This window comes from Larimichthys crocea, chromosome XVII, assembly GCF_000972845.2.
Source record: "Larimichthys crocea isolate SSNF chromosome XVII, L_crocea_2.0, whole genome shotgun sequence".
NCBI classification, from domain to species: domain Eukaryota; kingdom Metazoa; phylum Chordata; class Actinopteri; family Sciaenidae; genus Larimichthys; species Larimichthys crocea.
Window position 1 is genome coordinate 9,017,739 of NC_040027.1, and position 72,089 is coordinate 9,089,827.

General features: G+C 41.2%; 1 protein-coding gene across 2 annotated transcripts; it reads right to left on the reverse strand.

The window, feature by feature from the left end:
* Positions 1–4,145: 4,145 nt before the first annotated feature.
* On the reverse strand, positions 4,146–57,955 carry LOC104926358 (BMP/retinoic acid-inducible neural-specific protein 3). Of its 2 annotated transcripts, none has more exons than XM_027290479.1 (9): positions 57,916–57,955; positions 35,946–36,320; positions 23,245–23,435; positions 20,598–20,788; positions 15,833–15,938; positions 15,431–15,667; positions 12,756–12,978; positions 6,471–6,813; positions 4,146–5,427 (listed from the first exon to the last, which is right to left on the reverse strand). In XM_027290479.1, the coding sequence occupies exons 2-9, from the start codon at positions 36,167–36,169 to the stop codon at positions 4,657–4,659; spliced, it is 2,286 nt and encodes a 761-aa protein (XP_027146280.1). In that variant the 5' UTR covers positions 36,170–36,320; positions 57,916–57,955; the 3' UTR covers positions 4,146–4,656. The 2 variants fall into 2 exon arrangements, with proteins under 2 accessions (XP_027146280.1, XP_019122467.2); XM_019266922.2 differs by lacking the exon at positions 57,916–57,955 and adding an exon at positions 49,788–50,836.
* Positions 57,956–72,089: the final 14,134 nt, after the last annotated feature.

Below are 72,089 nucleotides of genomic sequence, written 5' to 3' on the forward strand. Positions count from 1 at the left end.
GCTGTCAATCAATCAATCAATCAATCTAACTCTTCATCTGAACCCTGATGTAGATATGACTCCTAAAGTAAGACCTACACTCTGAAACTTTAAGCAAGCGTAGAGGTTAATGCTGGATTTGGAATCAATTGAATATTGTAAACAGCTTACATTTTGCTGATACAATCACTATCAATACTTGGTTTAAAGTTTGGGTTTCTAATGCATTTGCTGTTGTAAATTACGTATGCATATGTAATTTCTATGAGACAGGGTTGCCTGAGGACGAATGCTGAACAAAGTTCTTGCACTCCAGCGATTATTGCAGCTGTTGCGAGCATAGATCGCTTTTCCATTTTCCTCGGAACGTAAGTCAGTGAAGGAATGATCACCACAGCACGTGCACAGAAGAGGTAAATTGAAATTGTGACAATTTCATATTGAATCTGGTACAAGCAAAAGCTATTTTTTTTTTGTATAATGTGCATTGCAGGGTAATAACCTAGTTTGAGTAACGTTGTTTGTAAGTAACTACAGGAGGGATTGTCATGGGGGAGTAACATTAACATTAGGAGGAAAAGTGTTTGTTTGTTAATTTGATTTATTTATAAGTCTCGTAAATCAAGCCTTCATTTTTCCTGGGCCAATATTCGCAGGGAAAAATCAAGGCTTATGGGGAACCGAATCTAAACACAGATGGTGTCATTATTCTGTAGCCATTACCCTGTGCAATCAGCATTTACTTCATCATGATAAGTTGGAGCCAAAGAGTCATCCATTTTGACTTTAACTGAGAAGGAACCAGGCATCATGGACACACTTTCACTTTAGTTAATAAAGATATTTCTTATGTGATGGCTCCTTTCAAATCATTTCATGTTGAAAATGAGCATTCATTGCAGCTGTAGACGGATTCAGATCTACATTTTAACCTAAAATGACACCAAGGCAATTACGAAGTCAGCCTTCTTCAAAATATATTTCAAAACATATTTTCTCTCTTTCTCTTTTTTATCTCTGCTAAATGAACTACAGCTATGAGCTGCTCTCAGGGTGTCTTTATGCTGAACCAATCAAGGTGATCTGTGTGAGTTCCAGCATCCGTTTGCAAATCTATTTTATCGATTCAAACATATCTTTTTTTTGAAGTATTCCTCATTTTTCATTTCTTTTAGTCAGCTGTACAGTACACACAGCCTGTCTGTGGTTTTCAGCCATGAATCAGAAGGTCCTGGACACTTTGGGGATGATTCTGGCTTTGGGTAAAAATTCTCTCTCTGTTTCAGTCAAAGCAGAAAAAGAAGAAACACAATATAAAAGAAATCCTGTTTGGTAAATCACACAGGATTTAATCGAGCAGATCTACAGAGAATCAGAAAGGGTTTTTTCTTCCCTCTGATACCTTTGATTGACAGACCACTAAAGGTCAAAGAGTTTCTAATCAAAAGTAGCGTCTCGCCACACACTTACACAGTCATGAGGGAGGCTGCAGGGAGACACTGGTGGAATAAAAGATTGAGCTATTTACAGGCTCGCTGTAACGTTTTATGGCGAGCTACCTCTGCAGGATGGGTTTTTAGAACTGAGCCTGGTAATTGCACAATGAGTAGAGTGCTGTTAAACATCATAATTATGGGTATGCTACCTTGGGATCTTTTTTATTTTGCCGGAGGAGGAACACGTACTGTAGGGAGGGACGAATTATTTTTTAGTCCTCCATTTCCATTTTTCTTTGAAAAGCACCATCCATATTCCTAATTACTCTGACTGTGAATGTTTTATTTATTTATTTATTTGGGTGAAGATGAATAAAATATATTAGTGTTATACTTCTGCAGTTCCCTGTTTTGTTATTGCTTTCCCTCCTGTGCACAGAGTTTTAAAAGGGTTGGACAGGTTTTGCTAAAAGTCCAAAGTCACCACAGACTCACAAACACAACCGCAGATGCTCTCATTCTTTAAGACTCTTGCTCTTTTCACGCTGCAGTACTCGTTTCCCTCCACGTAATTGACACGGCCGTATCCGGGAAAAGATGTGCTGACATTTGGTTATATATTCCACCACTCACACATCTCATCAAACACTACTCATCCATGTACAACCCCTCTCCCAACGCAGCTTTTGACACATGTTGGAGTGGATAGGAGGAGCAGACAAATTGAGGTGATGACTGTTAACGTGTACGTGCCTTAGTGACACGGCAGACCAAAGGGAAGTCAAGCACCTGTGAAGGTTAACAGAATCGAGGTGGCACCTTATACCTGACATCAATAATGCAGGCTGAATCGTTGACATACAGCACAGAGGGAAGTCTCTACTTTTGTGCATCTCTTTAACATCAATAAATCATAATTGCTCTGCAGACATTGGTATAATTAACCTACAGAAAAAAATCTTGAGCCTTCCCGTGACTGAGACAGAAGCACCCAGCTTCCGTTGCCATAAAGACGTTTGGTAACTCAAACTGCAACCTGCCTTGAGGCCACCCTGTGCAGACATCACAACTGGTTTGCTTGCTAATGAACTTGCTCTCAAAACATCTGACAGTTTCCTTTTTAGTCATGAACTTGAAACACATCTGCCTTTTTTATTTTTTGGATGCAATGCAGATTTTCAGCTAAAGATTCTGTCACTTCTTTGGTTATTCCTAAAACACTGGTGCACTGCAGTTACAGAATAGTAAAGGTGTGGTTAAGTTTAAGCCTCCTTCCTTCCTGCTCTTCTGGTAGAGGTTGTAGTGATGTCAGCCTATAGTGAGCGTGTCATTAAGGTCAGGAAGCTAAAACATTTGGCAAAGGCTTGTGGACAGACTGTGGACATGCGTAAATAGAAGCGATGCAGGATGCCCTCTGATGTTCAAAGTAAAGCCCTTCCTCCTCTTCACAGTGTGCCTTGGCACGCTGATTCAACCACGCACAAACTGTCTCGTAGGCACAGTTTAACAATAGTTTGTTGAGCTGCAATGCACTTGGGTTGGACAGAAAGTGCTGTGTGCTGCTTTAATTGGTATTTGGTCACATCACCTTGTCTAAAGCGGCCATGCAGCGGAAGCAACGCGTCAGCAGCACAATAGCAGCAGCTGCTGTCCTCTGTCAGTGTCTACACTCGATCTGTTCAGCCTCAGTACGGCTGTGCACTCAAGACGTGTTTGACAGAGCACACAGTCCAATACACAAACATATCTATTCTAAAAGTATTGCAAGTAAAGTGCCTCCAGTCGCAGTTACAAAGCGTGAGTGAGGCACACACCACTACATAGCCGGTGTAATCAGCTGCACACATTAGAAACATGACTTAACATCCAGTGTAGGTAGGATGTTACTCGCAAAATACATCACTGAGCAATGTTGCAAGATGGAGGCTAAAAGTCGATATTCCCTCCCATACAAAATCCACTTTAATGTCACATTCTCGAGCCCTATAAGTTTAAATATAGCCTAAAATGCACATTCACCGAATCCAAAACCTGGACTCAAGTCATGTACTTTAGCTGACCCCTGCCCTAGACTCATTACCATGCTGCATTTCATATTCTGAACCACTGTGACGGCTTTCCAGCATTATTAAATAAAACAGCTTCTACAGCTTTTACTAGTCAAATCGCATCCTTTCAATTTCACACTAGTTTGCCTCATTGGACCACTTACAGTTTTCAACTTTAAGTGAGGGGCTGCGGTTTGTTTGTTAAAGAAATGGGGAACAAATAGTTTCCATTGCAAAATAAAATAGTTTGTGCACAGGAATCTTAATTTCCTGTAAAATATTAATAGGATAAAATGGCTAATGGTTGTAATCACCATGGTAACTCTACCAAGATGAGTGCACTTTAAAAAAACTACACGTGGCACCATTTACCATGTTTATTTGACCCGAGAGCTTGTGTAATCATACATGTTGTGCAGTTATGGGATGTTTTGGATTGGAATGAAATTACCTCAGCAAGTTTTTGTTAAATGAAGTGTGCAGAAAATGTTAAGATGCACCGAAGTAATTGCAGAAAAGAATTAAACTGAACATGCACTACGGGGGTGTTAACAATCACGTAGACCCGATTCATTTACCACTGACTAATTTGTCAAAACTCAACTCAAACTGTCAAGTGTATTTTAAAAATGAAAAAGAAATCTAGTTAGGAGTATCGTAAAAAATATCCCCACAGCTGGAATCTGTTATAACATGATCTTTTAATATCAATTTATCTACAAAATCTGGACTGACACCACTGTATTCTGGTCTTCATGGAAAGTGCACTGTCACTGAAGCAAAAGGAACATATAAAAATTACAAACAAACAGACTGTACCATTTTTTTTTAACCATAAAATGTCCATTCGTCTGGCATTGGTACTTACAGTACAGTATAAATGAGCAGTCATATTGAAACAGGATGGTTCAATTTTTATATAGTGGTATCTGAATTTCTACTTTTTCGTTTGTTCTTGTGCATTTTCTCGCTGATCCACCTCATTCTTTATGATATAGCACTGAAGGTAGTTGCCACAAAACAGAAACCAAAACAACCAGATGAGTACATTCTTTCTGATTTCTCTCCTTATTTACCGTACAGTTTGGTAATCCATAGAGACTGTAAGCAGCTGCCCCGCAATGGACACAATTCATATGTCCAGAAGATCTCCTGGAGGCCATTTGCAGTCCAGATTTCCCATCAAGCAGCTGTTAACTGCACAGCTTGGTGGTCTCGTAATCCATCGCATTGGGCAGACGTGAGCTGAAGGCCTGTAAGGAGGCATGAATGCGAACCACCTCACTGGCAGTCAGTTTCAGCCGGTGCCGCAGAAGACAGGCAAACAGGTCCAACCTCTGTTGACCCGGTGGGGACAACCGGTTTACCCGGTCTCGTATTTCCAAGAGTTGAAGCATGGCCGTGTCTTGGGAACCTTGGGTGTACGGGTAGTCCAGCTGCAGAATCAAGTCACGGATCGCCTCTGGGTCAAAGTGCATGCTGTAACCAAAGACCTGGATGCTGTTGATCTTCATGTAGCCCAGGTTCCGAGCAGGATCAGTGATTTCTAAAGGCTCATAATAAACACTGTCATTCACTCCATCTTGAGTCTTTATCCTGCTCCGAAGATAGATGTGAATGGTTTCAAAGAACGTCTTCCACTTGTTGCCCAGCGTCAGAGTCCAGTTATAGCACTCGAAGGGTAGATCCAGCTTGGTGGCCTGCCAGTCTGGAAAACTGTTCTCATTGACAGGGATGTACCAACTCTCTGAGTGACTTCCTCCAAATGGGTTGATGTAGAGAGTAAGGACAGGCTCCAGGGTGCTGTTCTTTGTAAGGCAGATCTGGAGGGATATTCCCAGCAGCATGTGGACCATGTTAGACTTGTACTTGTTGCTCTTCAGCGTCAGCAGCATCCTTTTTCTCCATGACGGGTCAAACCAACTGTTGAGTCGCATGTCATTGCTGATGAAGATTGCGTGGACCTATGAAACAAACAGATATGGACAAAAAGTGTAAATGTATAGATGCACCGCACTCATGAACACATTAGCTACATACAAGGAGGTGTAGTTTTGGAAACTTTTGTAGACGTGACGTGCAGCAGAAGTTGAGGCAATTCACTTGGGAAAAAAAGTAAGGCATAGAAGAGGAGGAAAAAGGCACAACAATAGGTATTAGGTTGCTTCTTGCTTTCGAACACGCCACTCCATTTTATCTTTATTTTCGTGCGACACACTTCTTTGCTATTTTCAAAGGTTTCAGACACATCCCATTGTCTTTTGGATGGAGTTGTTTAGAGCAACTCTAGCCATTAAGGACGTCCCTTTCCAAAGTAAAGAGTGACTATTTGTCGTCCTAGCTGAATGGGTACAGTGTGTGCTGCGATGTGGCATGGTTGCAATCATAGCTGGTTCAGTTTTGGACCTTTCTTCCACATACTCCTCCTCTCTCTCTCTTTCTCTCTCTCTCTCTCTGTCCCTTGTCACTCTCCAAGAAAAGCAAAAAATACCCCTCGCCCCACCACCAAAAACAAAAGGAACGACCCTTCAAACTGACCTATTTTCAACCTGTATTTTACTGAGGCAAGAAATAGGTTACTTCTGCTTTTATTGTATGCAACCCTGCTAGTGCAGGTTTTGTCAAACAATGCCTGCTTGCTTTTGACTTATAGCCAATACCTATTTTTCTGACCATGTCTGGCTAACCATAAATCATCATCTACACATCAAATCACTAAGTTCTGAACTATTTGTTATTTATTATATTTCATTTATTTATTCCTCTCTATTCTAATCGATGAACCACAGTGCCTCAGGTGTACAGAACGTCTAAGACATGGTGCAACAAATACAAGAAAAAAAACATGAGGAAACTATGAAGTTCCTCAGTAGCCAGAAGGGCAAGACTTTGTAATGCTGAGTGGCTCCCATGAGTGAGTATATTCTCCCCAGGCTACTCCTGTGAAAGACAGCTCAGCTCTCGGTCAGCCTGACATGATTCAGCAACGGCTAAAAGAAAAAAATACCTCTAGCCTGCGGTCAGCTCTCTGCAGTAGGTAGCCCAGCTCCAAATCCTGGAGGTCCGTCTCAAATCCCAGGTAGTTTTCTGTAGAGTCTGCCACCATGGGCCTGCAGGCCCCCTGCGTCAGGCTAAACCCCGGGTTGCAGCTCCCACAGCGGGTGTGGTTGTCTGGCGCACATGCAGCGCAAGCCAAGCCTTCCCCGACGGAGCAGGGCGGAGGCAGCTGACAGGGGCTGTGTTCGTATCGACAGCTGCAGCTGTGGAGCTCCTCGGAGAATGCACCAAGTTGGTTGTTCTCTGAGCAATACAGGAGAGACTGGAAATGACTGAGCCAGTAGGACTGAGGCCTGCAGCAGGAGGAGAAGAAAAACAGAACAGGAGAGAGTGAGAGGCAGTGAGAGAGTGGTTATTGAACGGGGCTTAGAGGATGAGCTGGTTTATTAGGTAGCATGCTTTATTGGGTCCTGGACACCTGTCTGGGTGTGCAGACAGCTTGCTCGTTAAAAATATAGAGCACAATCAGCATAATGTAAAGCATGCAGACAGGCCGAGCAGACAGGATTCAAGTTAGGGCTGCAAATAACAGTTGTTTTCATTAATATGTTGATGATTTTTCTTGATGAATGGATTAGTTCTTTTGGTCTATAAAATGAAAGAAAACCATTCAAAGTATTCATCACAGTTGATTCAAAGCCCAAGGTAACATCCTCAAGTGTTGTTTTGTTACCATAGCAAAGATATCGAGTTTACTGTCAAGACGAAAAAGGTCAGAAAACATTCACATCTGAAATCCTCTTCTCTAAAGAATTACTCAGAAACGATAAACTGATTATCAAAACAGTTGCAATGAATTTGATATTGGACAACAAATCAATGTATCGTTGCAGTTATAGTTAAAGTTAGTTTGCAGGTCAAAAGACATTAGTGGTAGTCTAGATTGGCATAACCATGAATCCAACAACGTTTCAATGCATACTTTGGACTTGCACATATGAATGAAAGTTCCAGACACTTTCCAATATCAAATTTAGGTCCGTTTTAACCTAGAAATGTTCATTGTTTGGGGACCAAATCAGTGTTCGGTGTGACTTTTATTTTCAGCATCTGAACAAGATTTAAAGGCATTATGAAGTTTAGAGTTTTATTCTAATGTGGCACCTACAAAACTCTTTTTTTATTTTTCAGTTTGATATTCCCAGCAGGATAATGATGTCAACATTGTATGTAGGTATCTCTGCAGGAATATGTTATTGATTCGGGCTGGCCTGAGATTCCTGTTGTGTACCAGTTTTCATGTTTTTGTTGTCCTGAAGTGCCGGATGAATGCAGGTTACACATGCAAAGAATATGAGCATAAACACTGTTGTTTGGAAGAGTAAGCGAGAGACAGACAGAGAGAGAAAGTTGTCTTTGATCAGTTTGTGACATAAATATTAGAAGCGCGCTGCAGCCGTGGGGTAACTGAGTCTCAGACATACATATAATTCCCCCATGTGGACCCGAGTTTGATTCCCGTCTGTAGCACTTTCTCGACTGTGATCCCTTTATGCCTCTTATCCTCTTTGCTCGCAGAAAAGAAGAAATGCTCAGTACATACCTCCGGCTTTCCATTAAAAAATACCCAGAAAACAACATTATTCTTTGATGGGGGTGTATTGTGGTAAACTTTATGCTAATCTAAAAATGTTGGCTGGATTACATTTGGAGCATCCTCCCTCTGTATCCCACTCTCATTGTGTTTCTGGCAACAGGGAGCAAGTTTGAATTCAGAAAGTCACTGATTTGAATATCAAAACCCCCTTACGAAAAAAAAAAGTGATGGGAAATGAACCAAAAGGGCTCTTCCTTTCCATCACTCGCCACCTGTGGGCAAGTTATTTCACCTCTGACAGCTGCAGCAGAGCAAAGCAGTCTCCAACACAAGACTGCAGTTGTGCTGTTAGTTCCCCGGTGTGATTATGCACAGCCTTCCTGCTCCCTGCTACTCTGCCTCCACACCACTGCTGTAAATCACAGTGTCTTCCAACTTCAGTGCCACTTTTAAAGGAGCAGACAACATTGTGTTTTGAATGAGTTCAGTAAAAGTAGTTGTTTTTGGAAAGCTCTAGAAAAAGCATCTCTGAGGCAATGACTAAAATGACATTCAAGCTTTGTTTCTATAGATAATATTTTAGGTAAAAGAAGCCTTTGGTAATTTTTGATAAGACACAAGACCAGTGAGAATTTTCATCATAGTTTCATCAACATTTGTTTTAACAATAACTAAAGAAACACACACACAAAAACTACTAAAATCTACTGACATTCTCATCAATGAATAAAAATGAGACAAACATGTTAGAGAAGGATGAGTTGAGAAGAGAAAACAGGAGATGTCTACAAGATTTTGGAACCTGCACAGATTTTCTCCTGTTAGATTAAATTAGATTATACTTTATTCATCCCACAACAGGGAAATTGACTTATTACAGCAGCAGAGTGTAATGTACACTACAGAATGAAAGTAGAAACACACCGAGCAGACAGAAGCATCTTATAACCTGCACAATAAATAAAAACTGTTCAGCCCTGAGTGCATTAGTGAGGTCCTACACTGATGTTGGGCGATCAGATCTGGCTCACAGTCCGTGTCCCCGTTCATCCCAAAGGTTTTGGACGGGTTTGAGGTCAGGGCCTGTGCAAACCAGACAAGTTCTTTGAGTCCAAACTGAGAAAAACGCTTTTTGTGGGCTTGCAGTGTGCAAACAGAACACAGACCTGGGAGCACACTATTGTCTCTAAGACTAAACCAAAAGTACATACCAATATGTGTACATATTTGACCATGTAGTGTATGAATAGGTTGTGCACCATCTTAACTTAACTCCATATTGTCATATTCCATTCTATATTCTTATATATTCTTTATGAAATGTGCATTTATTCTTTTGTTTTACTGTCAGGTTGGCAGTTGAGGCAGAGTTGTGCTTATTTATAGAACTCTTTAACTCATCTATCTTCTGTCAGAGGTTCTGTACCACACCAGTCAAATAGTCAATCAAGCCTAAATCCATCAGTATGAACCTAGCAGGTGAGCTAAACAATTTCTGTGACGCAAAGGTTACTGGAGGTACAGGAAGCACCTTTCACATCTATCACTCTTCCAGATGCGTGAACATCAGGAAGGCAGCAGGACCAGATGCTAACACAGCGTAGGCCCTCAAACTTTGTGCTGACCAACTAGTGGCGAGTGTTCGACAGTCTTCAACCTGTCCCTGGCTCAGGCTGCCGTTATTCCTGAGTCCCAGACAAAAACTTCAGCCTGCCCTAATGACTGTTGCCCAGTGCATTTATCTCTGTAGTGATGAAATGCTTTGAAATGCTCACTACAATTTGCTAATCATCCCAACTGATCAACAGAGGACGCAGATCCTCCACACCACCCTATGCAAACTGGACAATGGAGCTATGTGAGACTGCTGATGACCACAGTTCAAAGTTTCCCTCCAGTCTGGACACAAAACTCAAAACCTGGGACTAAATACTGTACCTCACTGTGCATGTGGATCGTTGACTCCCTGACGGGCCAACCCAGGTGGTAAAGGTGTCTGGACACACCTCATTCACCCTCACCCTTAACATCCCCAGGGCTGTGTTTTGAGTCCCCTGCTGTACTCCCTGTACATGCACACTGACAGTGTTGACTTCAACACCATCATCATTAGACAGCCTGATCCACTTGTGTCAAGGCAACAGCCTCCTCCTGAACATCAGCAAGACAGAGGAGTTGGAGAGTGGAGTGTCCTTGGTGTCTCCGGGGGAGTCAGACATCGACTCTGTGGTAAGAAAGGCTAGAGAAGATGCTTGAGGAAATTGAAGCTATCCCCTGAAATACTGAGACATTTCTACTCCTTCATGATTGAGGTCATCCTGGTGGGGAACATTGGAAAGGAAACTGCACCGAATTCGATCAAAAGGTTCTGGATAGACTCAGTTCTGGCCTGGTCTATCCAGAACCAGAGAGGCTCAGGAACATCTACGCAGACCACTAGGATATTATACTGTTATTATTACTTATTTAGTTTAATTAAGAGGCTCACAAAATACATTTTAATTTGAACTGAATGAAAAGACCAATGTTATGACACGCAATTTCACCTTCTGAACATTTTTCATATAAAAAGGTAACATAACTGAAACAGTGTGCAGCTGTAAAGTTGAAACTGGTGCGGTATATTCAAAGCCTTGACAAGTTCATTAAAAAGCCATTCAACATTTCAGAGTCAAATCTTAATTGCACTTTCTGACGAGACCTTGATGTTCTTGAAAAAAAAAGCCTGCACCTTTCTTTGGCAGAAAGCTGTACATAAGAAGCATTTTCTAAGCTGATTAAAGCAGAAGTACTGCACACATCACTTGAATGACAATGTGCATCATTATGCCTAATGGCAAAAGTTTGAGCACAAAGTATGCTGTGTCGTCTTATCATTATCCGCCTAATAAAAGCCAAGCTGACTACTGCTTCGACTGGCTTATTCTCTCATAATTGTCAGCGCAGAGGAAAAGTAGCCCGCAGGAAGCAAAATCAATCACATATCTCTCATCTATCTCAAGTGCCTCAAACACGTTAAAGGGAGAGCGTTTTTTTTTTCTCTCTCTCTCAAGAGCTTCCGTTTCTCTCCAAGGCAAACATCGGCATTCTCAATCTCTCTCTGCACTGTGCATGGTGATTTCTGTGAAGACAGAAGAGAAAAGGAAAGCTTCACAGTTGACGCGGCGGTAATAACATAGATAAACACTGCCTGGATGGGGGCGATGACGCTCCCACTCCTTTTCTTGGCAAGTGGGTGGGAATATCAGCTGCATAGATCAGTGATTAATGTGTGTTTTGGCAGGAAACGAAACAGGGGTGTACACCGAGAGAGAGAGAGAGAAAAGAAAGCGAGAGGCTGGACATTGAACAGACTCCACTGTATAGATTAATCTGCCGGTTGATTCATGTGTCTCAGCTCAGTTCATCTGCACCCTGTGTGACTGACAGTGATGGTTGGACTCATCATCGGCACTGACCTCTGTTTGATGGAGGAAGGCAGCATTTTCAAAACTCAGAAACAGTCTTCAGCAGTAACAAAAACAACATTGGTCAAACACCTAAAATGACCTACGTCTATTTGTTTTAGTGACAAGTGACCTCTCGCTCCCATCTGAATAATGTCTCCTTTGTCAGCAGCAGAAGCAGGACGCTGTTAGAACACAACAAAAAGTCATGGAGGAGGTCAGAGTGTCAAAGTGTGGGTACAAAATGTCCAACTGTGACACCGGAGGCCATGGCTGTCTTTCTGTGTTTGAATAACAGTGGTTTCCCTTAACCTTCATGGATGTCTTTCTTTAAGTTTAAGTCGCCGCTGCTGAACCTTGTAATAGTTGGAAATCAGAGACATTTTTGGAACAGCTATAACTGGTTATGAAACAGATCATCTACTGTTAGTGTTTTGATGAATCTTGGGAGGATTGGTGTGAAAAGGTAAACTGGTAAATCTGCAACCGACTTTGAAAATTTCATCTGATTTCGTAATCAGCTGAAAGACTTGAAGAATGTAATGAACCTCTGAACCAAAGAAAGATATCAAATTGTAAAAGTGGAATTTTTCTTCTTTGCAGCGGCGAAACCGACGCAGAGGATCTGGTTTCAGAGGGATCTCGAGTACATTGAAATGAAATGAAGATTTCATCATTTCATGAGGCTCGATAAAGATTTAATAGAGTGGAGAATTGTGGATTTCTGAAGTTAAGGTTTACTGTTGGAGCAGGGCAGGTGAGCTCATTGGTGGTGATGTGTGAAAAGCAAGAATGTGTGAAAGCTGAGCTGAATCCGGCTGAAAAGTTGTGCCGCACCGTAGAGGTCTAGCTTAATGTTAATTCAGTGCATTCCAACCTTGGTACGACGTACATATTTCTTGGCGCTTGCTGTACAAAAGAGATAAACATAAAATCCTTTACGTTCACCAAAGGTGTATTGCAAGGTTATACAAGTAAAATTCCACCACCGCATGCCAGCTTCTTTATTTCCTACATCCCTGATTTGGTCCAAAGAGAGGGCTGCAGTCTACAGAGGCTGTGATTCGATGTACAGCTTTGGGCAAAAAGCTACTGTGGGTGTATAGATCAAACAGAAAGTGAAGAATGCCCAAAAAGAAAAGTACATTTTAAAAAAAATGTTGGCTGCAGTAGATTTACTCAGGGCCAAAGTCACCTGTGACAAAAACACACGGAGAGAAAGAAAATGCGAAATTTCATCGGCTGTGCTCACCGTTCTCTTGGTAGGCGGACTTGTGGCTGTCGGTGACATCTCTTACTGAGACTGAAGAGCTTGAAAATGACTCTCTCGGCTCGCTTGGAGAGGACCCGCATGCTGTTCTCCAGCTGCTCGTATCTCCACTGGAACAAGTTGTCCATCGACCACAAGTGCTGGATGGTTGACACATTCAGGAAATAGTTCTGGGGCAGCCTCGCATAGAACGCCTTGAATTCATCTATAACAGAAAAGACACATAAACATAATCATAACATCAATAAAGCACTGCGATCTTATCTACAAAATTATGCTTAGCATTCGATAGATAGACTGTATGCAACATTAGGTACTGTTACAGCCGCCACTCTTTTTTCCTGTGTTTTCTCTCATCTGTCTTGTCTGTGTCACCGGTTGTGGCCTTCTGTCACCGGCCTGATCACCTCACCACCTGTTCCTCATCTTCTAATCAACCTCTGCAGTACAAAAGACCAGCTTCACCTCCCAGACTCTGCCAGATCATTCACTAATCGCTGCTGTAACAAACACATACAAACTGTGAGCGTTAAATGTTGTGTGCGTGTTGCCATCTTCCATCTTCTGGGGTAGTAAGCTCTTTCTTGTCTCAGTTTCTGTTCTGGACCACCCCACCCTGTACCCTGCACCAGGTTGCCTTGCTCATTGCACCTCTTTTAAATTATAATTGGTCTGAGGCTTGTGTTTGCATTCTGGGTCCACTAAACTTTCATCTTAACAATAATGATGACTAATGCGATTAACCGTCCAGCCTCCTCAGGGTTATGAATATTTTAAAGTTCACTTGTGTGGTCACGATCGACTTGAAGAATATCTTGACCTGTTACACATCCAGCTGGGTTTGAATATCATCTATTTAAATACACATTACGCATCAATGCACATCTGTGATTTGGAGTCATTTTGCAGGTGTTTCTTTTGATCCTACATGTGCTGTGGGTGTAATTACTCTACTTTACAAGTATAAATAGACACAAATTGACATTTTCCTTCCTCACATGATTGGCAACTAGCAAAATACTGTATTTATTTTATTTTTTCTTTCCTGTGTTTACAACATGTCATGGCTGCTAACGAGCACATTTTGCTCATGCTCATTAACATCCTGCAGTGGCTCTTTCATGAGTCCAGTTGATATGATATATTTACTGTGGTCATTGATGACCACCTGAAACCAAGTGCCTCGTAAATATAATGTTGTCGAGTGATATTTCTTGACTTTATGACTTGACAATCATCACCTCAACACTCCATTAAACAATCGACGAGTGCACGTTGGATACGATAAAACACAGAGCGTCCTACGGTTCTGTCCTCCAGTTTCAGGCACAACAACAATGGAGGAGTTGCAGCTGAAGGAGCCTTTGAAAAACCGCACACACCTTGGCAGCCTCTTCTGTTCGGGGTTAGAAACATGGACTTTGGGATACCTGAACTGGGACACAGCATCTGTCAGGTGGAGCTTTGAAAAGTCACCTCTAACATGTTGATTCTATTCAGTGAAGTAAAAGTCAGAGTGGGTCCACTTTGAAGCTGAAACATTTTAAAAGGGGAACTTTGCCCATGCCAAGGTGTCAACGTGATTTTGAACATTACATGTTGTTGTTGTCATCATGACCATTACCTCCTTAAAGCTGAAACTCCCTCACACACTTATTTGAATTAGTTTTACAATCATTTAGCATTGCACTTTAAAGTTAAAACCAATTTTGAAAGAGAATTTTTGACATTATTGCAGCAACAGTCACACATTAATCATAGTTCATGGACGAGCTACAGCTCTAAACAATGAACAACGGTTTGGATGGGAAATGTGTTTCATTCTGTTGCGTCCTTTTTTCCTTGTCATCATTTGATTCAAGGTTAACAATAGCATTGCTTCTATCGAGAAGTCAGTATTTGATCTCTGTGAATCCATATGCATCAATGGCCAGTTTCTGGCATCTTCCTCTGCTGATACAGCACTGAGCCCGAAATCTGTGATATCCCTTCACTGAAGGACACTTATGACACTTCCCGGGCGTCTGCATTCAGAGCACGCTCCTGCCCTCACTTCGCACCCAGCTATTAAAACATAAACTTTGAAAGTAATTGCACTTAGGGATATTTCAGCCAAATCTGAGAGAGAGAGGGGGGGGGGGCATCCATTTGATTTTACCTGAGTAATAATAATGACCAAGGCAGGGTGACTGAGCACTGCAATAATAACCAAACATTATGCTAGGAGCTTCTACTCAAACTCTGTTTCCCTGGTGATATGAAAAGCTGGACCTGCAATAAATGGGTTTTATAGCTGATTAATCTGCTCCAGACATATTGTAAACTACCTGAGCCGAAAGCTGTTGGTGGTGTGTTTTTTTTTTTTTTTAATGTTTTTAATCCGGTCCTGTCGCCTCGTTAATTTGCTTTATGCAGATAGTGTGCCAGGGCCCAAAATTCACAACCAGCTATTATAGTTCACCTATAAATCACAGAATAGGGAGGAATATACATATAGATTCCTCAGTCAGATTTAACAGTGCAGATAAAACACTTGAATTCATTCTCACTCCGTCTCATATGAATGATTTATATTCTCAAAGTTTGATTTTCCTGCATTTAAATGAGGCATGAGACGTGAAAGGAAGAAAGAATTATCATCTTGAGGGCTTTGTCACCTGATTCCTCAAACTCCTTATAGAGGATGCCCCACGTCTCCGTGATCCTCTCCAGGCTCTCCTCCATGGCTTGGATGTCCATGTAAGGACAGTTGCACTCTGGGAACTTGAGGTCACAGTTGCACCAGCAGTCATTGTCCTTGCAGCCAAATTCACCCTCTCCATTACAGGCGATGTAGCTGAGCGCAGCCTGTACAAAACTTTCTCTCAAGTAGTCTGGGAGGATCACCTGCAAGCCTGTATTAAAAAAAAAAGAACCTGGGTTTAGTCCTGAACTTGCGTAGCTGAGCTTATAACTCACTTGTATAAATCTGTATTTTTATGCCATGTTTATCCCTTGTGCATATAATTTTAAGAAAAGATTTAGAACAGCATGACAATCATAGTAAAAATCAGACAAACCTTGCAGCTGGACTTTATTTTCAGGGCTCTGAACCAGCACCGAGCTAACAGAGTCAAGGTTGTCATAGTTACTGCATCCGAGAGGACCTGTGCGGGTCTCTGTCACCTGGGCAACAACAAATAAAACGGCTCATTTATAAATTCTGTACAGCATCCATTTGAGTACAAGTGCTTGGTTAAGTTGTATGTGTTTGCACAAAAATCTATTCAAAGGGTACTTGTGATTTTCAGATGCAAAATTAGTTTGAAGGGAACCGAAGAAAATGTGGCTTGTGCAACATAAATGCCTTTCTCTGCTCTGTATAAATAAAGTACTTTCTACATAATCGATTGTTGAACAGAACTGGGGTAAGCTCATTTAGAGCCTTCTAAATTGCTGTAAGAGTACTTTGCTGCACTCATTTTTTTTTTTTTTTCTGCAAGAATGCTAAAACGTTTCTTTTCTCGTCCAGTCACTGATTGAAGACGTTTCGACTGACCTTTGCCACAAAGCAGCTCCAGCAAAGCATCCTTTTTCACTTCATTTGCAAGAAGAGATCTTATTTCAGCACCCTGCTTTTTCTCGCTGTGACACGGCGGGGAGGCGTCTAACTGATTCTCATTTTTCTCTCTTTGTGGTTCTCGGGACAACATATTTTGTTCAGCAATTTGTCCTGGTCAGGCTTGTCAGAGGACAGTTGGTATAAAGTGACAGATGGATGAGGCGAGACAATGAGGGTCAGTCGATCAGTAACACAATCATAGAGGGCTGAAGGGCTCAGGAAGCTCATATGAGGCCAGTGCTGCAGGGAAGTGAGAACTCAGCGTGTGGTTCTTTAATCAAAAGCCTAATCCAGGAGAAAGGCGTTTGTGAACGGAGGAATAAATATCTTCTGTGAATGTCAAAAGGGAAATCAAGATACTCTGACTGTAATTCTTTGACTATAATATTTATATCACATTAGAGATCCCTTGTTTGCCTCATGAGGGATTTTAATCCTGATATGAATGTGAGGAAATGAGATACAAGCCTGCGTTTCAGACCGCATGAATATTGAATCCATATAAGGAATTATTTGATATACCATATGATATGCCATATGGCAAAACATTGACTGATGAGCAGAGCATTCAATTTCCGCTTTGCATAGCAGCTGCTATTCACTGAAGATGCTTTCTGGTATATTAAAAATACTTAATAGGACATTATTGGCCACCTGTATCTTGCCACATGGCTCCATGAGGGAATAAAGCAAAGGCTAGAGTTCTGAGGAGGATATAAGTCTTTCTTTTGCTGTATTCTCTCTTTATTTCATGGTGTGAACCTTTAGCCCAGGTGCCACCATGCTGCTTAAAGTATTTCACTGAGCGAGTGGGAGAAAGAGAAGCATGGGAAGAGGAAAGCTTTGATCGTTGCCTCGTACAGCAGATCAGTAAGCGAATGAAATCTTCTTATTCAAACAAACCTTTAACACATGCGGGCAAACAAATGTTTACAATGTGTGATCCGACAGTCTGACAGAGAGGTTGACGTGCTCCGACTTTCACCTCTTCTTCTAAAGGAAGACTTTAGAAAGAATCTTTCCTCCAAGTTGCATTGAATGGGTCACTAGAGGGCACACGCATTGTTTGACATACTGTCAAGTTACATAATCGTTAAAAGGTACAACTATGCTGTTTTAATACACATATATACATACACAAAGTTCACTGTGGTATGACGCATCCAGTCAATGAGTTTACAGTTGTTATGTTGGCCACAATAATTTTTTATTACGGATTTTGGATAATTTTTGGATGAATTGGCCACAATGTTCTGCTTCAATGATTAAGAGGTAATTACATTTTAGAATCAAACCTAGTCCATATTTCTGTCTTACAAAACACTGAGATTAATAAATAATGAAAGAAAAGTATAAAAATAGTCTCAAAGACCGCAGATAATCCTTTGTTACTACAATTTGTGTCCACACAAAATCCTTTTAGCTCCTCTTTGTTCTCTACCACAAGAGAAATACTGTTTTGTGTAAGATCGTACACTTTCTTTATCTGACCAACACCAAGCTGCAGTCAGACTTTGTGAATAGATGGTACAATGTACAAAATACTTATCAAAGCTTATTTGGTGGAAATGGAAGTTGCAAAACAGCTTCAGAGCTGATGAATGCAGTCCGCCACCATCGCATTCATGAGTGTCAGCATGTGGAAACTTGATTTATTTAGTTTGTTGTTTTAAATGTGTCGCTGAGGCAGTTTTAGACGAGAAACTTTTAAAGCAGGCGGTGATAGTCCAGACAGCAATTGATCGAATCAGGGCACTCGAAAAAATGTATTTCTCTATAATAATGACAACACAACACAATCAAGACACTGTCCACGAGATGAACATATGGAACCAGAGACTCCTGCCGCCTCCTCATTCAGGTCTGTCGCCTTGTTCATCACTGTGTGCAGAGTCAGTTCAGGATATCACCATCAATTCAGTAAAGGAAATCCTCAAACTGTAACAAAAATTATCCCAGGCGCTCTCGAACAACGGAAGTCATTACTCATTGTAGAAACAAGCCGATCCGATCACGGACTCTGCTGTGCGACGTGACTTCTTTAGGAGAGCCCAGATTTCCACAGCCCACCCCCAGCACAACACAACAGTAACAGGCTTTTCCTCCAAAATGAGCTTCCATTTCCCCTTTGCACAGAGACAGCAGGGGGGCCCTTTTGCCTCTCATTCATCCCTCAACTTGTTCGATTTCAAATTCATGCAGAGGAGTGCTTAGTTGCGCTGCTGTGTGGGTCAATGCCCTGTGGAAATGACGCACAAGTGTGGAGGAATCTGTCGTTCCTTTTGACTCACTTTCCAGCAGTGATTGAGGTGAGTTTCTCCTTTCTCTGCTTCCTACCTGTCAGTTACGCCGGATGACTGCCTTTGGAGCATGAAAGCACACTCTCTCTTCCTCTCTGTAGCTACAGGGAAAACCCTAATTCCCAAGAAATGAAACACACAAAAGCATCTGCCTCTGCACCTCTGATGTGCCCACCTCAGCTGCAAAAGAAATACCCAGCCCTCCCCGAACACAATGTAGTGAGAGGACGGAGCTTTGATATAAGTACAGGGAGTCTGATTCATGTTCTGCTACAGCAGAGAAAAACCACACAAGCCGACTACCACAGTGTTCAGACGAATGAAAGAGGTAGAAAGGAGGGTCATCCTTCCCTCCGTAGCCTTATTAACCCCATGCTACCTGAAGGTGACAACCGGAGGCAGAAACCTGTCACGAGCTGTGTTTCACAAGATTCATTTATCTTCCCCTCACCATATGTGCACATCACAGAGCAATTCCTCCAGACTCGATGTGCTTCCGGAGGCTGAAGATCATATCTCATCACCAGCAGGCTGATAAAAAGCATCATTTTCCACTTCACTGGTGATTCATTGTTATAAAAAAGCGACAAAGCCACATGCATGAAGCTGCTTTCTACATTGCAAATGCCACCTGGCAGACACATTTAAACTCTGAAATACAAACTGGAAGCTGTGATTGTTTCTAATGAACTGTGCAGTACACACAGATCAAATACAGCGAGATAATCTTAAACTATGCATGAATATTCTCTAAAGATGTGTTTATTACCTCTTATTGCCGTTGCAACCCTGCATCCTTGACACAAACAACAGTGATCTCTTGCATATTTCAATAGTCATCATCGGAAGCGACGTGGGCGTGAGAAGGAATAAATCAATCCAACATGTGATACGAACACAGATCAGACAACTCATCCCACACCTGCTCGATTCCCCCGTCCACGCTCCCTGTCCTTTCTCTTTTTTGCACCAGCTGTGTGAGCACCACTGTAAATATGTGTAAACAAGATGACGGATAGAAACTTAAGAAGATACCAAACGTCTGTTTGCACGATTGTCTTTTAACCCGCGTGTAATTTCACTCTTAGGCTGTAGTGAAACGGTTTACTGAACCAGGTTCTCCTTCCATACTCTACATGCTGTCATTTACACAATGGCATTATATATCTGAGCCTTTCATATCATATCACATCACTTCCAGTTATGGTAATTATGCTTTGAATGAAAGAAGAGGTTTCAAACAAAGCTTCTCTGGGATGCGGCTCCAGATGGCATTCAGAGGTAAATCCTAAAACCCTGAAATCATGTACCGTGATTTTGTGCAAGCTCGTGTTTACAATCAAATCCTGTCTGACGCTTTGTAACAAAAGAGACTGGAGCAGCCGGCCCGTGCTGTTCCAGAAGATGCTTTTGTTTTTTAGTGTTTGTATTCACGTCGGTCATCCCAAATCCACTGTAATTTAATCAATTATGCTTGTTTTTTTATAGTCTGCTCATTGAAATTCAGTGAACATTGTGGCTAGACTGCTGTTTTTTGAAAGTAAGTTGGCCATATGCCTCCAGTGGTCACTGGAGATGTCGGATGTTTTAATTTACCTGTTTTTTTAGAAACATCATTTTAGTTTGGCAATGTAGCATAATTTGTAAAATTAGTATGCAAACACAGAAAAACATGATTTATTTTGTAGAAATATGAGAGAAGACACAGTGGGAACCAAAGGCAAAAAAAAAGAAATAGGAGAAACATAATCGACCACGACTAGCAGCCCTCAAGCTTTCTTACCAGTGGAAAATCAGTTTATTGTTACATAATGATATTGACTTTGATGTGGGGCAGAAGAATGAATAGAGAAGACAGGATCTTTAATAATAAATGCAGCATAGTCTGAGGGAATTCGACAATAGAGATACGAAGGCGTTTACCTTGATGGCAGTGGAGGCGATCTGGATGTGGTGCAGCTTGCGCAGAGTGCTCTCCCTGTCGATGAAGTAGGAGGCAGCCAGCTGGTGCAGAGCTTCCAGAGTCACAGTGGAGGAGTTACCTGAGTAATCGCTCACCTCCGCTTTCTTACTCAGTTTCCTCTTGTCCACAAATATCGTTAAGGCCTCTTCTCCTGCACAGAAACGCAACATTTTTAATTTCGCTTGTACTTTTCGAAAAGTGCACATTAGGGTTTTCCAAGTGTAATCTCACTGACATAAAATCAAACGCTTAATATCTTAAGTGTTTAAGTGTTCTTTTGGTGTTTGTCTCGATCTTTGGTGCTAAGCACTTGTGCTGAGGTGTTTATGCCTTGCACTCCCACAAATCACTTGTCAGTCAAAAAGTTGTGCCAAGCAGTGTCAGATGTTTGGATTTGGATCTTGGATTTTCTGTGAGTGTCTGCATTTGCCACTGTTTTAACGGCGCTGCAGAGTTATCCCAATTAACACGGCCATATTATAGGGAAAAAAAAGAAACTACTACCTGCTTTGCTCCAGGAGAGACACATAGACTAGATTCCAGGTGGTTAAGAGCAAAGGAGCAGCCATGTAAAAGCCTCTGAAGCACAAAGACACTTGACCACAATTAGGAGAAGCCACGTCACCCCGTAGAAGCAATCAGCACTTCATAAGGGGCGACGGTGCAGCACACTCTCTTTGCTTGAGAGTCCCCAAGACACTGCACATCATATTTCTCATCATAATGCAGTGTTAATGCTTCAGGGCTATTTTTTTTCTGCCCGCTGCCTTTCTTTCCTCGGCTGCTGAAGGGCACCCTCTTAATAACACAATCTATTTATTAATTTCATTAAGTCCATATGTTTCCGAACACAGAGGCAATCCATTCAGAACCACAGAGGCATATCTCTGGCAACGATCCAAGGCAAACTCCTCATTCTCCTCTCTTCATACCACTAAGTGCTGGCTGAGAGCCAGAGCGAGGGGCTGCATCAGCTCGGGCTGCTGGTGTGGTTGCATTACATGCAGCCACTCACAACAGCGACCTTTTCTAAGCCGGGAGTCAGGTCTGAAGTAATTGACAAGTGTTGCTCTGTAAAAGCAAATCTGCTTTGCAGGGACTTGCCTCTCTGGCATCTTGAATTTGTTTTTTTTCTTCACTCAGAGGACTATTAATGCTTGTCCATTCATCACAACACAAAAAACCCCAAATAGGGTGACTGTGGCGTGATTGGGATTTGGAGTGGTGGGTACACAGGCATTTACATGCATTCATACATCTCTGAAGAGTGATGCCGTTCCGCCAGAGGCATATTATTCTGCTGTGTTGTGTTATTCAGTTACTTACTGTGACTGAGTTATTGTGCCATATCCATCTGTTTTCCATATGCAACGCCTGGGAGAGCGAATTCTGAAGGCTTTCGTTAACAAAATACTCTAATGAAGCCTTGTAATTCCTTAAAGCACGTTTCACCTCATAGTTCTGGACTTTAATAGTACGTCTCCTTAATTTCTGTTTCTTCTGCATGAATCATCGATTACAATTTTTAATATATTTGGTGTGTTAGTGCAACAGATGATCAACATCAGTTTCCAACGATCTCACTGAATTAATCTTAATCATCTAACTGGCGACAGGTTCTGAAATGTGGTAACCATTCGACGGTCACTTGCTGAAAATGCAGAAACTGTTTTTGTCTACATCTGTTTGACATCAAGAAAGCATCGTTCTATAGATTACTGTAATGTTTGAGAGTTCCTCCTTTGTTCCTGAGGTGCATGCGCATAGATGCATAGTCTTATATGAATGCTTTATTGTAAGATGCCTGTTTGGTCACAAACAAAGGCTATTGACCTAGGGGCATATGACCCAGCCAGTTCGGAGCCCTGAAGAAGAGACTTCTTTAGACCACTCCTGCGGCCAGAGGCTATTTAACTGGGGGGTTATTTTACAATACATGTTTAGTCACAGGCTGATATCCTGTCCACTCCTGGGGCAGAGGCTATCTAACTGAGGGGGTCAGTTACGTCAGACAGGTCGGAGCCCCAGATAATCCGGAGAAGACAAGACCTCTTTAGATGCATTGATGAGGAGTCGGGTCAAAGGTTAAGCCTATAGGGGTTTTTTCCTGGGAAAGGACTGTTTATTATCTTTCTGTTTCTTTGATCTTAAGTAACTTCATTGTATGTTTGCCGTGAGCTCTTGTCACTGCATGTCATGGGGAGGCACAAAATAACCTATATAAAGGCTTGTCCGGCATAGGTCGGGAGAGTCTCTCATCATTCGGCCAGGAGCTCTCCAAGTAACGTTTTACTTGTACGGTACTGAACTTGTTGTAATAAACTTGTTATACAACTAAGACGGTGTCGGCGGAACTTCTCTTCAAACATCAGCATCACCACCGAAAATACACTACATTACTGAAAATTGCATACTTGCTGAACCAGAATGCAAAGCTTGAAATGAGAAACTAAGGCATGCACGGCTTAATGGACTACAAAATACTGGTTAGAGCAGCAGATGCTTCAATCTGTTCCAAAAGTTCAGTTAGTTAGCACACAGGGGTTAATGGAAGTCATTATACAGATATCTAAACAATGTAATTGACCCGTAACAACTTATTTTTACCTCCCAGTGTAGCTGACAACAGGAAGTGAGTACCATACTTCCTGATCAGATTATCAGTGATCATCTGGGTGGTGGGCCGGCGGCCCAGGAGTCGAATGTTCCTGACGAACTCAGGGGTCAGAGGTAACGGAGACTCCAAGAAATCTCTCCTTTCCACTGCCAAGTTGTTCACCTTCCATCTCCCAAACTCCCTGAAAAGAATAAAAACAATATAAGTACACCATGAATTTTAGAGCTTTGTTAATAAGTCAATCAGCACATCTCCCTCTGTGCTTTCCACAATGTAAGGAATTCCTGTAAAAGGGAAACGATGAAGAAAAAAATAGAGAATGAGAAAAGGTGACAGTACTGTAGTGTGAAGACAAAAGAAAAAAGAAAAAGAAAGTGTCATTTGAAACCATGATTGTCACCTGGGATGGATACTTGCTCCCACTACGCAGCTGACAGATGTTTTCCTTAATAGCCTCATCATGACATGAGATATACACCGAAATGAAGAAAGTACAATGTGCTACGAGAAAATGACCCCATTGCTCAGATGGAGAATCCATCCTGTAATGATAGTGAAACAAAGTTTCCCCTCGAGCAACTGCCGCTGCATGTCTGACCTCGACCACATGTGCTGTGGGTATATGAACCTCCGCATGCTTCATTGATTATAATATCTCTGGAAATGTTCAAATCTGGTGGCACCTGACAGCTTTAAGACGATAACACGACGCATAATGACGCTCGTGCTGGAAGGCAGCGGGAAGGGAACAGCATTTTAATAAAGTTCGTACTGTCTTCCTTCATATCTCCCTCTCACAGCTTTTAAAGCTGCTGTGACTTTCTACTTCACTGTAAAAATACATTATGAGAAAATAGATATGTCCAAGGCAGCATATTAATCTGAACTACAGCAAAACTGGAGGAAATAAAGGATATGGATGTTCAATCAACAAAGCCCGATCCTGCACCCTACATGCATTCATTTGAGTATTTTTGTACATCATTCGCCCAAGGCACCGCTCTTTGAACTGAGTACATTTGGCTGTGCTTTGACTCGTAGCGTACACAAAGTTATTCTACTACCAGAAAGTTAAAAGTTGAAACATTTCCATGTGAAGTGTCCTTCACAGATACTTCTCTATACTCCTACACCTGCACTCAGCTTGACGGAGTGATACTGGTGTGAATTAAAAATCAGACTTGTATGTGTGTGTTTTGTTTTTTATTTCATACATTTGGCAGCGGTACGAAGTTTAGTCTGATAATACTGTGTTTTGAGAAGAGAGGTGTGCAAAGCATCCTTCATCTGTATAGCTCTGCAAAGTCAAATAAGTCATGAGCATGCATAATAAGGAGAATTACTTAAATTTAAATTGCAGAAATAAAGACGAAAAACAACAAGAGAAAGATTCAAATGGCCAACTGCTATTTCTGTCTTTCTGGTCAATACAATTTAACATTTATAGCAGCTTGAGCTGGAAGACAAAGTGCATCAGCACCATCTCAGTACAGCCAGGCTATAACTCATTTCATCATTTTGGTTTGGATCCATTTGAGACACTAACTGTAATGCTTTGCAGAAGCCTCATAAGTGTGACGTTAATCAGGGAAGGAGCAAAAGTAAAGATAAAACTAAACCAGCAACCTCACTCAGAGGCTGAGCTGTGAGCTCTGACATAGATTGTTAAGAGATATCGCACATCAACTCTACAACAAGACTCTGCAGCTCGGCTACGTTCGCCCTGCGGTGCTACCACGGCCCCAGGCCTGCAAGCTTCATGACTGTGTACCATGGTTACCCTCTCGGTTTAGTTTAGTTATGTTCTTATACCTTGACATTTGCTAATTAGCACTTAATACAAAGCCGAGGCTGGTGTGAAGGTAATTAGTCGTGCATGTATGATCATTAATCAGAGTATTTACTCATTTCAATTTCAACCTGGTGATAGACGGAAGAGTTAAGGGATCATGAATGCAATTACAATTCATCCTAGGGTGACATGAATGTGTGTACAGTACCTGTGTGCACGTGCCATGACAACCCATCCCACAGCCCTCTACTCAGAACAATCAATGTCAAACTTGTGGCGAGGCCGCAGGAAATGAAATGTAGGATCGCATCACTGACACGTGTCTTAGGATAAAACTTTGACCTGCTGGTGGCACCGCATTAAATGTCAGGGCGTTCATGAATGTCATGGCAATCCATCTAAGAGATTTTTCAGTCATTCCCACCTCTAGAGCCAAACCATTGGCATGGCTAAAATGCAATGCTTCCAACGACAATGGTGTGGTACGGAAGTTGCTACACAACAGGTTGATAAAGAAACTCTGAAATAAAACCACTGAAGTGATGTGTACACATCCATTCACCTTGTAAAAGCTCATCTCTTTGTTTCTTCAAATATGTCTTACTGTCAGACCAACCACGTCTCTGGATGCCATGAACAGCCAGTAAACTGCAATGCCAGGTTGGTTTGGTGTAATTTCAGTGGCAGAGCTTTCTCTTGCCCCGGAGCAGGCGAGCCTACAAGTTCTGCTCTGACCAAATTGGATAGAAAGAACCAACGGCCAAACGCCGTGTGACTGAGGCATCACAAGATCAAAAATGCAAGGTCGTAATGTCTTACAGTACTTTAGAGAAAATATCCTGAACATGAACCTCAGGAATCCCGCTGCTTTGAGCTTAAAGGTTTTAAAATACGATGAAGTTAAATAATGTCGACAATAGAACAGGACTGGAAGATCTTTTAGGGTGCAATATAATCGGTTAGACGACAAACTACAAACAAGGAGCGGCCAGCATATCACCAAAAGGACCAGTGACCCCTGCTTACTGTAGCTGCTGCAGGTAGCTGTGCAGTAAGCAGTCCTACTAGCTGACCCTCTCCAAACTGGGAGATTGGAGCATACGGGGAGTGTGGGAGCTTTGGACCACTGGGAGGAGGAAGTTTGAGTGTGACCCAGTGGGGGAACGCTGGTGGAACTGGCAGCAGAACTGGTGCCGGGAGAGTAGGCAACAGAACGGGGCTCAGCAGCTAACCTGGGACCAAACACATCCTCCGAGACCAGTGGAGGTCAGTTTAATGATGGGGAATAGGTGATTTCCAGCAGTTCCATCCAGGACTCCAGGATTTTTTAATCTGGGACCATTTTAGCCCAACAATACTCCGAAATCAACTTTGAAAAGGTGGCAAACAAAAATGTATTCATGCATAATTTATTCTTTCAACATTCTGCCAATGCAGTGCTCTGAACTGAATGCACTTCAGGGGCCAATCAAATATCAGCTGGAGCTCCTGCACCTGGGTCAGTTTTGAAGGTTACTTTAAATCTCATGTGTTAAGTTTTTTGCATATTTCCAAGGAAACAAAGATAATGACAGAATAATTGCATAAATAATCATCCATTTCATTCATCTATTCATCATTAATCATCCTTTATTTTTTTATTTATTTATTTCCTATTCAAGATTTAAACACATGTTTCTGTATTCATTCCTTATAAATGGTGAACATGTGTCAGGTAATTAATAGGAGAGGAAGACCTGCAGAGCTCGTCTAAAATCTCCATTTACAAATATAAATGAAATGTGAAATAAAAAGCATAAATGTCCACATAGATGAGTCAGTTTACGGCCTTTTTTTATATATATATAATTTGAACCCTCTGAGGTGTTTTGATTCACTTTGTTTCTTTTCAGAATTAATTCAGAAGAGAGTCCATGAACTCCAAGAAATGAAGAGACACCATTAAAGCTGAATTCCACATATTGCTCACATAAAGTGTGACATCTACCCTTTGCCGTTTTTAGTGGCTTTAAACAAGCCGATTTCAATAAGCACACAGAAAATAAAAGACTAACTAAGCCACAGTACTTCTCTTACATTGTTTAACGTATATTTAGTGAGAAGGTAACAGCGACTTTTCATTCCTAGAGGCATGAAGGATGTTCAAACTCATCAGATACTTTGGTATATAAAAGGTTTTTATGCAACTCCCGCAGCAGAAATATGTTTCAATATATCTAGAAGGTAATGTGTTCATTAAATCTTTGCAAAGGAAGCGTTCCCTCATTCCTCTAAATCGGAACCTAAATAGCAGCGCGGCTCATCGGCTGATTCACCAACAGTCAGACAAATAACTCAGATAAAGGCAGTTTGTCTGAGTAGATACTAACATAAAATCTAATTGACGTAGAGGGAAAATAAACTAAACACATGTGCATAAAAACCAACCTGCAGAGAAATAACCTATTTTAGCATCTGTAGCTAATTAAATATGTACTTGCAAAAGATTAAGACTGTTTGAAGACCACAACTATCTTTGATGTTGAAAGAGAGTCTCATATGAGGCCAGGGGCGAGACTGCATTTATGTTCTGCGACCCTGTTCCCTCTGAATGAACGTATGAAGAGACAGTTATGGAGTCACAGACAGACATCACAGCTGTAATTATAACAGATCGGTTGTGATTACTTTGAAATCTCTCTGGGAGGCTGTGCCAATTTCTTATTTATTTATTTTGAATCCGCCTGGCACTGCCGCCCAATTTACTCACATATTATATATTATATCATATATTTTATATGAGAAGAAAGGAAGGGGAAAAATGTTTCTCAAAGAGCCCGTTTGATTTTTTTTTTACAGAGCAAACTGTTCGTTTTAAAAATGGTTTGATGGGCGACATCCTGATGCCTTTTTCTTTTTCTTTTTTACAGAGCAATGGAACGTAGCCGCAGAACATAAAAAACAGGCGGGGAATGCATATGATTCATTGTTTTGACTGATGGATTATTTCTGGCGGACGTAAACATTCAGTGAATTTATGCCATCTGCGTTATCCTATCAGTCAAATGGTGCACGATTCTCCCTCCAAAATAAAAGCTTGACTGCTGTAATCAGAACGGGTTGAACAACCTTGGCTGCTGATGATGGATGGGGGGAGTGTGGCCTTTTGAAAGGGTATATATCACATTAAACCAGGAGTAATGAGGAAAGCTCGAACACCCAGATGTTTGAATGATACAAAGTGTAAATCACACAAAAGTTAGAACGAACTAGTGGCGAGATTTGCGTAGATTTCAGTTTCTGTCATATAATCACAAAACAAGACACTGATTCACGCGATGTTAAGCGGAAACTGTAGGCAGCATGTAAACATAATGATGTTTAATGGATATGTGGTAGCCGTTGACCTTTTTGCTGACACTGTAGTATTCACACGAAGCCTTTGACTAATCTCTTGTTCAGATATATCTAGTGTAGCTATTAATCTTCACCTCATTTCATGCCATACAAATAAATGACCTCTTCAAATGGGACACTGTGTCTCTCGAGTTCCACTTTGCAGCGTGAGAGCACTAGTTCAAAGCCACAGCACGTTCTGTGGGGGACGAAAAAGGAATACACAGGAAGCAAGCGCGAAAGAGAGAGAGAAGAAGGAGTGGGCAGAGAACAGGTACAGAGAGTTGCTCAAATCCCCGCTGTCGTTCGTTTCTTCAGTTATCGTTGACTGTGATAAGCAAGCCCTGTCTTATCTTAAACCCCCGATAGGCCAAATGGTTCGTCCTGCAGAGAGAGGAGGAAAGGAAATGGGTTTCACCACGGAGTTGATTTTAGGGGCTGCAATCCTCTCTAAACCAGCTAAGTCATTATTATTATCGAGTTCATTGCTCCTTTTTCGCCAAGGTACATCGGTTTCATCAGTTTAAGTCGGCGGACGCTATCACGGCCAAGTTGTTTGAGTTGTTGAATTTTCTCCAAATTTTAAAGAGGTCCTTTTTTTTTCTCGACTGGTTCAATGTTAACTCAAGTTTTCGATCACTTGTGCTTTGCTTGAGTATTTCTATTTCATGTTACTTTATACTGCACTACATACCAGAGGATATTTTACTTCTCACTTCAGTGTCTTCATTTAATAGATAATTACTAATTATGAAACATTAATCCAGTTTCATTACTGTTAAATCACCACACCAGCGGTTGTCAACCTTAACAACTCCTCTTTTAACAGTTGTTGACACTTTCAGGGAATGAAGGAATTATTTCTGCATCTGAGATGGTTGAATTTAAATAACTGTTAAGGTCCACATAGGTGAAAGTACCCAGTATTTCACAAGAGATATTGTAAATTACTGCAGAAAAGTCCAAAATATAAGTTTGTGTAGCAGAAGGTTCCTTCTTTCCTACCCCTGATTACACCTTCAGGAACAAATAGTTACCTTGTACAACAATATGCATGTGCTATATCAGTTACAGTAGCCATTTTTCTGCAGAGACGTACTGTATTTATAGTTATACTACTCCTTGTAAAAGTGCATTTAACTGATTATACTTAAATAGGATTTCGAATGCAGAACATTAAATTATTTAGATTGGAGTATTTGTTTTTTAGATTGGTGTATTGATACTGTTAAGTAAAATATATAAATACATCTCTCTCTCTCTCTGTAGTTCTGACATTCCTTGTATCCACATTTATTCGCTGGCATGCCGCCTAATGTTTAAGCAGTTTAATACCATTTAATGAGCATATTGAATTTTCCACAGTCAAATAATATTTATAATGAAATCTTATCCCATAAAAAATAATCACATGCATTATCCAAATGCAATATGTTCCGAACGCGGCCAAATACATGTCAACACTCCTGCCTTCACCCTGGTGGATATGGCAGCCTTCCCTTGGCAGGGTTTCCCCAGGACAGGTGGCTGAGGCGGAAGGCCCACATTGTGTTTGCATTGGAAGCAATGGTTGTGCTCGGCGGTGACTCGCCAAAAAGACACACTAACGCATACAAACACACACCAAACCCGCTTTCATTTCCTGCAGATGATTTGTCAGAATTTCTTTCAAATTCAAACTTTGAAGAGACGGGAAACTGAAAAGAGGAATAACTTGTGTGTGAATTCATTAATCCATCACTGCTCAAACGCTGCAACTCACAGCACAGAGTCCGGTAATCTATCTCCAACTGCATTTATTAGGATTTAGCAGAGGTCTGAGCAACACATGAAGGAAACCAGACCAGAACATAATATTGTCACTTCCAATCCCTCCCACCCTCTTTCCTCAAGTGTTGTGCCTCTCAAACAAACAGAGACCGCCAAAAAAAAAAAAAAGAAAGATCATTTACAACAAACACAAGCTCAAGATTTATCTGTTACTATTGTTGTACCTGAACAATGGCCACAGGCGCGTATTGATTGGAAGTTTCTCACATTATAACAACAAACACAATGTGCAGCATTCAGCACAGAAACTGCTGAGACAATGGATGTTAGCAGGTGCTGCGTTTTGTCTTCATGCCTTGTTTACACATAGTTTGGAACATGATGCAGCTTTTGTTTCTGAATCTAAAGCCGCCGTCAGTCCATGATACGGGTTTCTAAAACTGTATCATGTAACTAGAATTAATAATATGACACAAGCAGCTCACCAAAATGTAAATATAAAAGGTTCTTTTATGGTTTCCTCCAAACCAGTGGTGGCCCAGCCTACCAAAGGTTTCTTACTGGCATCCAGGAGTAACAATTAAGAATTAGCCACTTTAGTAAGTAGTTAGGCTGAAGCCATCTGTCTTCATGATCCAGTTTCACAAATCAGTAAATTAAGTTCTAAATCTGTGTTTTTGTACGTAATAACTGAGGCCCGACCATCGAATCACTCAGATTCTTTCAAACAGGAATTACTCTGCTCCGCCGGCATCAGATTGGTGCATCAGTTTGTGATTAATAATAATAATAATAATAATAATAATAATAATAAGTCAGCAGCATTCATCCTCTTGACACATGAACGTTTTAGCAAGACATTCAATATGTGTTGAGGTATTTTAGTTTAAACCAGGCTAGTGGAAGGCCATCTCCACTTACACTACTATCTACCCATGCTACTAGTGTGTTTTAAAAAGAGAAACCATAATGATGCTTCCCTCCGTTTACACTTGAACCATCACCTATTTTTAGACGTTAGTGATGTTTATTGAATCAAACTTTAGCGAGACAGCTCTACCAAGAGAAATTACCGACTTCACTTGCCTGCAGCAACCTCTTGAATAAAAAGTGAGAACTGAAGTAAAAACCAAGCAATTAACGGTGCTGATTTGGGGTATGCTGTCTCATCTTGTCTCTTCTGACAAAAATAAAGTGCAGAGACCAACACTTTTCCTCAGTTGCTATTTCAAATGTCAGTGATTTTCCCCCGTTAAGACACTTTTCCCATTTATTACATCTTTTTTAACCACAAGGAGAAACTTGGAGTTGCCAAAATCTCTGAGGGAATTTCAGGAGAGGAGACGAGACAAAGGACCTCAGTGTGAATGAAGCAGTGGGATGTTGAGAAGCAGTGCTCTAAAGCACTCACCTCAGACTCCCCCGTGGTTTGAGAAATCTACTGTTGCTCGTTGCATTTGAAGTAAATCAAACAGTGAAGCTGCTTTCTTTTTGATCGAGCTCAACTCAAAGGCTCGCTGTGTCCTTCATGCTCCAGTCTGCAAAATAAACTTGCAGATAAATATCAGAGTCCCATTGTTTTATCTCATTATATGTTGATGCATGGCGACACTCACTGACACTCTAATTCACTCCTTTCTAAACCAATTGGCTTTCCTTCATTTTAAATATAAAGTAATTACTTGGATGTTGGTGATTTAAACATCCGTGTTGACAGCAGCTTCAGCAACATGAATCAAAGCCTGAAGTTTCAACACTCCTAAACTCTGGATCTCATTTTTTTTATTCATATTCCATCTACATCTTATTTTTTTGTAAATATTAAATAAAATGTGCCTTGAATGCCGATACAAAAGGGAAAAGTGTTACCAAACCTAAAACTAATTTAAGCCTGTTTTATTGTCATGTGTCAAAGTTTACATTTATATATTCCAACCCCATCTCCTCTACTTATTAAATTATTATTACTTATAATTATTTCATAGACTGTCTCCTGTGCATACATTTCTATACATATACATAATTTCACATTTTCACATTTTCATACCCATACATACATAATCTACACCCAGGTAAACCATATAACCACATATTTGTGATCATCCTAAATCTGTCTTTAACAATTCCAACAGTGAACATCACTGTCCTTCCTCATTCTTATACCTCAGGAAAATATTGTTTTTGTATTTCTTCTTGAACTGAATAATATTTGACCTTTGTTTAAGTTCCATGTCCAAATTATCCATATACAGCACCCTGATCATCTGTCATTCAGCTAAATAATAAACCCAATATACAATTGTTCTGTTAACTTCAGATTTTGGACATTCAAATGCAATAATCCCTGGTAATCCTCGTTGCAAGGAAATCAGAGCTGTGAGCATCAAACAGCAGCGAAATCGTTTGAATTCATTCCAGTGTTGTGAAGGAACGATTTAATTAAGAAACTAATGCAGCATGTTTCCTTAAAAAAGACAGCTGATAATAACCAAGCTAATTTACCTTAAAGGATAATTACTCAGGGGACACTGGACAGAATAATTAAGATACATAAAGGTGCTCCACAGAGCAATAGGTCGCCCACATTGCCGAGCACTGAAAGTTGACAGAAAGGATGCAACAGAGCATCACTTCCTCTTCCTGTCAGTACACTGGAGATCTAAGGACCACAGGAGCGTACCGTAGAAATGAAATCTGCTGCCCCCCTTGAGAGAATATTGCAGTGTGCCCACTTTCTTTAATAAAACAACCCTATTGAATTTTTTATGAGCCAGCTCCAGGTGTGAGCTCCCTAAAATCGTCCCACCAACGCGGCATGGAAAGGGAGCTATTATTCGCCAAAACCAAAAAAAAAAAGATTGCCCACAGCTGTATCGCTCCTGTCTTCAAATCCAGATTCCTTTTGGAAATCAAATGGGAAAGAATCCAAAGTGAATTTCAATTTAGGAAGATTTACAAGCTATTTACTTTTTAGGTTAGTTTTTCTTTTTAATATCATTACTATTAATCAATGCCGCATTGTGGTAATCTAGAGAGCCTCAAACACAACCTTGCAGCTGACAGAAGCCTCTCGGGGGATTCTGTGATAATGCAGAGTAATAAGTACTAAGAGCTCACTAATCACTTGGCCACATGATAAGACTATTAATCTTGCCGCCCATGCAGCCCGGCTCCAACGGATCGCTGCCTTTTGCCAGAAAGGGAAATATTAAAAAGCTCTAATGCAGCAACTGTTCACCGAAGCCATAAAGTATCCTTGCGCAGATCCATAGATGTCAGGAACCCTGTCTGTATATTTCCTGAAGCCTGGACAACATCCTCCTAAATGACAAAGGATATAATTCACGACCCAATCTCCATTAATTCAGTCGTATGCCGATATCTCAAACTGTGTCGCTGTCATGACAAATCATCTTTTTTCCCCTCGGTGCTAATCAACATATTTCAGTTGACCACCTGATCAGGTGGCTCCCTGGAGGGTTTGGAAGGCAGCATAATGCGATATACAGCCAGCTGATAGCAACGTGCCTGCATGACATACGTCCTAATGCTGCCTGGCATGTGCCAGATACCTTTTTGTGAGCGTTGCCTGCTCACATGCTTCCAATAAACCCTCTGTGCATGACAACACGGGGGGAAATAATGCAGTCTGCCTACTAAATAAGCATGAATGGGGCTTTCATAAAGCATATGTCCTCTGTGTGCACTAATATAAGATATGCAGTTGTGTTGCATTTTCTCCCTTACATCATTTTGATGTTGTAATAAAGAAGTTAGAAGGTTTTTATGAGCAGTCCATTTTTCCTTCCCCTGCTGCCGCTGCAGCACTGCCTTCACACTAGGATTCAGATAACTTGATCACGTCCATGTTTAAAGTGGCCTTGGACCGACCTTGTCCTGGAATTTAATCTGCTCTTTAACCGGCATATTACAACAGGTGTACAGATGGACACTCGTGAGTTAATTCAACCAGGGCAGATGAAAGTTCAGCCCCTCCGTTTCCCATCTCTATCATTAAATACAGCTTCACCTGATTTGCCTGCAGTCCATTTCATTGCAAGCGATAAATATTTCACCAGAGTGCTTTAACAAAAGGTCAGGGGAGGACATTAGAAAGCCCACCCGAAATTTCTACAGCAGCTTACTGTAACTGTACAGGAAACAGCTACTATTAATGAAAACATGCAAGAGGATTCTCTCTTTCTTCCAACGTCCAAGAACGATGCTGAATCAGTGAATTTATACTGCAAAATCCTCCCAAACCAACATATAAACCTACATTTTGCATGGTGAAATTATAAGTGAGTGATTGCTGCAGTGACTGCGTCTGATGGAGGCCCTCGAGCCTTCAGGCAGCCGCGGGTGTGAACGGTAAACTGTGTCACGGCCGTGCTTTTAAAAAAGGAATGCTTCGACCTTCTCGGATATGTGCCAGTCTCACGTCTGTCCGTTGTTACGGGAGGATGTGTGCTGGACTGAAGTTGGAAGTTTTAGAGGTGAATAGAACTAGTTCGTTTTTTTGTTTTGTTTTTTTTAAGCTGAGCTAATTAGCTGGTGGCTGTAGCTCCATGTCAAGCTCACGACGACGGTATCGATCTTCTCATCTTCTCGGAAAGGCAGGCAAATTAGAATAGTTAAACAGTTTGGGAAACGCTCTATTAACAGACAGGCAGACGCTGTATTTAACGAGAGTTGGATGTGACCAGTTTGTGATTGTGAAACTACTTTTCGGTCAGTGAACATTAAATCTTTAACAAAACACGCTACCTCATATAGTAACGGTACATTAAGCATCTTCATATGATCACTGTTGATGTTAAATGAAGTCTTCTGCGTGTTAAATTAGCCGAATCTTACGGATGAAAAACATTGACATGGACATGAAGCCCTAACTCGTGTCCATACAGTATTTTTCTCTCTTAGTGCTTCATCCCAGCACCCGTGATCTGTGCTGTATCGATGTATGAGCGTTTTCTTTAATGATTAGTGAGGCCGTACACAGGCATTGCAGCAAATATCGTGAATATTTAAGCAGCAAACCCCCACAAAAAAACAAAAAAATAACCGTAGTTAGAAAACTGACAGGACAGAAAACTCTCCAGTGCAAATTAAAAAAAAGTATTTCAGTAGCTAAAAGTTTCACAGCTCTAATTGAGCTCAGAATTTATCAGGATTTATTCCACTGACCTTTCTCGGATGTGCAGAACAAGAAAGTTCATTGATTAGCATTAATTAATCCCTGTTAGTTCTACAGTTTAACAAGTACATTGGCTACATACACATAGTCTACATGTATGACTTTTGAACTATTGGCTTCACATCATCAGCTGTCACTTTATTTTGGCATCGTCAGTATTATTAGTATGGCAGGCGACAGGCTTTATGAGGTTACACACACATGGAAGTAGTATCCATGACATCATCCACGGGTTTCTGAAGAATATGTGGTGGCTCTGGCACCACCAGCTCTCCACTAAGCCCCTATGTTCTCCCCAAGAACATAGGGGATACGTTTTTTGGCAGTTCAGCATTGCACTTGCATGCATTTGGCCATAACTCTATATCTCAGGCGTTTCTCTAGGCTGTCGCTAAGGACAAAGTACACAAGAACATAATCGCATTATGCGTGTGTATTTACATACAGCTGATCTTTCAAAGAATAATCGTGCAGACTGTGTAACAGGGCTGCATGTCATTTGGTAGCAGTAGTTGATGCAGTGTGAAGTGCCTCTTCATGCTGCAGTCATGACTCACCTGTATATTTTATATCTGGTGGAGAAGCCTTGCCGGTTCTTCTCCACAAAGTCGATGTACTCGGGAGAGTGGTGGAAGGGCCCTTTATCCGAGAGCAGCCAGTCCAGGGGGCCTCCGGGCTTGTCATTGGGGAGGCTGGCTGTTCCTGCTGCTGCTACTATTACCGCAAACCGTAAACACACCCAGCAGTGAAGGCTGAGGCTGATGACGCCCCATAGAGCCATCAGAGATGGAGGGAGCGAGGGAGGGATGAGGGTGGTGGTGATGGTGGAGGTGGGGGGGGATGTTCAGCAGCAGCCAAAGCCACTCATCATTAGCTGGCTCCTCCACTTGGATGACCGGGGGACCTGCATCACCTCAACGCCCCCGGAACACCTGAAGAAAAAACCACAAAGGCAGATAAGGATACTTGCAAACACCCACATTCAAGAGACAGGACGCTTACATACAGTACTTCAGACTTTAACAGATCCACGGAGAAGCAATAATGCTTTAATTTTTAATTCTTTCAGGCAATTTCATCACATCAAAGTCCTGTGATACGTGTCAGTAAACTACACAATCCCTTTGTGTTGAAGATTTACCCATTCCTGAAATTCATGTTCCTGATGATTAGTTTAAATAATCTGACAGCAGCTTCTCAAATGTGTTCAAACAACGTGTTAATTGAACACCAGGCCACTACTACTGTAGTTTTTTCATTGTGAACAAAACAACCCTTGACTCAACTTTGAAACACAGAGGTAACAATTCACACTTTCTGAAATATCTTCTTCTTTAGTTGTGATCCAAATTTTCATATTATCATGCCATGCGAGCTCTACTCATCGAGAGCAAAGTGCAGCTAAGTGTCTTGATCAAAGACTCTTCATTCTGTGAACAGGTTTGAAGATTGAAGGGCAGCCTCACTCTTGTTTTGATCCGGATTAGTCTAAAGCGCTCAAACTGGAGAGAATGTCACCAGAATGTCATCAGCATCAGTCACGATCGCAATGCGTGGAAATGTTGCAGAGCATCCATTTCCTGTGAGTGCTTATCACGTATCAGATATATGAGTAACAACGCAAGAAATTAGACTTGATTTTGAGACCCCGGTGCATGTTTGGAGGATTATTTTAATAACTTCACTACATTTTTGAAAGTAACAATGTTGTAAGACTAGATATTACCTTAAATTATTATATTCCACCTTAAATGAACTCAAGTACAAATACTTTTTACATTAAATTCTGCAAATGGTTCTTGGTAAAAGGGTTCTTGCAGAATCAAAACTAAGTTCTGCTGTGGCATTACCATGAAGAACCACTTCAGGTTCTAACCTTTATTTTTTTAGGGTGTACGCTCCTTCAGAACTAAAAATGGTTTTCTTAGGGGCTGGTGGGGAAATGAGTAAATAAAATAAAATGAAAATCACAGCACTCTAAAGTTAAATGCACGGTGGCGTGCTATGAATCCGTCTTTGGAGACAGAACAATTCACATCCATCATGTCCCATCGCTTCCTGTGAGTTTGGATTTCCATATGCGAGACAAAAAAAAAACTAATTTGGGTGAAAAAGGGAAAAGTTTTGCAGACGTGATTAATAATCTTACATATTTCTGCTAAACTCTCGTTCTGTGATTCAAAGATGTTTAATATATTTTAAAGTATTGCCTGGTGTGAATGTTTTTAAAATGATGCTTCTAATCATTAATTATTGTGAAAGTTAGGATTGTAACTGTGAAATCATCCCGTTAATGCAGCGAGTAATTGCTGTGCTGCTTTTTCAAAATTATACTCATCATACCGCTCGCTTTCTTAGCATCTATTCAGAGTCAGGAAAGAAAAAAAAAAACTACACACACTATTTTTTGTTTAAAAAAGTCTCAGTTGCTGTGTTTTATCAGACGACATGCTGTTCTGAGTACTGTCCAGGGCTCACATTAGTTTCCATCACCATTTCCAGCCCCGTCAATCATCTCCCCCGCAGTGACACACTGATTTTCTGTGTGTCGGTGTGAGTGTGTGTTGGTGTGTAGTGGGGTTTGAGTCCCATTACAGTATTCTGATGACAATCTGTCAAGTTAACTCAGCCATATGACCGACCGTGTGGGTGTGTGCACGTGTGTGGGGCTTTCGAAACTCCCAGACAACACAGCAGACGGCATGGGGAGAGCGCACAACAGCTGGAGGTGGACAGAGACAGCGGAGACAGATTTAAAATGTGATGTTAAACACTATTATGTGTTCATCCACAGACGGCGGGCGGAGATGACGGTTGATTATTGAAAGTTCAGGACTTTAATTTAACAGTTCTAATGAGACGAGATGAGCTGGAAATTGATTTGAGTCTTAGGGCTTCCAATGTGCTTGGGACAGTGTGTGTGCGTTTGTACATCGGTCTTTATTTTCTAGTGTGCTATTAATTGAAAGGTTGTTTGTTAATTTCGCTTCATAAATCACGCCGTTTTCAATTTATTTGGAGAAAACTAGTCCTCACACAGCTCACTCTGAAAGTGTTTACTTTTTGTCACGTGTGCAGTAGTACCACCCGAGACCTGTAAGTACACAATACCTGATGGTATGTCCAAGTCAGGTTTCAGATCATTAGAAAAAAGCAAAAGACACGATCCAACCCAAGGTTTTCCAGGTGCTTAATAGGATTTGCACAAATCCCCAAGATCAAAACTGAAGTGACACTTGAGTGTTTCATTTAATTAAAGCTCAATATTTTCGCTATCAAGTCTCAAATACACCTTAAAGTCTTAAAAGATAAAGTCCCTAATCCAAGTCAGTGTTCAAACTCTCATTTTTGTGTCTCACCCTAACCCCGCCTGTAGAGAATCACACTGTGGGATCTCTGCAGAGACATTCAGTCATTCATCCGCTCTGATTCCCGCCGTTAAAACCGCCCGTTCGTAATAATCTTACTGGTGCAAAATGGGCAGAAACTTGATCAGAAGGGAAATGATTACGATAAAAATAAAATCACACACCATATTTTTTTTATATCCCAACTGTCAACACCAACCGGTCTACTCTGCAAGATCGTAATCACCACTATAACTGTAATATGTGCACCTGCTGTCTGACTCGGGTCAGTTTCAAGCCTGCAGTATTGATATGTACACTTCATGTATATCTCATGCACAGCGTGTATGAATGTGGCACAATCCTGCAGAACACTACGACTGACAGAAATAAAGTTACCCGACACTGAAATGGTGCAAATTCTCCCCAATTCTCTTCAAACTTCTCTTCATGTTGATGCAGTTAAACTGTGAATGAGTCCTTCAGCGATGTCTGTTCTCGTTGCAGCAGTGTTGAATAGTTTATTCACACGGAGACGGGAGGACCTCTGTCTTCCCAGCTTCTCTGTTATCTTCAGCTCGCTGTTCAAGCTCGAGAATCGCACTTTTCTCTCTGTTCCTTCAGCAGCGGAGGGCCGCACAGCGAGCTCAGTCGCACTTTATGGCTGTTTTGACAAAATCTGACACTGAAGTTGTGGCTTACTGCCGTATAGTGTCAGGTCTGAGTACAAGTTTCTGCATTATAAAGTATGACACCGTGTCTATGCTGCAATACAAGTGGCCTCAGAAAAGTTACAAGCACGTCTTTGTTTGCTGGATACAAAACTACCCTGGGCTTCCTTGCACTGCCTTGCTTTACATGATGCATGTTGTGTATAAAGTGACCTATCTTAGAGGGGACAGTGTGGCATGTTAATATCAAAATACAGCACAGAGGTCATATTAAAAGACTCTTTAATCCTATCATCCAACAGGCAGCTGTCCAAAAAGCTGATGCAGGAAAACACTGGGCTTTCTCTGTTCCCTGTTGCCCACTCCTGCTTCTCCATCCTCCTTCTTCTTTGTTTGTCTGTTACACACTTGCTATGACAGTCCTGTCAGTAAATATTAATTGTCTGCACCAACCTTATAATCACATAGTCACACAAATAAAGCCATCCGCTAAGCCTTTGTTATCAGACGCCTGGGTGATATCAGATACACGCCATTTTCACTTTATGGGGCATCATGTCACATTGGCAACCTTATGCAAACGCTGCTTTTCATCAGACAATGTTTAAAAAATGCTCCTCCTTCAGGGCAGCAAGCCATCGCATAATCTAGAAACAACAAATCAAATGTTGGGCTGTACAACGAGGAGGAATTTTCAATTCTAGCAGTAGACGAGCACCAAGGCCCCTGTAGTTCCACTCAAATATGATTTCACACAACGTGGGCCAGCAATAACCCGGGGCTGTTTGAAACCTCCGTATAAAATGAAAGCTATGTTTGTTCCTGTGAGGTCCTCAAAGGAATTGTGAGGAAAGTGCAAATGACGGGGGTGGGGGGGGGCAGATTTTCCCCACACATGAATGTAATGAGGATGTGTGCGTTCCCTGTACAGGCAAACGCCAAGAATAATATCCATGAAATGCAAAGATGTGGCCTCATATAGTATATCTCCATGTAGATTCATTTGAGCCATCAAGTGACTGTTTTGTTTTGCTAATCTTTTCACAATCTCCTTCCAGATTATAAAAACATCGACAGACGTATTCTCAGAGCACCGAGGTAATCATCATTTTAAGTTAAATTAGAAACGGTATGAGCTTTTCAGAAGCATGTTTTCCTTTCCTTGCCCCCCCCACAAGGTTTCAAAACGTCTCTCTGGCGAAATTCACAGTCAGCATGCGCCTTCATGCACAATCACTTCAGCCTTGTCATGTGACAAACAATCTTTCTTTATACGTTTTTAAAAAATGACCATCGCATCTGAACAAGAAACGTAGAACATTTCGTCGAGCCCAGAGATCGCAATTTATCTTTTAAATGACACTAAAGACAAGGTCCTGTTTGTTCCTGCAGGGGAGAAATATCCATTTGGAAGTCTGTTTTTTTTTGTTCTGCCAGCTCGATAGAGAAAGGAGGGTGTTGAACAAATGGCCATTCGAGTGAAGTACAGCCAACACTGGATCAAACTCTACAACGTTTTTACGCCCACTGCCCATCATAATGACAGGCTATATTCAGTAAGCACCACTGAATATCAAATACCTCAGCTGCAGAAATACTTAACAAGTCATCTGTGATGGCTCCGCGTCGTATGCAAGGTTTTATGTCTCGTCATTACTTGACCAAAACGCCCCACGGATCAATGGCAGAGCGAAGGCTGCTGCAAACCCCGGCTGGTTTTTCCCCTCATGAGCAAAATATATACTTTGCACCTGTCACATTTTTTATTTTTTTTTTCAAAATGAATGCATTTAAAACATCTCAAACTATATTTGCATGTCGGTCCAGTAAAACTACATAATGTCTACAGTAGATTTTGGTGAGACAGACAATTTCATTCATGGATAATTTCTAATTTAAAAACAGGAAAACCACCGGTCAAGCAGAGAGAGAGGAAAAAAACAAGATGCCCATGACTGAAAACATATCTGGAAATGTTCCCCCTCAGGGCATGATGTTAAAAAAAAAAAGAGTGAGTCAGAAGACATTTTTCATTACAAGGACTACTGGTGGTTACATTAAGGTGTGACACATGCACAGTGTGGGTCTGGTATGTCCTCCGGCTGTTTGGAACCTCTGCGTGAAATCACAACTCTCTTTGTTTTTGCCACTTTTTATATGACCAATGATCAAGAAGGAAGCATTCAAATAATAATATTATATTATATATATTTTTATATAATTGTGGTGTTCCTGCAGTTAAAATCTTTTAATTTAAAACCCTCTGGGAAAATAAAATGCTCAGTGTGTCGCTCAGCAGAAAATAGATAATTTGATAGAAGCCATGATTGCTGATATTCTTAACATTATTCAGCGCTTGTTTTGAAATTATCCGATTGATTCAAAGACGTCTTGAGCTAAATGAAGTAAATTGCCAGTGCTGCCACTTTGAGTTAATATCTCAATTGATTCTGCTAAAGAGATAATCCTGAAATAAGCTTATTTATTGGCCTTTCCTACCAATCTGCGGCGCTCGTAATGAATGGTTTTATCTGTCTTTATAAAAATCCCTGCTGCGTTTCTTTCAGGTTGTTCTGCAACACTTCCTGTAACTTTGTGCCAACATGACATGTTTCCTCCAGAGATTTAGGCCTGGCTACTGTCTGCAGAGTTGGATCTTGGGAGTCTCACCCTGGTTTTTTGGAGGATACACTAAGCTTGATGAGATGTGGGAACTCCCTGAGCCTAATCTTTCTTGAGAATTTCAGCAGCCGTTTTCTTTGGAGACTGGGACAAAGCAGAGCATTCAGCCCCTAAACATCTGCTCGCTTATTGTAGGGATGCCAGAGCTGTAACGGTCACCTACCTGAGCTCTGTGTGTATGCATGTGTGTGTATGCATGTGTGTGTGTGTGTGTGTGTGTGTGTGTGTAGATGACTGCATATGTGTGTGTCCATATCCATGACTGGAACACTCTCCAGAGCAGATCCTCTTTGTTGGCACTGCAAGTATGCAAATTGAAACGAGTCTCTTTTTGTGATATCTCACACTTTGAACACATTTGAAACGATGGAAGCGGGGCGCTCGCTTTGCAGGGGGGCCCAGGGAGGGAGGCAGGGAGGGGGATTTATTTAAAATATTTCATTAGAATTTTTCCAACAGGATCCACTTTGTAACTTGTCTGCGAGCCAGCCCCAAAACCATCCTCAAAGTAGGGGAAACAGGAACTGATAAACTTTACATCTTCCCCTCTGTGCTGACTAATGAGGTTTTTGGCCCTAATTAACCCAGTTATCTTCCCTCCTACAACTGTCAACAATACCTCTCATACTAGCGCCACGGGTAAAACACAGCCTTTGTGAAATTATAATGTATGACTGCCAGTTGCACTCATCCGGCTGTCTTACAAACAAACACAAAAGGATGAGCTCCCTGGGTGTGCTGGGAAGACGACATCAAAAGACATTAAAAGAGATGTCGCTATGTATGAGCTAACACATGCATGAGCCTGAGCGCACCAAACACACACACACACACACACACACACACACACGTGTGCAGATCTATAAACATGCATATAGAACCATCCAACAAGAAGACTCAAAGCAATAATGCATGAACAGCCAGGCTGCTGCGGGGAAGGTCGAATGAAAGTGTGTGATGTTCTGTTGTGTCAGTGTTTTGTGGACAGCTAAATTTACTTTGGAGCCTCTTGGAGACGTTGTGGATCTAATTTAGTGACGGACAGTTTTCAAAAAGAAAAGAAAAAAAAATCCCTTTCCCTCATCCCCCCAAAAAACAGATTTCCTAAAAATGTAACACCGTCATCTTTAGGTGGACACTAAGAAGCAGAATCTCATGCAAATGTACTCGGTCGGTTTAATATTTCCTGACTTGAAGTTTGATGACTTGGCTGCAATATTCATCTCTCATAATCTTCTTTGTATGTAAATTAGCTTTAGTTAAGTCAACAAACAAAGAGACTTCAAAGAGGCCTCTGTAATGAATGCAGATACACAAACTACAAACTCCTTAAACTTTGTCTTTTATTGAAAATGGCTGTATCTCCTCTATTGTTTGGGTTGCTATAGACTCATATTTGCAATAATAATAAGTAATAAGTGCAAAATCAACCAGATCTTTACTTCTAAATGTTTTCTTATCGGCAGTACTCGAGTTGAGGGGGGATGGGGGGGGGATGGCATCCCCCCTGGGGGAAAAATGGTCAAAATCATCCCTCTTCTAAAATGGTCATCCCTTCTTCCATCCCTTATGGCATTTTATCAATGCATGTGAAAATTACTTATATTTAACACTGGAAATAGAATTACCATTCGATAGTACCCCCAGACCCCCCTGCTGAAAAATATGTCACATAAATGAAAAATTTCACCATCCCCCCTGGTTTCATTTTACAACGCTTATCGGTGACATTAAAAGAATTAGCCTCTCTCAACAAATGTTTGTTTAACAAAAAGAGTTATTGAAGACATTTCTACATATTGACTGAGAGGAAGAAAGGAGGGGGGAAGATTATTATGTTTCTTCTTAATGAATTATTCCCTTTATTTAATTTAATGTATTCATACATGGTATATGCAAGGTTTGGTTTCTTCATGTATATGATACTATATACTACCCTGAGATGGTGGCAGGCTAACATGAACATACTTTTCACATATTCAGAATATGAGACATATACATTCATATCACATATTCATAGCTATATTCCCTTCCCGGCCATGTCACAAGTCATTGAAGGTGATGTTGATATACAGTGACAGTCTGTGTAGGGAGGTGGACAGCCTCAACTAAACCTGTATGACGCCTGATCTTTCCATTCTTTCTATGGACATTTCTTTTTTTTGCCCAAGCCTAACTAAACTTTATTCATAAAACAGATTCATTTCTCATCCTGATGTTTCACCGTGTGTGTCATTCTAGAGGTTTTGGATAAATTGCATACTTTGCTGTTTAATTCTTGTTGTTGATTGAAGCTGATGAACTACAGAACACAACATTAACTCATTACAGCAAATAAAGAATATATCATGTTTCTTATGTCACATTCATAATACTGTATATTCCCTGTGGCTGCCAGAGACAGTTTGGTATCATCCATAGTGACTTTATTAATGTTTTGGGTCAATTAGGCCCCAGAGTGTTCTGCTGTGTAAAAGGTATTGTGATCATCAATCACAGATATAGAGCTTATAAAACTCAGTCGTGCTTAACCTCGTTTTAGTCTGAGACTCCAAACAGAAGTCACTTTCTGAAACAAGTTGTCAGTCATCAAAATCAGGTATAAAGCATCAAGCTCATAAAACAATGTTAAGGATGTTTTATTTTATTTTCTGTCCTGGGCTGTCCAAGGCCCCAAACAGAACACTGGGGTTAAGCACTGTTTAAGCGAGTTGTGTGCTAAATCTGTTTGCTCTACATTTGTTTGCTACGCTCTCGACCGAATTCCAAACAGTCTGAAATCTCTGTTTTCTGCTTATGAGATGAAAGCGGACGGTCAACAGGGAGCCAGATAGCAGATAAACCAATAAACCGACAAGAGCTGCTGCCACAAACGCGCTGTGGGACTTTACAGCGGTGCAGTTCGTTATAGTGTCCGCTTCTATTTAAAGGAACCCAAGCGTGCGTCACATCAGAAACTGCGCCTCTGTAAAAATCACATTGAAATCTTACTGCCACTATTTACAAAATAAGACAGTGGCTTGTTAAGGCGGGAGAAACTCTACGGCAGACATCTTTTTCAGGCCAGCACTGAAGCTGAACAGGCCAACAAATCCCAAAGTCTCACAAAAGCAAGATCACAAACGCAGCAAACCCTCTGTTTATGGTTTGTACAGTGACGATTCATTACTGAAGATAGATAACAATGAGTGTGGTCGCTTCACACACACACACACACACACACACACACACACACACACACACACACACAGATAATCAGCATTATGCACAGATGAAAAAACAAATCCAAAAAAAGTTGCCCCTGGTTCATTTAAATCAATTCCAAACAAACCTTGATTTCCGAGTGTTGACAATCAATATAACTATGTAAGTAGCAGGAGTGTGTGAGTGTGTGTGTGTGTGTGTGTGTGTGTGTGTGTGTGTGTGTGTGTTTGTAAGAGTATGTGTGATTTTGTTCTCCTCCACGGCCGCGGCAGTGATTGGACATTAATTATTTAGACAGATTCAATCAATCACAGAGCTTGCGGTGTCCATCAGTGTCTGTGCGTGTGCTCATGTGTGTGTGTGTTAACAAGTTAAAACTAAGTGTGCATTTTCTTAAATCCACAGGGGCGTTGCAGTAAATCATTAAAAGCTATAGTACACAAAAAAAAAATGAAGTTGAAAGCAAACAGGGGAAAAGTCGCCTTAATGATTGCTACCCAGACTGTAAAGTTATTTCTTGCACATTTTTATATGGCTGCATATCACTGAGTGGCCGGGAACATACAGAGAGGGAGGCTTCTATAAATCACAGTAAAGCACAAATAGAGCTCTTCTGCTGGTGGCCTTGTGCAAACAGGGACAAAGGTTGCTCTTAAATTAAAAGGGACTGTTTCCCTCCTCACTCTTTCTTTGGCCCTTTCTTTATTTTGTTTGTGCCTTCCACTGCCACGCTGGCTCCTTTGAATACCCACAAATGGAACAAATTAGACATTATTCTCTACCATTCTCCCTTCACTGCCTTTCACTGCAGAAGAGGAAGGCTGGGAAATGCAGAAAGCACGGGGTGTATTTCGAAAGGTGCTTTTTAACTTGTCCTGAGCTCAACCTTTTGCACTTTTTTGGAGACTGCTATTCAGCACTGTATATTTACTTCTGTCATGGAGGTTAAGCTTTCAATGCCGTTTGTTTGTCTGTCAGCAGAACTGCAGATATAGGAAACACTTTATTTAGTTCATAGAGTATTTGTCACATTTCAGCTGTTTTACTTGTCTGTCCATGTTTAACAGATACCCTGGAAGCTGGTGTTATATCATGTTCAAACTCAACTCATGAGCTGTTGGGATGTTATGAATCGACAATCGATAGGCGGACTATCCAAACAAAGTTTCACCTGGAAAACTGCAGTGCCAGTATTGGTTAAACTTGTTGGAAGGAGCTGAGAAAGTTTTGCAATGGATTTAACAAAGTGGGTTTTTTTGGGGGTGTCTGCAGCAGAATGAGCTGGATTCGTCGCACATGCGCATATGTCGTCCTTTAAAGGTCCAGTGTGTAGAATTTAGTTGCATCTAGTGGTCTTCTTGTTGCATTCTAGTCTCCTCACATCACCCTCACCTTCTTGGTGTAAAGGAGAAACAAACTCTGTATGGGCCCTGTCCAGAGTCCGTGCTTAGTTTAGTCTGTAGAAACATGGTTTCCATATGGAAGAGGACCTGCTCTCACAGTGAATATAAAAGGATCATTTTTTAGAAACGAAAATACATGCATGCTCATACATGCATGAAAACATAGTTAGGAATATTATATTCCATGTGTGTCTTATTCTGAAAATAAAGCCCCAAAGTTTCATACACTGCACCTTTTAAAGAGCGCCATGATCAAACATACAACAAGACATGAGCAGCCACCTCAAACATCACTGTCTGGAAGAAATGACCAACCCGGCATGAGAAATCTGGATTTTTGTGTGAACCTGTGTTTGGTCATAACAATCGCCCACGATTGCAAAAGCAACCCTGAGGGTTAAAATGAATAGTGTGCAGATTTGTGTATCACAGCAGACAGGGGCTCGAGGCCTTGGTGCAGGTGAGACGAGGCTATTTGAACCAGATGTACTGATGTACTGAGCATTCACACCTACATGAGTAGACAGTTTCTGAAAGATTGAATCTATTTTAGGATTAAATGACTGTGATTTTATGATTATTATGATTTTTTTTTTTAAAAGGCATCAGCAGTTATTCATTTCTGTCTGATCCCTGACTTCATCTGTTCACAGGCAGCTTTAACCATGATTTTCCGTGACAATAATTTGGTTGGTATGGAGTTTCAGAGGTACATTCAGGTGGGTTTTGTCATGCTCAGTATGGTCTTATCCATGGTTACGACAGTTCAGGCAGCTTCCTGTCTTAGTGAGAGCTATGCACTTGATTTGTTAAACATAAAATGGAAATGACTTTTTGTGACGGACTGCAAATTTGCTGTAAGAGCAGTTTCATGTCCGTGTCTGTGTGTGTGTGTGTGTGTGTGTGTTACAGAATATGTTCAGACTCAACATTCAATTACCACTTGCCTCACAGAGATTTTAGTTTAATACCCCGGTCGCACTAATCTGAGAGATTCATGACTTTCTCCTCTTTTGCCTTATTCTCATGTCTTCTTCTTTTCCCTTCTCTCCCTCCAAACTCTTTCTTCTCCATCGTTTCAGATTGAAGTCAAACTTCCACGGTTTGCTCATTATCATAAAATAATGGGCTGTGGATAGTGAGCAGATCGTGGCAAAAAAAAAAGAATTGACCCCAAAATACAGAAAAACCTGCACAGGCAATCGTTTTCCGGGCTCTTGTTTCTCTTTCTTTCTCCCTTCCTGCCTTTCGGTGCCTTATCTTCTTATTTCAGACTTCATGTTTGCCTCCCTCTTCCAACTCCCACTTGCCTGCAAATAGCTGTTATGATCAAATACACTGCGGTGGTATTTCACACAGCGAGGGCCCTCATTCATTAAGTCGAACACTTGTTAGCATTCTGCCCCCACCACGTCCCAACCCACCCGCCCACCCCTGTCTAACCCAAAGCTAAGTTACCAAGAACAATTTTGCATCAAGCGGCATTTACTCCACACAGCCTTGTCATTCTCCTGTGCTGTGTTTACAGTGGCTGTGGGTGGAGGGGTGGAAAGGTTCCTTCTCGTGTCCTCCCTCCTGTCCCATTCTTTCCCCAGCCCTCCACCTACGTATGACGCCTCACCCAACCCTATCAGGCAGCTAATGCTAAACTGTAAAGAACAAGGCGCCCTCTCAGGCGTGTAACTCCTCCTGTTGGTGTTAGTCTAGAAGCCTATAGATGGCTCCCTGCTCAGTCACAGTCGCTGTGTAAGTGTTTTTCAAGCTCAGTTTGACTCATTTCAGGTGTGTGTCCATCACAGTCAGCTGGTCTAATCACTGACGCCGTTACAAAACTAATTCGTGCTCGAACACATGAACACGTAGCCTGGCTAAGATGCAGAAATGTGTTGAACTTTCTTCTCTTTCTTTGTGGGGCAGGTGAGCGATACAAGGAGAGAAATCACCCTTTTCATGGGAGGAGACAGTGTGCCTTTCAGGCCTAGACACGCTCGGGTTCACCAGTCTCCCAGGATAGATGAGGACACAGCTGAACAGTGGCCCTGTTGTGGCCCTATAAAAAGTCTGAGGCTTTGGCACTTGTGCCTAACACTGGCAAGTGGCAATGAGAATTACAGCAGTGATTCACTGCTCTTTTTTTTTTTTTTTTTTTCTTGCAGCGCAGCTACAAAACTCCCTCCCTGTCACTGATGTGGGTTATTCACTCTGCTTTAATATGAAGTTAAATTCAAAAACACTACAAATAGCACGTACCCCAACCTGCCCTTGGGCCAGCATGATTGCATGCATAAAATGTTTGTTTTCTTTGAGGGCATTTGGCTCATTATCAGAGCCTCCACCGATGATCCCATAAGGCTGCCCTGACTCATGTGCCTTCTTTGAGGGCGATGCTTCAGGGTGAACTATATAATTATGAAATCAGTGGGACTTTTTTTTTTTTTCTATCTCTATTTTTTGGAGAGCGAGCTGTTTTTTTTATTTTTTATTTTCCCCTCCTGCCTCGCTGGTGCATGGCAAACCGTGCTCTGTGCACACATCAGTGTTAGAGATCTGATCCTCTGCAGGCGAGAATGCCAATACACCCTAAGGAATATAGATTAGAGATGTTTGTTAGAAAGGCAGAGAAAGGGTAGCACTGTGTGTGTGTGTGTGTGTGTGTGTGTGTGTGTGTGTGTGTTTCTGTGTCAGGGGCTGGTATGAAGGCAAAATCTGAGTCTGATTGTGCATCATGTGTGCATGAAAAAGCAATATTGTGCATGCTGTCCTGAAAGCAGCAGCCATGGACGTCTTGACGTCTGTGCGTTTGCATGCGTGTGTGTGTGTGTGTGTGTGTGTGCAAGGTGTGTGTTTCTGTGGGAGTTTCTAGCTTGCATTGTGGTCAAGCCTCAGAGAGCACTTCATACAGCACAGCAGATTTTTTTTTTAGTGCTATCCAGGCTACAGCTTCTATGTGGCTATTTCTCAGAAATAATAATACAAAAGGCAGAAATCATCCACAGGTAGGTTTTTATAGATGTTTAAGCATGCTGTTTTATACTGACACGTCAGGATTTGACAGAATATTACATAAATATGAATAAATACAAGGAACTCACCGCGGTTTGGAACAGAAGATAAAGTTTAACTCAGTATTTCCCATTCTCCCTCGCTGAATCTCGGTGACTCAGTAGAGAAACTCATTTCACAGTTTGTCGGGATTCAATAGCAACTCCGGGAAAAACAACAGCGCTCCAAAAAATAAAAAAAATAAAATTCACACACAGTACACACTCAGGGATCCGGGAAAGAGGCAAAAGTGGCCGGTGAAGATCGCTGCTCCAGACCAATCCGTCGCACGGTTCTACACCAGTGAGAAACTTTCGCTGAGGGGGTGAAAAGTCGCTTTATCCCAGTGTAATTCAACGATCCTGGAAGCAGAGGCTTTGACCTTTCTGGGGATAATGACTTTACAAAATGAAATCATCCAGCAGGAGATGTAGTCAAGAAGGACAGACGAGTAAGAGGAGGAGGAGGAGGAGGAGGAGGAGGAGGAGAGACTCAAGGAGCGCAAAGGGGCTGTCGATTAGAAGATTAAAAAGACGCGTTTGCGCATTTGTTTCAGCCACAAACCGGCGGGGTCCAACGTCGGACAGATGCGACGGAATGCGGATACTGGGGTGTGTGGTGGGAGGGGGGGACGCAGACAGCCGCCCCACGATGATGGTTAAATATCCCGTTATGAATTCCACCCCAGCGTCTTTTGCTTTTTCTTTTTTCTACCTGACCCGCCTACTCCGCATCGGCTGTGTGGAGACAGCGCACGGAGCGCAGGAGCCGGATCCTGTAGGGAAACTGTAGGTAGGCGCCCAGCAGCAACATAACAGGCATTGGGCGCCTCAGCTCTCCCCCTGTGTGCCCCTCTCTCACTTAGTCACATGTTTAAGACACAAGTAGCCCTCTGTAATAGCTGCCAGAGGAGGCTGGGATATAAGCATGGGCGACGTGGTGAGAATGATAACAAACGTTTTGGTTAACAGTCTCCTTCTCACTTTAAATGAAAGGCGCTGGTGTGCACTGAGCGAAATGACACTCTTGTCATTAACTTTATGCCCCAATTCAGTTCTTTTAATGCCGCAGTTATTTATAAAGACACGGGCATTGGAAGTAATTGAATACCCCCCATAACTGCTTGGCTGGTCCACTCCAAAAAAAAAAAAAAAAACGCTGGAGAGGACGTCAACATTTAAGTCCTTATCTGTCTGAGCTGTCACATTAGTCACAGGAGAGCAGAGGTGTTGAGCATCATGTCTAATCCTCTTTGGTTTTGTCTTGTGGAGCATGCCTATGCATGAACCATGAGTCATTACACCAGCACAGCTCTGCTCAAAAAGAAGAATGAAAAGCAGAGAGAGACTCTGGCCACTGAGTGAACAGATAGATGTTGACATTTTCATAATGACCGTGACAGCACATATTATAGTAACAGGGATCAGCTCTGTTAAACTGTATGCTCCTGCACCTGATTTCATTTCAGATTGCACTGATCAGAGTGTGGAGGATCTGAAGTGACCAGCTCAAGGCAGATTCTCTTGTCTTCCATTGGCTCTCTATGCTCTGCAGGAATAATTAATACGTAGTGAGGAGTGGTAAGAAGAGAGTCTGAACTGAAATACAAGTGAGTAGGTTCTAAAGTCCATGGTGGCTATTTCCAGTCAATATTTTATATTTAATGTCCACAAATTCACGTTCATGTATTGCATTTGTAGTAATTCCATGTGAAATGTGCCATAAATACTGATAATGTGGCTATTTGTAAAGGGTTAGGCTGTTTCATCATGGGGTCATTTGTTAACTGTCGGGTTTAAAGAAAGGAAATCTACCCAGAAACAGCAGAAATGAATGTGTGAAAGCAATCAGGTCTTCTTCAGGAATTCTACAGACGCAGCAGCCTCAGTGTGGTGCTAATTAGCCCAGTTCCCGGTGTGTTCCGGTGTCCGTTTAGTATGCCGTGCTGTACTGTAGCTGTCCGTGGTTCTGAAGTTGATTTATGTTGCATCCCAGCAGAGATTTGTGCCAGATTCGGTGTGATGCAGACTCCGTTTTATATTCCAAACTGTCAATTCTGATCAGGATGGTGCCACGCCAAGAAAAAAAGTGACAACTTGTTAGAAAAATGTCATTAATTTAACCACTTCCTTAAGTGTATCCATCCATCTGTGTGCTCCATTAGAAAAACGGCAGCGTTGTTCCCCGAACCCGATCCATTCATCATTCATATTAAAAGCCATCCGGCTCTGTGGTTTGGAGGTGATGACATGCTTATGGATGGGGCGCTGTCCATGGTTCTGAATAACCATCCTCACACTGTTTGGAGCTGGTGGAATCATCAAAGTTGAACTTTTTTGGATTAAAAACTACTTTATGTTCTCCTCACATGACAGCAAACTAAAAAATCTGGATGTGTTCTGGCTCTTTATCTAAAAAAAAAAAGAAAAGTGTCCTTTTTTTTTTCTTGGCCACGTCCTGCTAAGTACTGTAATTCAATTAATTTCACTATCAACCAATAATGACCAGCATTAGCATATTAATGAGTGATGTTCATGAAATGGATCTTCATCATGTCTGCTGGAACTGGAGCAACCCAGTGGATTTGCTGCTCCAGTGTCTGTGACGGGCAAGGCAGTGTAACTAATTTACACCTTAAGCACAGTCTCATTAAAGGACCTGGGAGTGTCTGGGAAAGCGTTGCATTCTTTTTTAGTTTGGTGACTGTCTGGACGGGGCTGCAGAAAATCTTTCCTGTCCAATACGGAGAGAGCGTTGTCGTGTGTGATATTTGGCCTTTTTTCGCTGTCATTCCTCATTCTCTAATGCCAGAAAGGAGTTCACGTCCATGTCAGCGACGAGTCACTCCTGAATCAGAGATGTGACCTTTCTTTTCTTTTCAGGGAGGTTTGCTCGCATGCTTGTTTGATTTCACATTTCTGACAGTCGCAACTTTAATACAGAATAGGATTTGCAATTTTCTTCCCCCATTCCGTGCTCCGTCTCGGTAGCTCTTACTGTATAGCTGACTGGCTGACTGTCAGGCTCCTGCAAATACAGTCACACACAAGCTGAAACCCCCCCCCTATAATTTGACCTTAGCCGTCTCCAATATCCCTCAGGCAGCCATGGAGGACAGTTGATTCAGATAACTCCATTCCACCGGGCCTGTAAAATGAATTTAGGTCTGTTCAACTAAGGGCCCATTCATTTTGGCTCGTCTATCATTTCCCCAAGAATACCATCAGACCAGCAGTTATCTATTCTATATTTAAAACAGCTAGGATTATTTGGTGCATGGGATGAATTCACCTCATACTTCATACAGATTACCTCAAGCTATCTTATGTTGCCTTCTATCTATTGCTGCACTACAGATTCGGTATTAGAATATAAACCAGTGCCAGCAGCATTATAGCCTGTTTATTATGGTATATGCTTATCAGTGCGCACCCAGGACAAAAGGTTCATGAACGGCAGGAACTTTTAAACTACTCTCAAGGAATATTTAACTTTTTTTTGTCTCATCAAAAAGCAAAATCTGCTTCTTCCCCTCTTGAATTCTTTAAAAGACGAGCAGCAATCATAATTATTTACCCTTTACCCGAACAGAACAAACCCATTGACATTTCTCCTCACTGGGAGGTGAAAAAGACTCGTACTGTAATGAGACTCTTCAGGGCTAATGTTTTAATCTGCCGGAACTTCTCATAATATCATTAGCAGTTCCCAAATGCACCTTGCTGTTGTACTTATTATACAATAAACAACACTTTATGTAATGGCCAATGTGAGGCTTAATGATGACCCTGATGAGAAGAGGAATTAAGTTCATACCGGAGGCAAAGTTATAAAGAAGGTGAGAGATAACCTTGTTCTCGGCTGGAGGCAACAACAGTAAACGCCGCGATAGTAATCAGTGTTTTCATTCACGATATTTATCATGGCATGGCAGCTTCGGCGCTTAGCGCGGCCCGCTAATTCAGAGGGATTGTGGGATTGATAAAACAAACAGTGGAGGTAGTGAGGAAGGTGAGCTGCTTTGTCTACCCCTCAGTAAACACAGATCACACTCACAACTAATGTGTTGTCTCTCTCTTCTGGATCAACATTCACACATTCAAACGGTGCCATCACTATTGTTCAAGTTTCTGCAGTTAGGAATGGGGGGAAAAAAAGAAAAGTTCTTGGCAAAAATCCCTGGACAGGCTGAAAAGAAAAGAAAAAGTTTAAAGTCAAAGTGCCCTTCGATGAAACGCTGAACTTTCGGCTACCCCTGTTAAACTGTTCACTGGTGACCGAAACAGAGCCGTGATAAACATTTGACAAAGAATTCCCGCTGTGACTAATTGCTTGTTCTTATGCACTCTTCTTTTTTTTATCATGCCTAGTTTTAACATTTTAAAAAACTGATAATAAATAAATAAATAAATACAAATTACGACCCGCAGCACAGCTGGAATGCATTTTTGTAGTGACGCATTTCAACTGTGCAGATATTATCACTCAGTTCTTCTCCAGACAAGAAAAATAAATAAATAAATAAATAAACTAGGAAATTGAGAGCCCAGATATGGAGAGACCAGTGTGCTTTCATACCTAGAGTATGCTGCCATGGAGGAAGCCTATCACCGAAACCCAATGAACAGATAGCTTGGAGATTTATCAGAAATGATAAAGTGCTGTGAATGAGAAGGGTATGGCTTCTCCATTACCCATCCATCACCAATGATGTATTGCAGATAAACTACCAGGCAGCAACAAGCTCTTGCTGAGAGGCTGACCTCGTTGATGAAAGCGAAAAACTCCCCCATGGCCATCCCAGCATGCACGGCCCCCTCTTTTCAATACAACAGTCAGAGCTCGTCTCTGTAAAAAAGGGGGGGGGGACTCATATCCACACGACTACTTCTCGGGGGTGGTGTGTGCGCAGCGCTGACGGAAAAGAACAAACATGCAATTTGTCTCCAGACATGGGATGGAAAGTCCCTCTCCTCGACATAAGTGCTGGGAGGTGAAGTGTCTGACACAGTGCGGCTTCCACGAGCCTGTGTTTCAGCGCACCTGTTCAAACAGCACCTGGTTTCATCTCCACGTTGGCATCATTAAACAGACTGCAGCCGAACCTGCATTTTGTGTTTGTGATGTAAATGTTTGATGACCGTCGCGAGTCGAAGACATCTATCCCGAGCAGTGTGTAATTTTGCACTTTAGCAGCGCGGAGCAGACTTTATTTGAGTACTTTAGTGGCAAAGGAATCAGCGCCATCAGTAAACTGCCACATTATACCTAAGTTAGTCTATAAACGAAGAGAGACGACGAGATGACTCATCTATCAAAAGGCACAAAAAGAAACATCACCCACAGCGATATCTCTCAGTAATAAACACCCTGACAATAACAGCCCCCCTGATATCCACAGTCCTGATTTGAGTCCTTTAATATTGAGCGTCTGCTGATGGAGGTCAACACAATGTTTACATTTCTTCTCATACTGTAACACAGCTGCTTGCATTGGATAACGGCTGCATTAAAGTTAATGAGCTAATTGACATAATGGAATATTTTGTTAATGCCTATGCATTAAGGGAGCCTTGTCACAGTTTACATTTAATGGTTTTCAATAAAATCTAATAATGTATTGTGTAGCGTTTTGTGTCATTCTGGATCTGTTGTGCAGGTTTGGATGGACAAATTTCAGCCTGCAGCAGGAACAAGATCAAAATATATATATTTATCATTAACACTAAGGGTGGGTGATTCCAGAGAGAGTGAAATATAAAATTATATGATGCATTTCTTTTTATTACTCTGTAAATACCCTAATCACATGTTTTAAAACACGTTTTTGATGGTAAATTAACAAAATGTTCAGCAGCACAGATTCCAGTCAGCATTAAGAAGATGGGAGATGTTCATGTGTTCATGGTGCTATATCAGTTTTCTGTTATTTTCTGTACTGATACTCAAATCAAGACCTGGTATCTGTAGTATCTATGCATCAGGATCAGTCAATTAATTTAATTCACTTTAATTAACTGTTGGTTACTGTTGGACTGGTGTATGCCCACATGCCTTCTGGAAATACAACTAATTTGCAACAGCAAATATGATTTTCTAGGAAATTAATGAGGGAAAGTAAATATGTAAATATGTAAAACAATCACTGACATTGTGTTTAATTTGTTTTCTCATATCAAATGTTTTGTGTTTATGTAAAAATCCTGTTTATTACAGAAAACTACTTCTAAACAAAAGTTTGTTTGTCTGTTTTTAACCGCAGGCAGTATTCAGGATGCAAACAGTGGTCCCTGTATCAAAGGCTTGCATGCCCATGCCAGACCAACCAACTCCCTGCACGCCTCCTTTGATACGTATGGTTTGTTTCACCTGCTGGCAAGAAGCCTCACGAGGCGTGAGCGATGGAATCCATAATACCACTTTTAGTTTGTGTTGCTGTAAGACATATCGTCGGGCCAATGTGAACTGAATGAGATTAACAACATTGTTTGGGAATCTAGTTCTGATTATGTCCCAACAAAAACCATGGGCCGGCCTCTGAAATCATCTCATGTTTCTGTTTCAGCGGCTTCTGAGGGCAGAGAGTTGGCTCTCTGTGACCATAACTGACAATAGAATGAATTTATGACACCTAATCAGAGACCTTCCTCATTATTTAGCCCTGGAAGGCACACACAATGACAACTATTGGAAAATTGAATTGGTTTTCTTGTCTTTTTTTCTCTCTTCTTATCCAACCTTTTTGCTTTGGCTACAAGAGAGTAAACAAATGACACAGAGCTGAGTGGAAGTCGTGGAGATAAATTCTCAACCTGTGGTTTGCAGAGGATTGAGTGTTGGGACAAGTTAAGGCATGTGAAGTGACCCGGTCCACATTACCCCTGTCACTATCTGTATTTCTCAGCTTGGCCTGATAGATCCATGGGCCCTCTGCTGACAGAGATAATACAAGGCAGAGAGAAAGACCGTTTTGTGACAGCGATGGGAAAAAGCAGAGAGGGGCGAGCAAAAGCAGAGAACAGGGGGAAAGTGCATGACTCAGCGAAAGGTGTAGCACCATTAAAATTAAATTTACAGCTGGTTTCAGACAAATCTGTAAGCTCTGTGGCTGTAGGCAGAGGTGGTTGGGCATTTGGAGGACATTACAAATTGACACCCTACTTCTTGGGACTACTGAATCATTTATTACACCTACCACTACTTAAGCTGTCGAAGCAGTGATGGGTTTGGCACTGTGTTGTCCACAGTTAATTTATCAGGGATGAGCTGGCTGGTACGCTGTCTGCCCAGTCTGCTGTTGAATCTTCCTCTGTCATTAAAGATGTCAAAATCTCCAGCTTCCATTTTATCAGAAAGGAGAGGGTGTCATGAATGTGTTCACTAAAGCGTGTTATAGAGGGATTTTTATACGCCCTGATTTGAATAATCAATATCCTAATGTACCGATGCTGCTTGGATACTTATTGTTTCCGTGTAGAGTCGTAACAATGTCAACAGTTACAGTTAAGGCGGGGTTTTAATTTGTCAAACAGGGCGACAGGTACCGCGTTACTCCCGGCCCAGATGATTTGAGTCTGGAAAAACCTCAGTAGAACAGCAGAGTTATACTGTACCACCTTGTGATGAAGAGCGTTTATTATTCTTCATTATTAAAAGATAAAAAAAAGTAAGTAAGTAACCAAAATGAGCAGACAGAAAAAAAGAGAAATTAAATTTAAAAAAAGGGAAACGTGACAAACTGTGGACAGAACTGATACATTTCTGATTAAACACACAAATTAAAAGCATAACTAAAGCCTGACTTTCCCCGTTGAAGGATCACTAAAACAAACTCCTCTAACGTTATGCGGAGTATTAGGTTTTTTACTTTTTACCGTTGCCATAAAAGCCCTTTTTATCTGTCTGCCAAAATGATCTACTTCAATTATAGCGGAGCTTAGCAGAACAGATCAGAAGAGAGAGCAAAAGTCAGTCACTTCTATTTTGATCACTCATAAATACTGCATGTAGAAACAATATTGCTGATTATATTTGTATTCAAATAAAATCCTTTGGTATATTTGAATGTTGATTCACGTAATACTCGGGTGATTTAGCTCATATACACACCACGACATTGTCATTCACTTCCTGCACTGTTCCTTGTAGTCGAATGAATACAATGTGCCCAATATTTACCTGATCATCTACTGAATATTGAACACTGTTCTGGTTTTCCTGCAACATAAATACATCTCAGTTAGAACACAAGGTAAAAGTAATCATTCAAAAAGTACTTGGGCATGAGAGGGGAATAACTGTTAAATACTGAAATATTTACATTTTATGTTTTGTATGCACATCTTTTTGTCATTTTGCATTATTAAGACAAAAAGAGGAGGATGAAACTATCTTTGGAGATGTATCCTTAAAGCTCTAAGCCTCTGAACGTGGACGGGAAAGCCAGCAGGATTATCGAGGCAGTGTCAACAAAGCTTGTAGCACATAAGCAAGGACGGACAGCGCTGTCGTTTGTCGTTTTACTTCTTTCTGACTTCAGTCTTGCTCTCCATTTCATACTCATGAATATCATTCAGCCTGTGACTATTAATGAAGTCAGAATATTCTATTTCACACTTTTTACATGCCTGCAAACACTCTTCATGAATGCGTGTAGGGTGTCCTCAGCCGTTTAATCTCTAAAGTGTTGTTGGTGTTTTCACAAATTGAGCTGATGATTGTCACACTAAATATTAATCAGGGGGGAATGAAATGGAAGCAACAAAATACACAGGCCAGGTGTGTTTTTTTCCATTCTGTCAGTGTCTATAAAGTCTGTTGTGACACAAAATGAGTTTGTGTTTTTCTGATATAACAGCAGAAAAAAGTTGTGAACACTAGACTGACAGATCATCTTTTAACTTGGTGAACATGTCCTTGTTTAAACATCCAGCAGTTACACAGCAGCATTATAATTCATTTGGAGTTCATTTTCTAACGACTTGGTGAATGTAAATCCAATATTCACTCTGTTTTTTAGGCTGCTTCAAGCCGCGTGGGAAATATCTGCCTCTTCAGCTGCTAAGTTCTCCACTATATTCAACAGCTATTTGTTAACTGTGTCTGTCTGCTGGTGCTGAGCAGGTAGTGAACACTGTGTTTGTGCAGCTGCTGGCTGTGGCTGAAAATGATGCAATGAGACTATGTATAAAACATAAAACGTTGTATCCATGATATCAACCCGACGTCTCTGCCTATCGCCATCGTTGCAGTCTTGCCTCTGCTGCCTCTCGGCTTTATCTAATAAATGGACTAAAAGACGTGGCTTGTTGGTGGAAGTCTGGATGTTCAAACAAGCCACCTCTGATGGCTGATTAATACTAGCATTAGAGACCAAAAGCAATGTCTGCACCAGGCTGTGAATGTGTTTATTTCTGCTGTGAAGTTAGGCTTTTTAACATGGGGTCTTATGGAGATTGACTAGTTCTGGAGCCGGCCTCAAGTGGACTGTAACGAAGAGGACTTCGTTCCCTGGAGCTTGAGATGGAGTTGGGGGAACGTTGCACCATGCACTTTAAGAATTGCACAGGCACTTTTGTAAAGTAGTGGCACTTTATTGGGTTTGCACACTTTGCACATGGTAATTGAATGGTGACATAATGTGATTAATCTAATATATGTTGTGCAATTGTGTGTTAATTGATTGGGAATTGTGAAAGTTTGTGTGTGAAATGGTACTCACCAGTCTCCAGGGTGTTCAGGCAAAAGGCTTCCTCAAGGAACGGTCACCATATTTGTAGTTCCGGGGGAATCCAAGTGGTGATTGGTGGGGGTGTTGGGAAATGGTGTATTTTATTAGTGTTTGTGTATGTGCTAGAATTGGGATGAGGTTGTGTTGGTAAATAGACGTGTGTTGTGTGTATGTATAGTGGGAAGATTATGGGGATAATGTAAATAAGTGTTTCTCAGAAGAAGAGCAAGGCAGCATGGTGAATGGATTCTCCCTCATTACCTAAACACCCTATATAAGGTGCGACAACCCTGCTCAAGCCAATTCTCTGTAGGTTTAAAAGCATCATAGCTGCTTTAAATGAGGGTGGTGGTGATAAACAAACAAAGTCTTTAGTCAAAGTCGCTGAAAATATTGCAATTCTTACTTGCAATGGAAGGAAAACTATTCAAGCTGCTAACCTTCACACGGATAGAGTTTAATGAACTGACTATCAATTAAATCCTCAGAGAACATAGAACCTAAAATAGAATGATTCAAAAGTACATGGTCATCAACCTGAAAACAAGGAAAGGTCATTGCTAGAAGCATTCTTGCACCAGTGAACTATTAAGTCCAAACTCAAAGTCAGTAACCGCCTGCTTCAGGAATATAAGTAGGCTTTTATTGGGACGCTGTGATGGAGCGGTGGTAATTTGGCTCGCTTTCAAGTCAAACTTTCACCCCACCAACATTTATTTAGATCTGAATCCTGGGCATCTGTTTTTCAAGGTTTTGAAAGAATATTTATTGAGAAACAGCGATGCCACCAATCCCTGGTGTTGCTGTTTTATCCCTGCTACAGACAAGGGATTTAGAGGCCCTTTACAAACAGTGATTGACAGCCATGTTAAATTACAGGGAGCTTCCCTCGTGGTCTGACTGGCTGTAATTTTCCCTGAATCTGGTGCAAGCATTCCCCTGTTCCCGAGCCCTAATTTAACAGTCCTAAAACACCCATGTGCACTCGGCGCTCAACAAAAACCAAACGCTGCTAATGCCAAGTTAATTAATAGAACCCCAGCTGCTTGGGCCTCAGAAAGACATACAATACCAAGGAGGAAATATTCTGCTCTGTACGTGTCTATTGTGGCAGTAATGCTTTGGTGTCAATGGGACATAACCCTTATTGGCCTGCTCATCTGCTTTGTTAATTTTGTTTACGGAGCCATCGCTTTCCAAGAAATTCTGGGATTAATTTCAGTACCGCAGCTCCTGGGGCTTCCATGTGCTGTCAGATCTGAAAAGAAGTTAGTGCTTCCACACAGATGAAGGACTTTCACTCAACATACTGATTCATCAAGAATCCAATGAAGTCCAATCAGAGTTCTAAGAGTTAGATTTTAAACATTTTAAACTTATGCCCAACTGTAGGGTTAAATAACGATATTTGATTTGCCTAACTTCCTTTTTTAGAGAGATGAAACTCCTCATCAAAATTGGATCCCTTAACTTTTTCTGTAGCTCTACCAAAAAATTTAAGCTTGCACTTATCCTGTGATATCTTGACATTAATAAATGGACTGATGCAATTTTCTAGACAGACATTTATGGTCCCAATAGGATGAACTTTCTCCAGTTCCAATGAAAGACTTTGTGCTGCTGAAAAGTCAGAGGGAAACCAATACAGACACTGACCTATGGTTTTGAATGGACAATCCACATTTGGTGCATACATTCAGATGAACACTGATCCCCTAACTGCTCTTCTACCACCACCATCTGGTCAAGAAACAAATATTAGCAAAACTAATTCCCATCAGCTTTGTCAAACGACAAATCACGCAATCAGCAAGATTGTCCTCTTGACAAATTGAAACAAAATGAATATATAATCAGGCTGCCGACACGAGTCTCGTGCTTTAGTGTAAAGTGAAATAAAAATGTGAACTCTGCTCAGAGTTTGTTATAAAATCCCAGCACACCATGGAGCATCTCTCCTGTCAGGCTGCTGACAGCGCCGTCAGTTGAAGAGTCAATCACAGTGGACGGCTGTAGGGGAGGTTGTAGCACCATCTGGTTTAGCCCCCTTCACTGACAGTCATCACCGGAGCATCCAACAGACTGAACTGGTAGTGCCTCACGTTGTCCGTAACCCTCCGTTTTCCTGTCACCTTTCTGCACTTCTGTCACAGTTAGTTTTATGGTCACTGTGAGAGGTTTGTAAAGTTTACAGCCTGTTACGCTGCAGCCAAAAAAAAGCGCTGAGCACTGATTCCACTGACAAGATGCAATTTGGGTATCGGCTTAACTAATGACTCAAATCTTTGATTTTTCGGGGGCAGGTCGAATATAGCATACTTAAAATAGAATGAGAAGGCAAGGCAAGTTTATTTGTATAGCACAATTCGTACACAACGCAATTCATAGTGCCTTACAGAGGCAAGGAAAAACATTGGACATTAAGACAAGCAATAGAAATAAAAAATGAAAATCATTAAAACAGCAAATTTGAAAACAATTTTAAACATTAAACGAGTCACAGGAGAAGCTTAAAAAAAAGAGAAGATTAGAAAACAAACTATCTATCTATCTATCTATTAATGCACAATTTTACACAACCATCTAGCCTCAAACAGACTGTTTTGAAAGCAGAATGGACACATTATAATTGAACAAAAAATTTGAATACAGAAAACATCACTTAGGGATAGAACCAAGGATTCCACCTCTGGGATAATTACTGCGTTTAGAACAACACACTTTACCCTTCACTAACAACAAGTTTCAAAGCTTTTCTCTCAGATGTAACCCCTCCTCCCCTTCATCAAGGTACTGGAGCATTTGAAAAGACAGATAACAACGTGTTTCCATTGGGCGCAAGCCTTTATCTAATCCTGTTTTGAGGGAAGATAATTAAAGGTCAAATGACTGACCGAGGTACTGCTTCCATTTGTGCCGTTGCCCCCTCTGATAAAACACCATGTCACCCAATCATTTAATTGACTTTACTTTACATGTGGTATCTCAGAAATGGAGACCGGTATACGACTGTGGGAGGCAAGGTCATAAATCATCAAGCCTGCCTGTAAACACTATCACTTAAAAAGGATAGTAGAGATCCAGCAGATGCTGTTAACAAATCTCCTTTGACCTGAGAAACAAACCAGCAGCCCTTCTGCTCGGCCCCCCGACACTTTCAGCAGAGAGCAGCAGCGGTGCACGCACCTTTCCATTCTGTATCTGACTTTAATTTTTCATATCTAGCCTACCGCCTGATATGAAGAGGCAGGTCAAATTGAGAAGCATTGCCCTGAGTATGGTAACTGTGGTCAGTTAATGGTTATGAAATATGTAGGCATTTTCCCCTCGTCTGAGGCATGCACGCTATTGATTCCTTTGGGGCTCCATCAATCATGGCGATAACCTCACCGTCACCTAAGTTACTGAGAGCCATCGCTCAGGCCCGAGGCTGAGGGAGACAGGACAGGACAAAAATCTATGGGCTCAGTTTGGTTTACTTTTGCATGTGTGTTGTTGCTAACAGTGAGTGTGTGATGTCATTAAGAGTCGATGAATCAGCTGACATAAACATATTCGCTTTAATTGTGCAAACTGAGCTCTCTCCTCTTTATCACCTCTTACCTAATCCATTTTGCCTCATAAGCTCACAGGTCTTCGGGATGCATGTGTAATACTGTAAATTTATGCCTTCCATTAGTCCCTCTTTGAAAAGAACGAAAATAGATGGAGGCACACTGCTGGACAAATTACAGATTTTTCTTGTTAACTTGCTCAAAGCTCCACTAATCAAAATGGGTCTTTATTGTTCTTTGTTGCCGCCCTGTCACGGTGACTGCTGCTGTTATGGGCATTTGTTTTTAGTTTTTTATTTTATAAAACACTCGTCAGAGTTAAATTAGACTCGCTGGCATTTCCATTATGTGATTTCTGCATTAATTTTTAAAGGTTTTCTTAATTAATCTTTCAACTACTGCTGCTTTGATCATCTGTTTTTATTTTTTATTTCATAAATAATACTTTACTGTGACCTTTTTCCTATATAGTGTATCATGATTGCATAACTGAACATATGTTCTCAAATATATTCAATGGTAGAAAGCCCTTAGTGCAGGATTTTAAATTAGAATCCTGTGATGCACTGAGAAATGTTGACTAGCTTTATGTACACATTTGGGGTCTATAGGTGAGATTGGCAGTTGCCCCAGACACCGGTAGCAGGTGAGACAGATGTTGAGAGATTAATTCAATCAATGCAAATTATTGCACATGATGGAAATGTTACTTCCATTGAGTCTAATACAACTCTGACAACTGTTTTATAAAATAAAAAATAAAAACAAATGCCCATAACAGCAGTGACACACGCACACACGCACGGGTGGTGATTGGCCAAAGAGGCGTCCTGTGTATCTGCGCTCGATGGCTCTGCCTCAACTACCCGGATGTTTGTCACAGAAAATTGAAATTGAATTTTGAACTGAATGTTCAGTTCCAAACTAAAATATTCAATTTCAAAATTACAATTCAGATTCAGTTTTTTCAATACAATGATTCAAATTGAACAATACAAATTCAAATGATGTGATTCAGTTTCTTCAGCCCATAAACGCCTGCCATACAAGAACTCAGATGCTTTTGAGTTTTGTGTACAGATCCTTGCACCAACAGAAGGTGATGGTAGCAGATGAAAGGCACGACAAAGGCCTCAGGATCTTATCATGGTATCTCTGTGCATTCAAATACCATTAATAAAACACTTAATTTTCCATAGTTCATGCCTGCACGTACCATAACCCCACTGCTACCATGGGGCAAACCACTCACCCACACAATGCCATGCACTGTCTGCCATCTGTCCGCTACAATCTTTCATGAAGGGAACATTTCTCCCAAGTGAACGTGAGCATTTGCCCACTCTAGATGGTTAAGACATTAAGCTGCAGTTGGGTCAAGACCCTGGTGAGAACGACAAGCACTCCGACGGTTCCTGACAGTCTGTGCACAAATTTGTGGGTTGTGCAAACCAACTGTTGCGTCAGCTGTCCGAGTCGCTGATCTTAGACAAGCTTGCAAATGAAAAGGCCATATGTGGAGGTCCTGGACTGCCGTAGTTACACATGAGCTTCGTTTGTGAGGCCGAGCTGGAAACAATATTGGTTATGGCTGGTGGTGCTGAAATGAACATTCAATTTAGGACTCTCTTTAGGACTTTTGGTGTCACCAGTCCAAGGCACACCTGTGCAACAGTCATGCTGTTTAATCAGCATCTTGATATGCCACACCTGTCAAGTGGATGATTACCCTGGCAGAGAAGTGCACACTAACACGGATTTCAACACATTTATGAAGACATGTTGAGAGACATGGATCTTTTGTGTGTAAAGAAAAAGTCTTAGAGCTTTGATTTTCAACTTGTGACAGTTGAAGTGAATTTTTTTGCCTTTTCTTTGTGATCCTATGCGTGTCATAATGCGTCTTTCCTCTCAGTGTTTAAGAAATATGCCACAATGCTACACTGAGATTTTCATCAGCCTAAATTTCAGAGGTGTTCCTTTGTGACCTGTAATAGTCTAAACATTGTTCCACACAATTCTAGCAGAACAATGAATACTTATTTATTTTTGCAATGCTGATATTCAGACGTATTGAACGTCACAGCATAGAAATACTGCAGACTGAAAAGCCTCAGTCCTTAAATACCCACATCGATATCCACCGTATCAGTCACCCACATCCCAAATACCGTCTTTGTGTAAAAGGTGCCGTCATGTTTGGGTTTGCCATAGATCAATGCAATTAGCTTTCCAACAGTAACAGGAATGTATTTGAAAGTCAATTTAGTATATTTCTCTGTGATTGACAACCTGTCCACTTTGCTGACACGGTCTTAATTGAACTGCTGCGGTAAATCCCTGCCATCATGTACTGCACGCAGATTGAAGAACACTGAGATTGATTTGCAAGTAGTCTTTGACCCAGGACTTACTCACAAGCCTTTACAAGCAAATGTCAGTCACACATGCTGCACAGTTGAGTAAAGAGAGGCCGGAAGGGTTAGATATTCATTTGAAAATGATTTTAATGCAAAAGGGTTTCTCTTCTAACAGCCAGCTGTGAGTAAACAAGTTGCCATTGTCTGATTGTGTTGTGGCGTTGTCAAAGCGTTCCCTTGGGACCGACTTGAAAAATTCACAAGACATGTTTTGAAATGCATTTAAAGATGTAGCAGTGAGTGAGTTGCAGATGTTGCATTGAATCTTTTTTTTTTTTAACTGGATCATTTCAGTTTCAGGAACAGCACCAACATGTGCTGGTCCAGCTCCCAGTGTTTCATGTTTAAAAAGGCCCACAAGGCTGTTTTCTGTTCAGGCTGATTAGACCTCTGCTCAGGTCGATGTTGGGTAGAAATAAAACATATAAACTATGACATGATATGATACCATTTAGGAAGTGATATGTTAATGTTACTAAAATATTTACAGAATTAAATTAAAAATCAATGTGAAATTTGACTTTTTTCTAATGGACACACTTGGGTTTTGGATATCTTAAATATGTTCAGGGCATAAATTCTCTGCAAGATTTCTATAAGGGGCTGTGTAATCTGGTGTGAAAATGGGTAATGTCCAGCTGGTACACGTCCAGAAAATCTAGTCCAGGTGTTTGCTTGACTAACTCTGTCTTTGTCAGTCCACAGAGGCTTAGCTGAATATGTAAAAATATGATTTTTTCTGCAGGCAAGATTAAAATTCAACAATGAACTTTCCAATAATGCAGAAATGTTCACTTTGGTTTAAATGGATATTTAAGAAAATAAACAATTGTAGGTCAGTTGGTGCTGTTGGCATATTTGAGCTGAATGTTTTCAGAATTGATTTTGTTATTAAAACACAAGCAATAAAAAAATATGAAAATTAATGTTAAAAAGGTCAGACATCTAAGCCAATGATTTCTTGACAATCTGTCTCTATTTTAGTTATTTCCAGGAAACTAATTAAACCTTTTTAATTAGGACAAACATACAAGACCTGATTTTTGAATTATTATCTTGCTAGAGATTTCTATGCCATACCAATAAATAAATAATAAAAGAAAAATGAATAAGGTGGAAATTGTCCTGCAACATAAACGTCATGTCAGCCTTGTGCTCTGCCCACAAAGCTTCATTTCATCAGCCAAAGCAAGTGAAAACACCTGTGTGGGAGACTTTTACAGGCTCACCTGTTGCTGCCTGATTGGCGTCTTTAAGGTCAGGGCCTTCCATGATCCTTGAAGAAGACCTGTTATTCTCATTTCCAGCTTTATATTCTTCCACATTCACAGTTCAAACACCCTTTGATTTATGTCATACTGGCCCTCCGTGCAGTCCTTTGTCCTTTAAGGTCTCTCTCTCTTCCTAAGTGTCCAGAAGCTTTTGAGTGGCTGCACCTCGTGTTCGTGAACAATGCCTCAGCTTCTTGCCATCGTGCTCAACAGCGTGACACCTTCGATAGCCTAGCTCGGACAATAGCGATCACAGGAGCACTGAATTAGACCAGACTCACTGTGTGCTGCCCGAAAAAAAGACAATTTATCTAGCTTTATTGATGAGATACAATCCAGCCACACTAAAATCAGTGGAGAAAATATCCTCTGGTTTGTGTATAATGTCCTAACGCGGCTCTGCTTCAACTTTGATTGGTTTCACTGAGTTTCCTGATGGACAGATTGCTTGACTTGTTGTTATACTTCATCCACAAAATGTAGCTGCTGTTAGCTGGTTAGCCGTGCAGACGTTCTGTTAAACTGTGTCCACACTGGGAGCTCTGACCGCCGGGGTGGCCAGGGTCCCGAGTTCACAGTCCTTTGGCGCTTAGATAGCTACTTAGCAACAAGTGAAGCTACAAGTCCATCAGTCAGCTTCATAAATCAGAGGGAAATAACTTTCCAGCACTCCTGTGAAAAGCAGTCACGTAACTAGATGGAGGGTTGGCGGGGTGCGTCTCTGCTTCATGCTTAGCACTGTTAGTTTTCTATTGACGTTTAGCATTGGAATCAGTGTCAGTTTATTCTGGGTTCTCTAAAGACTTGCCATCCATTTTCATTCAAGCACTAGATCGACTTCAATCCCTCAGAGCTCAAGAGACCCGTGTTCTTATCACAACAGTCTACAACATTTTCTTTGGAGGGCGTCCTGTTGGCCTCATCGTATTCCCTGTAATGTGACAGAGATCTTTTTCAGATTGTTACAGTAAGTACATTTTTCTTGAGGCAAACTTCTGCTCTGCACTATACACCAACACTTTTCTTTTTTTGCAAACAGTTATTAAACGGACTCCACCACATGTGTGCCAAGGGCAAGAGTTTGATAATGAAGCATTATCATGGCCAAGAAACAAACCTGTCATTAATAAGACCGGCTGTCCGCCTCCACTGAAATTTATATTCCACGATTACCTGTCACCAACGATTAGATGACTTTGACCAGCGACTCAAAATGGGAGCTATTTTCTTGTTGTATTTCTCAATGCAAAGTTTTGGCTTCACATTAGCCCATACTGAATGCATATTGACTGTATTTCATTTTGCTCTTGGAAACAAACAGCAGGGAGGCAGAGCGGTGGCAACATCGTCTTCTACAAGAAGCAGCAGGGTTTACGGGAAACTGCACAGGTTGTTCGGGAGTTACCAACTTGCTATACAACTCCAGCTATCAACTTTTTGTATGATTGATGTCTTCCACTGTTACTCGCTATAAACAGAACTAAAAAAACAAATAGCTTGCAATCCTCGAGTGTAATGAAGGAAAAAAAATGGGGGGAAAAATAATCATTGGGTCTCTGTTGGAGCAGGAGCTGCAGCGACATTCTCCTCTTTAGAAACTCGATGGTTTATTACTGACTGAAAGCACTGGTTCTGATGATTTGACTCTTATTTAATGATTCTTCTGAATCAATTTGCATACGTTTGAGACAGACAACCTCAAAAGTCAAGAAACTCCCACTGTCTTAAGGCCTTATTGTCAAATTATCTATCATAGTTTTGTATTTGGAAGACGGAGTAGTTAAATTTCTCATTAAAGGTGCACCTTGTTGTTGGGTCAGGATTGCTCCAACAAATAAGACAGCTCAAAAGCCTGAAAGAGGTTTTTGCTATCAAAACAAATTAATCCAAATTAGCCGGCATACAGTAGCAAAATTGATTACTGCAATTATGGAAAGCGACCCACAGACAGCAAAATTAGAGAATATTGCTCCTCTTGTTTTGACTTTCACAGTAATAAGAATATAAAGTATCCAACTTCACCACTTAGCCGTGTTTTCAAAGGCTTTTTTTTTGCTAAAATCTTATTCCTGCAAGAGTTTTTGTCATTTCCAGTCACATATTTCCCTCAATTACGCACAGCAGAGCCATGATTATGAAGATGGAGCTCACATGAACTTTTCCAAGGCTGGTTTTGTCACAGCGGGGGCTGTCATTAACATGGACTCCTGCTCGGAGCCTCGAGCCTTTAACTGTCCTTAAACTGCCCATGCAAAAGTGGGAAATTAGCAAATGTCAATCAGTCGCTGACACAACTATCAAGAGGAGTCAGTTGGAGTGTGAAAGGGCCTGAGGGGCTGGAGGGTGGTGGTGGTGGTGGAGGAGTCAGGTGATGTTTCCTTTACACTTTGAATACTAACTCATCACATTACGTTCATCCCACTCACTGAGCTGAAATCTTGCCTACGGTGCTTCACACCAAGTCGTCTTCTCCTCTCCTCACCCTGTGCGTTCAGAATGGCAGCCACTGGAAATCATGTAGGTGTATCAGTTAGATGGCAGGAGGCTCCGACACCTTATCCAGCAGGATTTCAACCAAGGCTCCTCCTGGCAACTCTTTCTCCTTGCACAAAGGGAAATGTTCAGAATTCACCTTGTACTTGCTTAGATGTGTTTTTTTTTACCAATTCATGTTCAATGATTACTTTTTCGGCTCAGGGTAGCTGTGCTCAGAAACGACATGAAAACTCATGCATTAAATTCTTATCTTAAATCGAAGGTGGTGTCTTTTAATGAACTGCAGAACATTGCCGTTGTGTTCTTCAACACGAGGAATCAATGTGTTGGGTCTCACGAATAACTTTAAAAAATGGTCCTGGCAGCCTGACAAAGTATTAAACAGCAGTGGGAAACGCGGATGCATTCACTAATATCGAAGTTTAGATTATGAGCTGTGACATTTCACTCTGACACTGAGTTGCTTTTATACATGTCGGCATTACCTTCCATTTATTTGTAACAAGTTTAAATAAGTTTACGCCTGGATTCTGTTACTCTCTAACTGCAGTGCAGCTGATGTGCTATGATATTTCCTGACTTTGCTATTTTGACAAGGACCTTCTGAATGCACCATTAAACAATTGACCATCGTACAATGGGCCGCAAGGGGGTTGGTGTCCTCCAATTTCAAATAAGGAAGGCTGCGTTTTGAAGCAGAGACTAAAGGTGGATGCAGCCTTTTGAATTGAGATGCTACACACACACACACACACACAGTAGAAGTGCCAAGTAGAAGTCCCCAAGTCTCCCATTGTGTTTTTCCCACATGCAGCCCTGTGCTCCCCTGTCTCAGCTGCTTCTAATTAAGGCCTACCTTATTATCCCTAATGTATTTAGGCTCTGTCAGTATGTGTGCTGGAGTCTCAGCGGCTGAGAACGGCGGTGACAGACCAGTTTAATTATTAACCAAAAGCTCAAGAAGCAATTGGTCAAATGTGGAAGTAATGGTCTTCTTTGTTGTTGATAATATTCTAGCTACAATAGTTTAAGACAAGTCTTTGGTTTATACAATCAATGTTTTAGATTAATTAATGCAGAAAAACATTTTGCATTTCACTTGAATTTCTTATGAAGCAGCAAATTAAACTACAAACAAAAATAAAACACTAGTCATTTTGGAAATATGATTCTAAGCTGTAATTCTATCTGAACCATAAAATAAATAGTAACACACAAGTACACTATTGTAAACTGTTACCATAGCGTCTTAAGTGTGACCACCACCACCTCGGAGGTCGGCAGTGCCAAGACAGTTTGCTGCTGGTGTGCAGCTAAAACATTTGCATGTCAACAAAGTTGAACCACATGGCTAAGCTTTGCACTCAGTGAATTACCCTCTTAAGGCACAACACTGCACAAGAAGCACGATTTTGCAGACTCATCCCATGCCACACTGCAACATGACTCTAATAAAATCAGTCTCATCTATTTTTAAAACCTGTCAAACAATCCAATAAAAACTGTTTCTATAGCAAATCATGGCACTGTGGAAAAAAAAAATGCAAATGAACCAAATGAAAAGCATTTATTTTACTTTATCAAAAATGAAGGTCATAGTATTGCATCGCTGTGTATTCTGCATCATATCTGTTATTGATTTGAGGCCTATTTGTAGATGTGGATCATACTGGCAGCACAAATGGACTCGCATGACTGTAATAACTCGGTCCTAAAATTCTGTCTTTGGTCTACAAACCTTTTAAATCAGTCATTGGTAGACCTGTCTAACAATGTATTTGAGGATCAATCAATAAGCCTTTTAGTGCAACAATTCTGTCTAAATGAACTCAATTTAGTGCAATCAGTACTGCTGGTGTCACAAATTTGAGTCATTAGTGAATGTGATGCTTCAATGATCCAATCTGCATGCACACAGTGTTCATCACAAAGCTTTTGTGAAATAAAGTTTGGATATTGACAAAGATTTCATTGAGTTTTCATCGACTAAGAACAAAAGGTCAGTCGACCAGCTACAGTTAAAGAAGCCATGGATTTTAAAAGCTTTTCTCCAGGATGGCAGAGAGCAGCAATCTTTGCAGTTACGTCAGATTTGAATGCTTGTGGCAAATTGCCAAGTCTGCCACAGTTTACCTTCTCCCCAAAACACACTGTAATGTTCAGAATCCTGAAGCCTACGTTGCCCAACCTTTGACATCTTGCACCCATGATTCCTAGAACATGAACTTCCTGGGGCCTCATTTATAAAACAGAGCGCCGGGTCCATACTAAAAGTGTACATGTGCACGAAAGCCGAAAATAGACCACCTATATAATCAGGCAAGGACACCTGCAGCCAACTTGATGCATAGAAAATGAGCCTGCTGTTAGATGGTACTTTTTATAGTGAATCACAGCAACAACCGAGAAGACCAAGAAAAGGAAGGACACATAGATACAAATGTACCTGTGGGTAAGGTGGAGGTTAGAAAGTTTGGATTGTTTGGTGGCCACAGCCGAGGAGTCACAAATACAAGAAAATGCAGCTATGGGGCCACATGGTGCTGCTGCGGTTAATGTAGTGAGCTCATCAAACAGGACAGTACCTGAAATAAAAAATGGTAAGATCTAAAAGTGAGAAAAAGAAATGCCACCATTAAAGTGTGTCTGGAAATGGCACACCCAGCTGGCAGCCTGAATGGCCTCTTTACTCAGGGAAATTCATGTGTGGCATAATGTTTGAGAAGACAAGAAAAAGTGACATAGTTGAGACTACAGACGAACCTGGTAAAGCATCTTTTATTGCACAGCTGTTTGAACAATTAAACAGAGACGTGTGAAAATGCACAGTTGGCTAAATGTGTTATTGTGCCCTATAGTTCCTCCAGAGGAGCGGTAGGTG

Bases quoted from the DNA above. Each gene is read 5' to 3' on its own strand.
- LOC104926358 (XM_027290479.1), bottom strand. From the start codon at position 36,169: ATGGCTCTATGGGGCGTCATCAGCCTCAGCCTTCACTGCTGGGTGTGT. The intron at 12,979-15,430 runs GTGACAAAGCCC...TTTCTGTTATAG, and splicing joins TAAGGAGTTTGAGGAATCAG to ATGAATTCAAGGCGTTCTAT. The intron at 5,428-6,470 runs GTATTTTTTTCT...TTTGTTTCATAG, and splicing joins GAGCTGACCGCAGGCTAGAG to GTCCACGCAATCTTCATCAG.